General features: G+C 47.6%; 16 protein-coding genes, 1 long non-coding RNA gene and 1 other non-coding gene across 29 annotated transcripts; 7 read left to right on the plus strand and 11 right to left on the minus strand.

Annotated features, from left to right (window-relative positions):
- Positions 1-14,061: 14,061 nt before the first annotated feature.
- LOC9654416 lies at positions 14,062-16,005 on the minus strand. The gene is made up of 4 exons (XM_024668924.1): positions 15,759-16,005; positions 15,601-15,696; positions 15,509-15,542; positions 14,062-15,423 (listed from the first exon to the last, which is right to left on the minus strand). The coding sequence occupies exon 4, from the start codon at positions 15,054-15,056 to the stop codon at positions 14,151-14,153; it is 906 nt and encodes a 301-aa protein (XP_024524692.1). The 5' UTR covers positions 15,057-15,423; positions 15,509-15,542; positions 15,601-15,696; positions 15,759-16,005; the 3' UTR covers positions 14,062-14,150.
- Positions 16,006-16,105: 100 nt separating this feature from the next.
- On the plus strand, positions 16,106-17,704 carry LOC9654417 (pentatricopeptide repeat-containing protein At3g46790, chloroplastic). Its single transcript, XM_002963982.2, has 2 exons — positions 16,106-16,453; positions 16,520-17,704. Exons 1-2 carry the CDS (start codon positions 16,106-16,108, stop codon positions 17,702-17,704), a joined length of 1,533 nt encoding a protein of 510 aa, XP_002964028.2.
- Positions 17,705-18,080: 376 nt separating this feature from the next.
- On the plus strand, positions 18,081-20,568 carry LOC112344359. The gene is made up of 2 exons (XM_024668923.1): positions 18,081-18,264; positions 18,341-20,568. The coding sequence occupies exon 2, from the start codon at positions 18,341-18,343 to the stop codon at positions 19,361-19,363; it is 1,023 nt and encodes a 340-aa protein (XP_024524691.1). The 5' UTR covers positions 18,081-18,264; the 3' UTR covers positions 19,364-20,568.
- On the minus strand, positions 20,544-22,446 carry LOC9655620 (33 kDa chaperonin). The gene is made up of 11 exons (XM_024668922.1): positions 22,333-22,446; positions 22,146-22,273; positions 21,989-22,060; positions 21,842-21,919; positions 21,659-21,781; positions 21,528-21,607; positions 21,381-21,450; positions 21,236-21,313; positions 21,039-21,176; positions 20,874-20,982; positions 20,544-20,822 (listed from the first exon to the last, which is right to left on the minus strand). The coding sequence occupies exons 1-11, from the start codon at positions 22,418-22,420 to the stop codon at positions 20,713-20,715; spliced, it is 1,074 nt and encodes a 357-aa protein (XP_024524690.1). The 5' UTR covers positions 22,421-22,446; the 3' UTR covers positions 20,544-20,712.
- Positions 22,447-22,455: 9 nt separating this feature from the next.
- LOC9654418 (protein MICRORCHIDIA 7) lies at positions 22,456-25,766 on the plus strand. Of its 2 annotated transcripts, none has more exons than XM_024668920.1 (19): positions 22,456-22,777; positions 22,830-22,904; positions 22,973-23,086; positions 23,149-23,241; positions 23,297-23,381; positions 23,442-23,517; positions 23,574-23,702; positions 23,759-23,857; positions 23,905-24,003; positions 24,057-24,209; positions 24,266-24,361; positions 24,408-24,459; positions 24,514-24,625; positions 24,674-24,798; positions 24,846-25,012; positions 25,060-25,268; positions 25,345-25,420; positions 25,468-25,602; positions 25,653-25,766. In XM_024668920.1, the coding sequence occupies exons 1-19, from the start codon at positions 22,486-22,488 to the stop codon at positions 25,740-25,742; spliced, it is 2,277 nt and encodes a 758-aa protein (XP_024524688.1). In that variant the 5' UTR covers positions 22,456-22,485; the 3' UTR covers positions 25,743-25,766. The 2 variants fall into 2 exon arrangements, with proteins under 2 accessions (XP_024524688.1, XP_024524689.1); XM_024668921.1 differs by having other exon boundaries at positions 24,057-24,203.
- A 165-nt stretch (positions 25,767-25,931) lies between these two features.
- On the plus strand, positions 25,932-27,087 carry LOC112344461. The gene is made up of 4 exons (XR_002991696.1): positions 25,932-26,164; positions 26,229-26,386; positions 26,479-26,913; positions 26,969-27,087. It is a non-coding gene; the product is annotated as an uncharacterized LOC112344461 (long non-coding RNA).
- A 634-nt stretch (positions 27,088-27,721) lies between these two features.
- On the minus strand, positions 27,722-30,381 carry LOC112344439 (pentatricopeptide repeat-containing protein At3g24000, mitochondrial-like). Of its 2 annotated transcripts, none has more exons than XM_024669202.1 (3): positions 30,261-30,381; positions 30,127-30,218; positions 27,722-30,078 (listed from the first exon to the last, which is right to left on the minus strand). In XM_024669202.1, exon 3 carries the CDS (start codon positions 30,039-30,041, stop codon positions 27,807-27,809), a length of 2,235 nt encoding a protein of 744 aa, XP_024524970.1. In that variant the 5' UTR covers positions 30,042-30,078; positions 30,127-30,218; positions 30,261-30,381; the 3' UTR covers positions 27,722-27,806. The 2 variants fall into 2 exon arrangements, with proteins under 2 accessions (XP_024524970.1, XP_024524971.1); XM_024669203.1 differs by having other exon boundaries at positions 30,127-30,209; positions 30,261-30,369.
- Positions 30,336-30,407, minus strand: TRNAC-GCA. Its single transcript has one exon. It is a non-coding gene; the product is annotated as a tRNA-Cys (tRNA).
- Positions 30,408-30,411: 4 nt separating this feature from the next.
- Positions 30,412-32,972, minus strand: LOC9655621 (signal recognition particle 54 kDa protein, chloroplastic). The gene is made up of 15 exons (XM_002964363.2): positions 32,820-32,972; positions 32,617-32,764; positions 32,491-32,558; positions 32,339-32,440; positions 32,127-32,279; positions 32,000-32,077; positions 31,823-31,948; positions 31,668-31,770; positions 31,506-31,606; positions 31,308-31,445; positions 31,109-31,252; positions 30,978-31,053; positions 30,844-30,929; positions 30,665-30,787; positions 30,412-30,603 (listed from the first exon to the last, which is right to left on the minus strand). Exons 1-15 carry the CDS (start codon positions 32,904-32,906, stop codon positions 30,493-30,495), a joined length of 1,644 nt encoding a protein of 547 aa, XP_002964409.2. The 5' UTR covers positions 32,907-32,972; the 3' UTR covers positions 30,412-30,492.
- A 52-nt stretch (positions 32,973-33,024) lies between these two features.
- LOC9654419 (pentatricopeptide repeat-containing protein At3g46790, chloroplastic) lies at positions 33,025-35,355 on the minus strand. The gene has a single exon (XM_002964364.2). The coding sequence runs from the start codon at positions 35,330-35,332 to the stop codon at positions 33,107-33,109; it is 2,226 nt and encodes a 741-aa protein (XP_002964410.2). The 5' UTR covers positions 35,333-35,355; the 3' UTR covers positions 33,025-33,106.
- Positions 35,341-37,908, minus strand: LOC9654420 (NACHT, LRR and PYD domains-containing protein 5). Of its 2 annotated transcripts, none has more exons than XM_024669205.1 (15): positions 37,874-37,908; positions 37,723-37,822; positions 37,560-37,668; positions 37,398-37,511; positions 37,269-37,342; positions 37,098-37,200; positions 36,999-37,041; positions 36,884-36,946; positions 36,626-36,834; positions 36,452-36,569; positions 36,300-36,400; positions 36,129-36,242; positions 35,760-36,071; positions 35,549-35,703; positions 35,341-35,490 (listed from the first exon to the last, which is right to left on the minus strand). In XM_024669205.1, the coding sequence occupies exons 2-15, from the start codon at positions 37,790-37,792 to the stop codon at positions 35,342-35,344; spliced, it is 1,734 nt and encodes a 577-aa protein (XP_024524973.1). In that variant the 5' UTR covers positions 37,793-37,822; positions 37,874-37,908; the 3' UTR covers position 35,341. The 2 variants fall into 2 exon arrangements, with proteins under 2 accessions (XP_024524973.1, XP_024524972.1); XM_024669204.1 differs by having other exon boundaries at positions 35,546-35,703.
- Positions 37,909-41,710: 3,802 nt separating this feature from the next.
- On the plus strand, positions 41,711-43,456 carry LOC9654422 (flavonoid 3'-monooxygenase). Its single transcript, XM_002963985.2, has 2 exons — positions 41,711-42,673; positions 42,726-43,456. The coding sequence occupies exons 1-2, from the start codon at positions 41,768-41,770 to the stop codon at positions 43,332-43,334; spliced, it is 1,515 nt and encodes a 504-aa protein (XP_002964031.1). The 5' UTR covers positions 41,711-41,767; the 3' UTR covers positions 43,335-43,456.
- A 31-nt stretch (positions 43,457-43,487) lies between these two features.
- Positions 43,488-46,676, plus strand: LOC9655622 (histone deacetylase 15). 6 transcript variants are annotated; one of them, XM_024669211.1, is made up of 16 exons: positions 43,488-43,831; positions 43,901-43,991; positions 44,043-44,119; positions 44,178-44,253; positions 44,322-44,386; positions 44,463-44,518; positions 44,596-44,719; positions 44,784-44,909; positions 44,968-45,018; positions 45,096-45,164; positions 45,226-45,334; positions 45,388-45,467; positions 45,531-45,613; positions 45,667-45,712; positions 45,768-45,939; positions 46,077-46,429. In XM_024669211.1, the coding sequence occupies exons 1-16, from the start codon at positions 43,532-43,534 to the stop codon at positions 46,106-46,108; spliced, it is 1,557 nt and encodes a 518-aa protein (XP_024524979.1). In that variant the 5' UTR covers positions 43,488-43,531; the 3' UTR covers positions 46,109-46,429. The 6 variants fall into 6 exon arrangements, with proteins under 6 accessions (XP_024524979.1, XP_024524977.1, XP_024524976.1 ...); XM_024669209.1 differs by lacking the exon at positions 46,077-46,429 and adding an exon at positions 46,476-46,676 and having other exon boundaries at positions 45,388-45,613; XM_024669208.1 differs by having other exon boundaries at positions 45,768-46,676.
- Positions 46,571-47,748, minus strand: LOC9655623 (transmembrane protein DDB_G0273707/DDB_G0273361). The gene is made up of 5 exons (XM_002964367.2): positions 47,460-47,748; positions 47,250-47,383; positions 46,927-47,074; positions 46,753-46,859; positions 46,571-46,700 (listed from the first exon to the last, which is right to left on the minus strand). The coding sequence occupies exons 1-5, from the start codon at positions 47,674-47,676 to the stop codon at positions 46,659-46,661; spliced, it is 648 nt and encodes a 215-aa protein (XP_002964413.2). The 5' UTR covers positions 47,677-47,748; the 3' UTR covers positions 46,571-46,658.
- A 33-nt stretch (positions 47,749-47,781) lies between these two features.
- On the plus strand, positions 47,782-48,582 carry LOC112344443. The gene is made up of 2 exons (XM_024669218.1): positions 47,782-47,946; positions 48,005-48,582. The coding sequence occupies exons 1-2, from the start codon at positions 47,879-47,881 to the stop codon at positions 48,480-48,482; spliced, it is 546 nt and encodes a 181-aa protein (XP_024524986.1). The 5' UTR covers positions 47,782-47,878; the 3' UTR covers positions 48,483-48,582.
- On the minus strand, positions 47,950-50,275 carry LOC9654423 (dnaJ homolog subfamily B member 13). Its single transcript, XM_002964368.2, has 3 exons — positions 49,940-50,275; positions 49,454-49,866; positions 47,950-49,397 (listed from the first exon to the last, which is right to left on the minus strand). The coding sequence occupies exons 1-3, from the start codon at positions 50,102-50,104 to the stop codon at positions 48,962-48,964; spliced, it is 1,014 nt and encodes a 337-aa protein (XP_002964414.1). The 5' UTR covers positions 50,105-50,275; the 3' UTR covers positions 47,950-48,961.
- A 91-nt stretch (positions 50,276-50,366) lies between these two features.
- LOC112344441 (cilia- and flagella-associated protein 251-like) lies at positions 50,367-52,624 on the minus strand. 4 transcript variants are annotated; one of them, XM_024669216.1, is made up of 7 exons: positions 52,509-52,624; positions 52,341-52,413; positions 52,148-52,217; positions 51,966-52,035; positions 51,749-51,807; positions 51,656-51,691; positions 50,367-51,598 (listed from the first exon to the last, which is right to left on the minus strand). In XM_024669216.1, exon 7 carries the CDS (start codon positions 51,555-51,557, stop codon positions 50,427-50,429), a length of 1,131 nt encoding a protein of 376 aa, XP_024524984.1. In that variant the 5' UTR covers positions 51,558-51,598; positions 51,656-51,691; positions 51,749-51,807; positions 51,966-52,035; positions 52,148-52,217; positions 52,341-52,413; positions 52,509-52,624; the 3' UTR covers positions 50,367-50,426. The 4 variants fall into 4 exon arrangements, with proteins under 4 accessions (XP_024524984.1, XP_024524983.1, XP_024524982.1 ...); XM_024669215.1 differs by having other exon boundaries at positions 52,341-52,447; positions 52,509-52,600; XM_024669214.1 differs by having other exon boundaries at positions 51,656-51,687; positions 52,341-52,460; positions 52,509-52,600.
- Positions 52,625-55,129: 2,505 nt separating this feature from the next.
- LOC9654424 lies at positions 55,130-56,006 on the minus strand. Its single transcript, XM_002964369.2, has 2 exons — positions 55,385-56,006; positions 55,130-55,336 (listed from the first exon to the last, which is right to left on the minus strand). The coding sequence occupies exons 1-2, from the start codon at positions 56,004-56,006 to the stop codon at positions 55,299-55,301; spliced, it is 660 nt and encodes a 219-aa protein (XP_002964415.1). The 3' UTR covers positions 55,130-55,298.
- Between the last annotated feature and the right edge of the window lie 6,355 nt (positions 56,007-62,361).

The following is a 62,361-nucleotide window of genomic DNA, read 5'->3' on the forward strand; positions in this document are numbered from 1 at the left end:
AGAAGGTAGCTATCCAAGACTTCTTAATAGCATAGGGAAGTCGGATACACCCTTACGGGGGATAAGTTGCTTGTGTTGCGATATAGTAAGTCAATGTCATAAAAGGAAATACTCATTGTCAAAAAAGCCATCATTGGGACACCCGAACACTCTAGAACACCAGAAGGTGGTGTTTGATGTTGCGAGGGCAATGGATAAAGCCCAAGGGACTAAGTCCCTAGCGAATGATGGATAGAAGGTGCTATCCAAATGTCCAAGGTTGCGGAGATAGGAGAGGACTGTCTACCCGAGTTGGACAAAGCCAAAAATGGAATTTTGGCAAGGCTAGTGATGGGCATGTAAAGGCCCATAAGCAACAATGTAATCCCAGTGTGTGGGATTATAAGGTGAGCATACCCGTATTGAGGAACCACTCCTTGGGCTATTGGGTAGGTACATCCCTAAGAATACTTGCTAAGGCATGATAGAAAGTGCAAAAGCTATCCTCCTAGTCTGGAGGAGAATAACCAAAGGAAACACATGGGGCCAAAAGGCAAGTAGTATTGGGATAGAACTGAACCATAGAAATCGAAGGGCATAACCAAGGTTAGTTATGCCAGCTGGGAGTGGAGAATCAAGTGGGGGCTCGAGGGTGTTGCCACTAGCAACCGTGATGCCATGGAGAGTCTAAAATATGGAATTGTCCATGTTAGACTATGTGGCAATTGGAAAGCTTGCAAAAAGGGAGGCCTTAGCAAGCTAAGGGACAGAGTTCTTTCAAGGTTCCCATAGACGATTCTAGGTAGCTTAGTACCTAGAAAGGCCAAATGTAAATGGTTCATAGAACGCGCGAAATCAGAGTGGCGCAGCAGAAGCGTGGTCTTGAAGCTTGCCATGAGGCAAGGCTGTCAAGGTTAGGGAAGTAGTTCCCGAGTGTTCAAAGAGAGGGCTTTGAACGAAAGTTGATGGTTAAGGACTTCCACGCTTATGCATGAACCATGTTACGGTGGCCGGATGACTTGCTAAGTGAGATTGGCAAGTTGGGGGGAACAAATACCCTAGTTGAAGGTGCTAACTTCAAAAAGGGTGGCCCATGGGGCCAAGCATGGAGGAGCCCATGCATGATCACAGATATGTCAAGTGAGAGGACTTGGCAGTGTGGGGGAACTAGGTTCCTAAGCTGTGATCTGTAGCGCGCTTTAAAAATAAGTTGGTGCACCGGCGTGGGGAGTCACACCAGGCATCTTGTGTGATGCCGTCCGTAGATGCATATACGGAGGTTGGGTTCGAGTCCCGACCCTCTAGTGCTTGGGTTCGAGTCCCAAATCACTAGGGCGTGGTGATGGTTTGGAATATGAGGACACTCATATTTCGGTGGTCATGGACTCTCAGTGGGGAGACTGGTTTGGGCACACCGCCAAGCGAGGGATGCCTCAGAGTCGTGGTGCACGGTTAGATTGCTTAGTGTGAAAGCTCGGCATATCTAACTTGAACGCTTTGGTGCAAGTGGCACCAAGGACGTGGTGAGTGAGATGGGGACACCTAATCTCAGTTGCTATAGACCCTTGGCCGGAAGGGCTGGCTTGGGCGCACCGCCAAGTGTGGGGGATGCCCCCGGGGTCGTAGTTAACAAGTTAAAGGTCTGGAAGACCTAGTACCTATTGGCAAACCTGTTAAGGTGCCGAGGTGAGATCATTAGGTGATCTTGTGGCTAAATAAGGATAACGTCCTTGTTTGGGTTAAGGAATAAAGTTCCTAGTTCAAAGTGTTGATTTGAACTATTGATGATGGTGTGGCTTGGTCAAGGTGACCAAGTGGGAAAAGCACCTTAGGGAAATAAGCTATGTCATTGCGATGGCATAGTGTGTCCAAGGAAAGTAGTCTCTAAAGAGACCCATGAGAGGGTCACAAAGTTGGGCCGAGGATAGAGCCCACAGCAGAAGATGCTAAAAGAGACTTACTAGGGGTGAACACCCTAGTCTTGGCAAAACAGAGCCTTTGCTATGGAATCAAAAGAACACCTCAAGGAGGGAGGTAGAGATTCGATGTTGCTTGGTACAACAATCAATGGATAGGAGCAAAAGATGAGTGGCCAAGATAGGGCCGTGGAATTCCTTGGAAGGAATCCAAGTGACAAAGTTAGGCGAGGAACACTAATGTGTTGGACGCTAACAAATTGCAGGAAAGGAAGTGTGTTTCCAAGGATGGATTCCGAATAGCTCCGATTTGGCGAAAGTGGAAGCTCCAAGGGAGGGAGCGGTAAGGTAGCCAAATGATAGGGCGATGGACAACCCTAGCACAAAGTGTGATAAATGGAACTTAGTGCCCAAGGTGGCATGAAATAGAAGAGAGGATGATGGTGCCCTCAAGTAATGAACGTCCTAGGATAAGGAAGTGGAGTTGCACAATTTGTGCAATGCAAGGTGTTGGAGACACCTAGGAAATTGACTTCCAAAAGTCAAAAGAGTAAAAGTTCCAAAGTGCAAACATTCAATAGATGGAAATTGAGACTACTCGAGAAGGAGTAGTGGGATTGACTTAGAGAAGGGTCTCTAAGAGGTTTAGCAAGAACTAAACCAATAAAAGGAGAGAACCACTATATGTGGTCTAATCAGTCTCTAAATTGGAGAGACTACCCTCCTTAGAGGATAGGCAAGGCATGGTGAGCCTTTGGTGTCAAACCATTAAGGCATATGCAAAAGGCATGGTGACCCTTCAATGTCAAACCATTGACAAATATTGGCTAGGTGCCAAGGATGGAAATGGTAACACATGCGAGTGTTACTTTACAAAATGGTTTACCGTTTGATGAGGACATCGAACTTCGTCTATGGGTGGTGGAGTTGTGAGACACAAAATCCCTAGGCCCCAAAGTGGAGCCGGAAAGGGTGCCACGTGGTAGTGGCTGAAGCGAGAGCCAAACGAGCATAACACGTTTGGACCAAAAGCTCCGACTCGAAAAGTCAAGAGTGGGAGTGGAACTCCCAACGAAGTGCTCGAGGAACGAGCACGAAGCGAGCAAAAAGCGAGGCTCCAAAAAGGGACCCAAAAGGACCAACATATGACACGTGGAAGTGTCCGAGATGGACTCGAGTTGGAGTCCGAAGTGGAGTCCGAGATGGACCCGAGTTGGAGTCTGAAGTGGAGTCCGAGATGGACCCGAGTTGGAGTCCGAAGTGGAGTCCGAGATGGACCCGAGTTAGAGTCCGAAGCGGAGTCCGAGATGGACCCGAGATGGAGTCCAAGATGGAGTCCGAAGTGGAGTCCGAGATGGAGTCCGAAGTGGAGTCCGAGGTGGACCCGAGATGGACCTGAGTTGGAGTCCGAGGTGGACCCGAGATGGACCCGAAATGGAGTCCGAGATGGAGTCCGAGATGGACCCGAGATGGAGTCCGAGATGGAGTCCGAGATGGACCCGAGATGGAGTCCGAGATGGACCCGAGATGGAGTCCGAGATGGAGTCCGAGATGGAGTCCGAGATGGAGTCCGAAGTCGAGACCGAGACCGGGACCGAGACCGAGACCGAGACCGAGATCGGGACCGAGACCGAGGCCGAGGCCAAGACCGAGCCCGAGCCCAAGTCCGAGTCCGAATCCGAGTCCGAATCCGAGTCCGAGTCCGAGTCCGAGTCCGAGTCCGGAGCCTGAGAGGGTGAAAGCCCAAAGCGTTCGTCTCCCAGACCCTGGGGGGTTTGGTGAGCTCCAAAAGTATAGTAGGGGGAGGACTGCAGTGGAGCCAGTTTGGCCAGGAAAGGCCAGTTTGGCCCAGGAAGGCCGGACCCAGTGTTGGGTGATGAGCTGCCCACTGGGAAGTCCAAGACTAGAGTGAACACAGACCGACAAGCGGGGTAGCTTGGTGAAGTGTTCAAGAGCCGGTTCTAGTTCCCCCGGGAGATCGACTAACCGATGCTCCCAGTCCAAGTGTGGGTGGCATTACCTACTTGGATACCTGGTGTGGCTCAACGGAACCTCGCTCTAAGCCCATGGCTAAAGCACCCAAAGGCGGAAGGTGGGGAGAGTACCCATAAGGCCCGCGTAGGGCCACGGTGTTCCGAAATGTTGTCCCAAAGGCCCAGACTGTGGAAAGGAAGAGGAGTAGTCCTTTGGTGTAGTGACCAAGGATACAGTCGAGTGGTGAGGAAGTCCCAGAGGACTGTGGGACTTAGTGGTCGGGCCTGTGGGTCTCGATCCAGTGGCAGTGTTGGCAAACACGGCCAGGGGCAGGAAGGGACTTAGTGGGGACTGACAGAGGGATATTGGGGAAGGCTATTCCCCTTGTCGGTGGGCATCCTAAGGATGCTAAGGAGTGGATCTGAGATGACCACTCACGGATGGTTTGCCTAGTCTTGGAGAGCCAAGACGGTGATGCAAGTGGTATTGGACTACCAGTGTGGCAAAGGTGATTGGGCATGGCCTTAGCGTAACGGGCTGCTATGTCGGTGGTACCTTTGAGTGTCGGTCATGGGATCGGACACGTGGAGCACTTGGACCAAGTGCAAATGTTGAGTGGCATGGATGCCATTCTCGGGGCTAGCAAGTCCCAAGTCCTGGATTGGACTTATGGAGGTTGTGAATGAGACTCCTCCAAGTGGTCAGAGGTGTGGTTAAGTGACTAAAGTAGAATGGAAAATTTAGTCGCTTACACATAAAAGACCTCTTGTTATAAAAATAAATTTAGAAAGTGAACATTAGATGCACTTATGTCGAGTGAACCCTTTGATGATACTCTTAAAAAAAAGATAAATGGGTCACTGGTTTATTTGCATAAGGTCCCTTTGCTACTTGTGCAACTCCTCATTTCTTGAAAACATTTTAATATCTAGACTTTCCATTGCAACAACACTAACAAAATATTATTAATGCCAAGGTCTCCACTTAGGAAATGAAAGTTGCCAATCCAGAAAATGCTGACAATGTCGATAAGTGTGACAAACTTTATTATACACCCAATAATGGACATCATAGGCACGACCACATCCTCGCCCTTGTCTTTGAACTTGGGCAACAACAACATCAACCTCCATTGGAATAGGATTGTCTCCCATAGAAAGTGGAGTTGAAAGACGTGCAATGAAAAGTGGAAGAAATGACATTTTATAATATTGTGCCAAGTGAAGAGCATTGCTAAGGATGGCAAAAGTAAATGCATGTACAAGTTTTTTAAAATCTTAATAAAGTGTTGGCCATAACATTCCCAACTTAATCCACTCTGATATATTTGGCTTTACACGGAGCAAGAGGCTATGAGACACAAATCCCTAAGCCCCAAAGTGGAGTTGAAAGGGTGCCACGTGGTAGTGGCCGAAGCAAAAACTAAACGAGCGTAACACGTTTGGACTAAAAAGCTCCGACTTGAAAAGGTCGAGAATGGGAGTGGAACTTTTAACGAAGTGCTCGAGGAACGAGCATGAAGCGAGCAATAAGCAAGGCTCTAAAAAGGGACCCAAAAAGGACCAACACATGACACGTGGAAGTGTCCGAGATGGACCCGAGTTGGGGTCCGAAGTGGAGTCCGAGATGGAGTCCGAGACGCAGTCCGAGATGGACCCGAGATGGAGTCTGAGATGAAGTCCGAGATGGAGTCTGAGATGGAGTCCGAGATGGACCTGAGATGGACCCGAGATGGAGTCCGAGATGGAGTCCGAGATGGAGTCCGAGATGGACCCGAGATGGAGTCTGAGATGGAGTCTGAGATGGCCCCGAGATGGAGTCCGAGATGGAGTCCGAGATGGACCCGAGATGGACCCGAGATGGAGTCCGAGATGGACCCGAGATGGAGTCCGAGATGGAGTCCGAGATGGAACCGAGACTGAGACCGAGACCGAGTCCGAGTCCGAAACCGGGACTGAGACCGAGTCTGAGTCCGAGTTCGAGCCCGAGTCCGAGTCCAAATACTAATACAGGTAGTTGGGTGAAAGCCCAAAGCGATCGTCCCCCAAGGGGGGGGGGGGCTACGGGGGGTTCCAAAAGTATAGTAGGGAGAGTGTGGGGGTTGGAGCCCAGTGGAGCCAATTTGGCTAGAAAAGGTCAGTTTGGCCTTGGGAAGGCCAATTTGGCCCAGGAAGGCCATACCTAGTGTTGGGTGATGAGCTGACCACTGGGAAGTCCAAGACTAGAGTGAATACGGACCGACAAGCGGGGTAGCTTGGTGAAGTGTTCAAGAGCCGGTTCTAATTCCCCCGGGAGATCGACTGACCGATGCTCCTAGTCCAAGTGTGGGTGGCACTACCTACTTGGATACCTGGTGTGGCTCAACGGAACCTTGCTCTAAGCCCATGGCTAAAGCACCCAAAGGCGGAAGGCGGGGAGAGTACCCATAAGGCCCGCGTAGGGCCACGGTGTTCCGAAATGTTGTCCCAAAGGCCCAGACTGTGGAAAGGAAGAGGAGTAGTCCTCTGGTGTAGTGACTAAGGATACAGTCGAGTGGTGAGGAAGTCCCAGAGGACTGTGGGACTTAGTGGTCGGGCCTGTGGGCCTCGATCCAGTGGCAGTGTTGGCGAACACGGCCATGGGCAGAAAGGGACTTGGTGAAGACCGGAAAAGGGATATTGGGGAAGGCTATTCCCAATATCTGTGGGCATCCTAAGGATGTTAAGGAGTGGATTTGGAATGATCACTCATAGACGGATGGCCCAGTCCTTGAGAGATGGGACTGTGATGCCGGTGGTGTTAGACCACCGGTGTGATCGAGGTAAAGGGGCATGGCTTTAGCGTAACGGGCTGATATGTCGGTGGTACCTTGGGGTGTCGGTCAGGGGATCGGACACGTGGAGCACTTGGATCAAGTGCAAAGGTTGAGTGGCAGAGATGCCATTTTCGGGGCTAGCAAGCCAAGTCTAAAATAGGACTTATGGAGGTTGTGAGTAAGACTCCTCCAAGTGGTTGGAGGTGTGGTTAAATGAGTAAAGTAGAATGAAAATTTAGTCCCTTACAACTTGGTATTGGAGTTGTTCCTTATTTTGACTTTTATTGGTGCTCAAGTATATCACCACTGGTGTTTGCATCGGAAGGTCCTAGGAGTGGGCCTATCCTTGAGGAGTAGCAAGTCGGGAAGACATGGCTCTCCATTACAGTTCATGTGTGAACTTGTAGGTAAGGTGGTGGATAGAAAAGGGCCAATAATGGAACGACTTTGGGATCTTGGGAACAGTATAAGGGTTTCCTCAGAGAGCTGAGGATGTGATCCAGATGAGCGTTTGATGCAGCAAACGAACTAATGTAGTTGTGGTAAACAACTATAGTTGGGATCACGGGAAAGATGCAGACTCCAAAACAATAAAGGAGTCACAAGATTACCCTTATATGGTTGAGGTTGGTACTTATAAATTTGAGACCGGAATTGTTGACCGTGGGAGGTCAAATACAGAAGAGGACACCAGTCCTTGAAATGGTAGCCGAGGCTACCTCTAATAAATGTTGGAACAACGCAAGGAGTTGGGGGTGTACTTAAAAATGAGTTGCTATTCTCATCACATGGACAAGTAGTTATAAGGGGCAAAGGTTAGCCCCAAGAAAATCATCAACTGTTAGAGTAACACTTGCAAAGATTGTCCTTGTGAGTAGGACATGAATACAAGAAGTTGTATTCCAGTGAGTTGGCACCTCTAAGACTGAGACCTCGCAGGTTGTTGGATTAGCAAAGTCCAAAATGCTGGATGACTCAAGTGGAGTTAGGGAATGGTCCTAAAGGATTGGTTGGAGCATTTGGACTGAGGCGTATGGTGCCCCATGAGGTATGGGGAGGATCATAAAATCTAAATATGAGAATAGTAGGTATTTCATTGATGGTAGAATGTGCCATACTAAAGTTGTGGGAAAAATGTTCCCAGAAAAAAGCAACTTTGGCCCAGAGTTGGGTGCAAACACTATGGTGCGGTGCTAACGGATAGTTAGCATGGGGAACAACTATATTGGTTTTGGCAAAGACCTAGACACTAATAAGTAGTGTCATAAGGGTAGGCTCGTGGGGCCGATAGTGTGGAAACACCAAATGTGCCAAGGGGTGATACCTTGAGGTTATGATGGTGGGTTCATAAGAACCCCTTGCCAAGGGAATCCCAACGGAAGCGGGAATGGCATGGCCTAAGCTGGAAGGCATGCGGTTGGAGTGTGGTGACCCAGATAATGATGGAGGTGTGGAAGCACCAAGCAATGAGTTGTAGGACTTGACAACTATGGGGCAACTAAGCAAGAAGTGCAAGATAATTGGTTAAATGGGTAGAAGGTAGCTACCCAAGACTTCTTAATGGCATAAGGAAGTTAGATATACCCTTACGGGGGATAAATTGTTTATGTTGCAATATAGTAAGTCAATGTTGTAAATGGAAATGCCCATTGTCAGGAGGCCATCATTGGGACACCCAAACACTCTAGAATACCAAGAGGTGGTGTTTCGTGTCGCAAGGGCAATAGATAAGGCCCAAGGGACTAAGTCCCTAACGAATGATGGATAGTAGGTGCTATCCAAATGTCCAAGGTTGTGGAGACAAGAGAAGACTGTCTACCCGAATTGGACAAAGCCAAAAAAGGAATTTTGGCAAGGTTAGTGATGGGCATGTAAAGGCCCATAAGCAACAACGTTAATCCTAATGTGTGGGATTATAAAGTGAGCATGCCCAAGATTGAGGAACCACTCCCTAGGCTATCGGGTAGGTTCATCCTTAAGAATACTTGTTAAGGCATAGTAAAATGTGCAAAGCTATCCTCCTAGTCTGGAGGAGAATAACCAAATGAAACATATAAGGCCAAAAGGCAAATAATATTGGGATGGAACTGAACCATAGAAATTAAAGGGCATATCCAACGGTGGTTATGCAAGTTGGGAGTGGAGAATCAAAAGGGTGCTCGAAGATGTTATTGCTAGCAACTGTGATACCATGGAGAGTCTAAAATATGGAATTGTCCATGTTAGACTATATGGCAACTATAAAGCTTGCGAAAAGGGAAGCCTTAGCAAGTTAAGGGACAGAGTTCCTTCAAGGTTCCCAAAGACGATTCTAGGTAACTTAGTACCTAGAAAGGCCAAGTGTAAATTGTTCATGGAACGCACGAAATCAGAGTGGCGCAGCAGAAGCGTGGTCTTGAAGCTTGCCATGAGGCAAGGCTATCAAGGTTAGGGAAGTAGTTCCCGAGTGTTCAAAGAGAGGGCTTTGAACGAAAATCGATGGTCAAGGACTTTCACGCTTATGCAGGAACCATATTACAGTGGTCAGAGGATTTGCCAAGCGAGATTGGCATGTCGGGGGAACAAATACCCTAGGTGATAACTTCAAAAAGGGTGGGCCATGGGGCCAAGCATGGAGGAGTCCATGCATGATCACAGACTTGTCAAGTGAGAGGACTTGGCAGTGTGAAGGAACTAGGTTCTTAAGCTGTGATCTGTAGCGCGTTTTAAATATAAGTTGGTGCACCAACGTGATGAATCATGCCAGGCATCCTGGGTGATGCCGTCTGTAAATGCATATACGGAGGTTGGGTTCGAGTCCCGACCCTTTAGTGCTTGGGTTCGAGTCCCAAATCACTAGGGCGTGGTGATGGTTTGGAATATGAGGACACTCATATTTCGGTGGTCATGGACTCTCAGTGAGGAGACTAGCTTGGGCACACCGTTAAGTGGGGGATGCTCCGGAGTCGTGATACACGGTTAGATTGCTTAGTGTGGTTCGGCATATCTAACTTGAACACTTTGGTGCGAGTGGCACCAAGGACGTGGTGAATGAGATGGGGACACCCAGTCTCAGTTGCTATGGACCCTTGGCCGGAAGGGCTAACTTGGGCACACCGCCAAGTGTGGGGGATGCCCCCGGGGTCATGGTCAACAAGTTAAAGGTCTGGGAGATCTAGTACTTATTCGCAAACCTGTTAAGGTGTCAAGATTAGATCACTAGGTGATCGTATGGCTAAACAAGGACGAAGTCCTTTTGAGGTTAAGGAACAAGGTTTCTAGTTCAAAGCATTGATTTGAACTATTGATAATGGTGTGGCTTGGTCAAGATGACCAAGTGGGAAGGACACCTAAGGGAAATGAACTACAACGATACAATGGTATTATGAATTCAAGAAAGTAGTCTCTAGAAAGGACCTATGGGAAGGTCACAATGTTGGGCCGTGGAAGGGGCCCATAGCAGAAGTTGCTAAAGAGACCTACTAGGGGTGAGCACCCTCTGGACTTGGCAAAGTGGAGCTTTGCCATGGAACCAAAAGAATACCTCAAGGAGGGAGGTAGTGATCCTTTGTTGCTTGATGCAATAATCAATGGATAGGAGCAAAAGATTAGTGGCCAAGTTTGGGCCCTGGAATTTAATGGGAGGAATCCAAATGGCGAGGTTAGCCAAAGAACACTAATGTATTTGATGCTAACGGATTGCGGGAAAGGAAGTGGACTTCCAATGTTAAATTCCCAAGTGCTCCAATTTGGCAAAGTAAAAGCTCCAAGTGAGGAGCGGCAAAGTAGCCAAAGGATAGGGCTGTGGACGATGATAATTGGAACGTAATGCCAAGGGTGGCACAAAATAGAAAAGAGGAGGATGGTGCCCTCAAGTAGAGGACTTCCTAGGATAAGGAAGTGGACTTGCACAATATGTGCAATGCAAGGTGTCAGAGACACCTAAGAAATTGACTTCAAGAAGTCAAAAGTAAACGTTCCAAAGTGCAAAGGTTATGTCGATAGAATCTAAGACTACTCGAGAATGAGTAGTGGAATTGAGTTAAAGACGATGTCTCTAACGGGTTTAGTGAGAACTGAACCAATAAAAGGGAGCAAATCACCCCAAGGGGCCGAATGAATCTCTATGTTGAAGAGACTATGCTCCTTAGAAGATGGACAAAGCATGGTGAGCCTTCGGTGTCAAACCATAGACAAATATTGGCCGAGGGCCAAGGATGGAAACAATAATACATGTGGGTGTTACTTTATAAAAGGGTTTATCGTTCGATGAGGACATCGAATTTCGTCTATAGGTGGTGGAGTTGTGAGACACAAATCCCTAAGCCCCAAAGTGGAGCCGAAAGGGTGCCACATGGTAATGGCTGAAGCAAAAACCAAACGAGCATAACACGTTTGGATTAAAAAGCTCCGACTTGAAAAGGTTGAGAGTGGGAGTGGAACTTCTAACGAAGTGCTCGAGGAACGAGCATGAAGCAAGAAATAAGCAAGGTTCCAAAAAGGGACCCAAAAAGGACCAACACATGACACGTGGAAGTGTCCGAGATGGACCCGAGTTGGGGTCCGAAGTGGAGTCCGAGATGGAGTTCGAGATGGACCCGAGATGGAGTCTGAGATGGACCCAAGATGGAGTCCGAGATGGAACCGAAACCCAGTGGAGCCAGTTTGGCTAGAAAAGGCCAGTTTGGCCCCGGGAAGGCCAGTTTGGCCCAGGAAGGCCATACCCAGTGTTGGGTGATGAGCTGACCACTGGGAAGTCCAAGACTAGAGTGAATACGGACCGACAAGCGGGGTAGCTTGGTGAAGTGTTCAAGAGCCGGTTCTAGTTCCCCCGGGAGATCGACTAACCGATGCTCCTAGTCCAAGTGTGGGTGGCATTACCTACTTGGATACCTGGTGTGGCTCAACAGAACCTCGCTCTAAGCCCATGGCTAAAGCACCCAAAGGCGGAAGGTGGGGAGAGTACCCATAAGGCCCGCGTAGGGCCACGGTGTTCCGAAATGTTGTCCCAAAGGCCCAGACTGTGGAAAGGAAGAGGAGTAGTCCTCTGGTGTAGTGACCAAGGATACAGTCGAGTGGTGAGGAAGTCCCAGAGGACTGTGGGACTTAGTGGTCGGGCCTGTGGGCCTTGATCCAGTGGCAGTGTTGGCAAACATGGCCATGGGCAGAAAGGGACTTGGTGAAGACCGGAAAAGGGATATTGGGGAAGGCTATTCCCCATGTCTGTGGGCATCCTAAGGATGTTAAGGAGTGGATTTGGAATGATCACTCATGGACGGATGGCCCAGTCCTTGAGAGATGGGACTGTGATGCCGGTGGTGTTAGACCACCGGTGTGACCGAGGTAAAGGGGCATGGCTTTAGCGTAACGGGCTGATATGTCGGTGGTACCTTGGGGTGTCGGTCAGGGGATTGGACACGTGGAGCACTTGGATCAAGTGCAAAGGTTGAGTGGTGGGGATGCCATTTTCAGGGCTAGCAAGCCCAAGTCTAAAATAGGACTTATGGAGGTTGTGAGTGAGACTCCTCCAAGTGGTTGGAGGTGTGGTTAAGTGACTAAAGTAGAATGGAAAATTTAGTCCCTTACAGAGGCTTCAAAAATAAATGTTAAATTGCATCACAGACTCAAATGGCTCTTAACAAGAACAATATAATTGTTGAAAGGCATTATCATAATTGTTGGCATATCCAAATGCTCTAATCCTTACAAGTGGCTGCACTTAAATTATTGTACCATTACAACACTGTTTTTAGAGACACGTGGCAAATTCATAGAGATACCAAGCATCATCACAAAAATGACATATGGCAATCACCATGAAGTGATCAAACTAGTGGTCTATATCATCCCTAAAGTTCCCACAGAAGAACTCCAACAGGACTCAAGGATTGGCAACAAGAGTAGGAGGAGTTGTACCATATATTGGAAATTCCACTATCAATTGAGTTTGATTGTTTAAATATAATTATATAACATCGAGCAATTGCACCAACTGTTGCTCCAGAGTCAAAAGAGGAGGAGGCTATTGCCCTATTATAAAAATGAACGAAAAGGAAAAGAGCAAAAGAGAAGAAATTAAAAAAGCTATAAGGAAAAAGAAATCTAGATAATATAAAAGTTAGATATATAGCAGAATCCCAAATCCAAGCACTCTTTAAGGATAATCAAAATTGCACCATACTTCCACCAATGTGAATGTATGGAATATGAAAATGAATATAAAAAATGTAATATCCATTACCCCAAAAACTTTAATTTATATATAAGAGCGAGTAGTTCGAATTGAAATTAATCCGATGGTTATCGAAATCCCACTATGCTAATATTAAAATATAGCATTGTAACTGTACACTTATACTTAGACCTTATATATATAGCATAATTCAATTTATAATTTCTCCTTTAACTTCTTTTACACTATTCATCTAGAACTAAAAGAACTTTTATGGTTATATGATGTAACAGTTTTCACTTTTATTAGGTGATATGAATTTTTATAATTGTATTTTTAAAAATCTATATGAGATTTTATAGGAAAAATGTAATTATATTTTGTAGATTAAATTATATATTAATTGTTTTTAATTTTTTATAAAATAAATTTATTATTTTTTAATAAATAAATTTTAAGATGTTATTTTTTAAAGAATTGAAAATATTGATGTTCAATTTGTAAGAACTAACTAGTAAATACTACTTTAAATGTCTTTTTTACTTAGTTTTTAGTTTTTTAGTAGTTTTTTTTATTATATTTTTAATTTGTTTATTTTCTTGTTGGAAATATAAGGTAGGAAGTTCTTTTTATTTTTCATTTAATATATTTTTTATATTTTTCTATTATAGTAAATATAAAATTTATAAATATTTTTTGGTATCTTATTTCACAATATAAAAATTTAACTTATGTAAATAAAATATTTGAGATTTAATAAATATAATATTTATCATTAGTTGGTGAAAATGTAAAATAATCATGTTACTAAAAGGTTTTGTGTTTTTGTAGGATAATATACTAGAAATCTTTTTCAAATTAAGATAACCAAAAAAATTTTATACCTAAATGCAAGGTGATAATATTCATTATTGTGTGGTATATAGCTTTTTTGAAGCATTCGAAACGGTTCTAAAAATTCACATGCAGTCAATACATAAATTTGAGTAGTTGCTATTTTTATATTGATAAAATGTAAGAAAATATTTCTTCTTTATGTTTTTTAATATTTAAAACTTTATATCAAAATATTTTATAATTATATATGATTATAAATAGTTTATATTATAATGTTACAAATCACATACATTAGACATTTAAATTTAATATATGAATTGTGATAAAAAGATAAATTAACTTTATTAATTATAAGAAACCTTCCTTGTTTAAACTTAAACATTATTAATTATTTGAGAGGAAATTGTTCATTTATCTATTTGAATATCATTTATTTCAGGTGACACTCACGACCTATCGAAATTGGATCTATGAGCGTTTTAAAAGAACACAAGAAATTCTAAAAGTCCTCGTTCATGTCGAATCTTGGTGGCTCGCTTATACCCAGTCGTCTGCCTCGCAAAATCGCTAGCACGTCGTTCTTTCCTTTGGGAAAGTGGTACGCTCGATCTCTCTCCCACCGAAAGAATGCTCCCTTGAGAGCCTCCTCGATCTCCTCCTTCCGCCTCTTGGACTCGGCCGCGTGTTTGGCCTCCACCTCGAGCATCCTTTCCTCGCAAAGAGCTTTGAGTCCCTTGAGCTGGTAGAACTTTGCCTCTTCGTAGATTCCTCTGAGTGATGGCAAATCTTCCAGCCACAGCGTCCCCTCCCTGAGGTAATTCAGGACATGAGCGAATCGGCTGCCATCTCGATCGATTCGCAGCTCCTCCTCGTCGCTGCGGTACCGGAGCACCCAGGCAGCGAGCATGGATCCGGAATCCATGCATAGAGTCTCCACCGTAGTTGTCCACCGGATGCCCCCAACGTTCATCACAACCCATCTATCCGACGATCCGATCTTGGGCCTCGTATCCTCCCGATCAGCCCCAGATAAACAATGGTTGGGAATTTCTCCTTCCTGCTCTCCGCGACGATCATCCGGAGAAACCCTGGCACCGCGGTGTCGATCCGCCTCCTGCAAATTCTGCTCGAATTCCGCTGCGATCGCTGAGAAGGACGCGTGATCCAAAGCGATGTCTGCCAGATAAGGAGGAGCCGCGGCGGCAGTGGCGTCCTGGCTCCCTGAATCTAGATCCACGCCATCGACGAACCTGATCAGCGGCCTGGACGAGGAATTCGTCGCGAAATTCGGAGTGGATCGCCATCCCTGGAAGAGAATCGGTACTCCATCGTCGCTGTGGCGCTCCTCTTCCTCCGCCAGGGCATCCTCGGGCAATGCCTCCATTATTAGGTCGTGGAGATTCATCTTCCATAGAAGCAAGGCCAGAGATTTTTAAAAGGTCACAGCAAGACAATCCAGCACCAATAAAGTGCCATGTCAGCGCGCCCAAATGCCACATGTCAGTTTTTTGTTGGGTGCCAATAAGAACGTTAAAAAAATGCGAAGAAAATCCAACCATGAGAGAAGCTCGATCTGTGAAGGTTTTATTTTCAGAAAACCTGTAGAGTAGCGGATGAGAGATTATGTAGCAAAGGAAAAGAATAGGAATCGATCATGGTGACCATCGATCAGAAAAACGAAGGCTATAATCCAGCTCTCACATACTTGCGACGAAGGCTTTCGATCTGGTCCTCGGCCGATTTTACGACCTCACTGCAAGGCGCCTTTGTAGCTGCAAGGGGAACAGAGAAGAACAATGGAAACATTTGTTAGATCTTGCTCGTCGCAGCAAACTATGTCAAGAATTTGGATCTTACGCTGGAACTTTGCGGCGAGCTCCTTGTACGTGTTCTGCTAGCAAAAGAATGTCAAAAGAAACAAACAAGAAATATTTCCAGCTATGTGTTACCTCGATATCCAGGAGATCTTCCTCGTACTCCGTTGCAAAGATCTTCCACGCCCGATTGGCCGCATCGGCGCGCTTTGCCGCCTCTTCCTGCTCTGCCTGTGAAAGAAGTTTCATCCCACCGCAGCACGATCGGCATAGCTAGCTCAGCGACTGCTTACCTCCACTCGCTTCCTGAGCTTCTGGCGTGTCGATTCCAGCTCCTTGCCACAAGCCGCCTGGATCTTTTCCGCATCGGCGCGCAGGCTCTCGATCCGAGAATCCAAGCAAGCTCGCAAGGCGGCGAGATCGGAGACATTCTTCACGGGAGAAGAAGGCGCCAGCGGCGATGCAGGCGATGGCGCAGTGGCGGCATTCCTTCTCCGGCCCCGTCGAGCGCTCATCTTTCTTTCTCTTGCCCCAAAATATTTCCAAACCCTAGCCTCGCCCGCCAAAAGTTTGCGTTTTAAAACTCAAGCTTTTGCCGCCTTTAGGATTAGGGTTCTTGGAGTGGGAGTTTCTCTTATGCATGATACAGTGGAGTCCTCATCCTATGGCAGCGTGCGCGATTTTCAACACGGCAGGATCCAAGTCATCGAGCCACCAGCAGCATTCTTCCCACAATCGTGGAGGATGCATTCTCCAAGGCCGCCCCAAGAAGGGCTTCACTCCCGATCGCCTGGACGAATTCCTGTGCGGCGCTACCTTCACCATGTACGAGTTCCTCATGAGATTCTGCGGGAGCCGGCAATTGCTCGGCGAGGGCAAGCGCATCCACCAGCACATTGTGGATCGCGGCCACGGCGACGATCGATTCCTGGCCAATCTCCTCGTCCAGATGTATGGCCAGTGCGGCGCGGCCGAGATCGCGCGCGCGGTGTTCGATCGCATTGCTGATCGCAACGTCTTCTCCTGGACGCTCATGATCGCGGCATATGCCCAGAACGGGCACGACGCGGCGGCGCTGCGGCTCTTCCGGGAGATGGATCTTCATGGCGAGCGAGCCGATCGCATCGTCCTGGTCGAGATTCTCGGCGTGTGCGCTCGCCTGGAGCTCCTCGCGCAGGGCCAGACGATCCACGCCCGGATCGTGGCGCTGGGGTTTGATGCCGACACCGTCGCGGCCACCGCGATCTTCAACATGTACGCGCGATGCGGCTTCCTCCGCCGCGCCAGGGAGCTCTTCGATCGACTCGAGGAGAAGAGCGTCGTTTCCTGGAACGCGATGATCACCGCGTATGCCCGGACAGGGCAAGCGCGGCAAGCGCTGGATATCTTCCGGCGCCTCGACCAGGAAGGAATCGAGGCGGACGAGATGAGCTACAGCGGCCTCCTCGCCGCGTTTGCGATGCGGCAATCTCTAGACAAGGGCCGGATCTTGCACGCCAGGATCAAAGCCTGTGGATTCGAGGCGATGCTCCAGGTCGCCAATCCTCTGATCAACATGTATGGCAAATGCGGCTGCGTGGAGGAGGCGAGGAGGATCTTCGATGCTGTGCCGAGCAAGAACATCGTCTCCTGGAACACGATCCTGGCGGCCTACGCGGGAAACGGCCGTGTGACCGAGGCGCTGGATCTCTTCGCCAAGATCGCGATGCCGCCCGACTGGATCAGCTTCTGCGTGGTGCTGCAAGCGTGCAGCCACGCCGGGCTGGTGGATGAGGCCTGGGATTTCCTCCTGTCGATGCGATCCCAGCACGGAATCGAGCCCCGCCGCGCGCATTACAGCGCCATGGTGGAGATCTTCGGCAAGGCCGGGAAGCTGGAGGAGGCGGAGCGCCTGATCGCCGCCATGCCGGTGGAGCCCGACGCTGTGATCTGGAGGAGCTTGCTGGGCGCTTGCAAGATCCATGGCGACACCGAGCGCGGGACGAGGGCTGCCCTAAAGGTGATCGAGCTCAAGCCCGACGAATCAGGGCCCTACATTCTCCTGTCCAATCTCCACGCGGCAGCTGGACGGCTGGATGAGCTGGACAAGGTCCGCAAGCTCATGAAGGAGCGGCGCCTGGGGAAGAGCTGGGCGATGGATGCCGTGAGCAAAGAAACCCTAGAGTTGGAATCCAAACAAGTCCGTGAGAGGCTCCTGGCGCTTAACCGCCACATGGAAGACCTGAGGGTAAATCGGTGATAAACCGGCATTTGCTGCAAATGCCGGTTTAGGGCATTTTCTTTCTTGAGAAAATGCCCGAATTTAGGGCTGCTACAGTTATGGTGGAAACTGTCCCCCTGCTAGGTAGCTTTTTTTTTAACCGTGGGTCACGCGTCTGATGCCGGTTTCACCCACCCCACCGACCGGCATCAGTCGGTGAGTGGCTGCCATACATGGTCTCCATCATGGCCATCATGGCGCCTCATACGGCGCACATGCGACTGGGTCGATGGATGGCGCACAAACGCCATAGGTATGATGCCCCATGCGTCCATGCACCCAATGTAGGACACCGGGCCAAGGACTCCAGTGTAAATGCCGCGGCCAGAGAAGACGTGGAGAGGAAGGGTTATACTTGCAAGTTCTATTCTTTCTTTTCTCTCGCATTTCATAGAGAGGGGAGAGCTATGGCGCTAGCGCGGCTCCAAAGAAAGGAGGCGCGATAGGGCGATTTGCCCGACGGCGGCGCAGCGGCGGCGGATTTGATCGTCAGATGCGCCGGTTCTTCTTCCTTGCGCCGGAAATTCTTGCGTCATCTGGTAAATTTCCCTCGATCGATCGAAATTCCACGCCTAGACTTGAGCGGACTCACGCTCCATTCTTGCTCGCTCGCAGATGGCTATCGTGGTGCTGGAGATCGTGTCGCTGCTGTGGAGCCACCCTATCCTCGCGGGGCTCCTCATCCTGCTCTTCACCACGCCCCTGTTCCACATCGTCCTCTTCTTCACGCCGCTGCTCATGTCCACGGCGCTGTGCGTGATCGCGCTCATCAGCATTGGGCCTCAGATCGAGAAGATAAGGGAGGAGCGCCAATTTAAGATGTCCATGAGCTCCAGGAGTGTGGTAGCGGCGCCCGAGAGGCCGGCGAACAGGTACATTGTTATAAGCCAGGGGCGGCCCCAAAGACCGGCAATGCGGCTCGGCGGCGGTGGCGGAGGGGGTCGAAGATGGAGCGATTGGGTGAAAGGAATAGAGATCCATGGCCACACGATTTGGCTGTCCGAGAGCCATATCATGCGTGACATCGCGGAGGAAGGCTTAAAGTCGGATTTCTCTCACGAAGATGGCGGCATCGCGATGGCTCCGGAAGATTTGTGCTCCTCCAAGGGCGGTGCTTTCAGTTTGGAGAAAGCCACCGCCGCCAGCCTTTGTGACGTAGTCAATCCCGGGGAAGCTGACAGGCTAATTGAAGAGGAGTGCCAACATCTGGAGCTTGTGGAAGTCAAGCAGGCCGACGAGGAGCCTGCGTTACACTCCGAAACGGGCATCGTGAGCTTGGATCCGGTGGCGGAAGGTGACAAAGAGGACGCAGCGCTGCTCGAGCTCGCTTCATGCAGCGTGACCCGTGCTGAAGACAATGCGGGCTGTGCTACGACCGAGAAGATGTTTACAAGGAACAGCAACGCTTGTTTCGTTGAGCTGGTTGGTCCTTCCGCAGCGGCCTCCACACAACAGGTTTTGGCTCTGAGCGAGACGAGTTTTGCTTTGGGCTTGCCATCGCCTCCTCCTCCCATTGCCACGAAGAAGAAGAAGCGAACTTCCTGGTTTCGGAGACAAAGGATACCGTGCGGCCTTTCGAAAGCGCTTGGCCAGCTCAGGGAGAAGATCTGCAATCAACTTCGTCGCATCTTCACCTGATCGAGGATCCAAAGCGAAAGAAGGAGAGGAGGGGAGGGGAGGGGAAAATCCTGTGTACAGTTTCGGGTTGGAGAGGTACGCGCCGTGCGTGCTGACGAGCTACACGAAAGAAACAAACAAACCAAGGTACTTAACAAGCTTCGATTGGGAAAACTGCTGTGGTTCTCATATTCTTTGGTGATGATAAGATATGATCCAACACTACTTATAAGCTACGTCCATTCAAACTTCGGGGAGGAGGAAGTAAGTTCTCCTGGAATCCGGATTCGGATCATCCGTCGCGTGTTACTCCCGTGCTCCAGATATATAGGCCGGAGGCAGCTAGATAACAGGGGAAGCAGAACAGGTTTTCTTATGGGATAGAGTGCACAGGCAGTCGCAGGCAGGCGCAGCGCAGGGGTTCTTTTTTCTCTCGCTCTCTCTCCTCCTCAGATTGTGGGATTAAGTAAGAATTGTTCCAAGCTATCAACAGCAGGATCAAGGCGGCGCTGGCTATACGCCTCGGGAACAGGCGACATAGATGGTGCTAATAGGGAGGAGAAAACAAATGGATATCGTGCGCGACCAGGGATGATGCTGCTGCTGCTGCTGCTGCCAGGTAGCCATTTGCTACGAGTACAAGTGGAGGCAGGAGAGCACGCTACAGGGCAGTGACTTGTTTTCTACGATCAGTGGAGGAAGTCCGAAGGATTAGCTCAGGCTGAAGTGAATCACACGACAAAATGCGGCACGGCGTTTATGGAGAGGCGATTTCTCGTCGACAGCTTTAGCGGGGACGAGAGAGCTTGGACGACTTTTTCACACCACGGCAGTGGTGCCACAGGAAAGCGACACACATTGGTGACGAGACGCGACGAGACGAGACGACGAAGAGGCTATGGCATGGGATGGGATGGGATGGGGGGCTTTTTCTTCCGAGTTGTTTACATCTGGGGATTGGACTTTGGAACTTTGGACAGGATCAAAAGGTGATCGCTGTGTAGCACGGATTCGAAACCAGCTGTTGGCATTTAAGACGTGTGATGGAGATATCGAGAGTCGTCCATCGAATCGAAGCTATAGTGTTTTTTTTTTCTTTCATCTTTCTTCTTTCTTTTAGGAGGCTGATTGCAAAGCGATGGCTTGAGATCAAAGGAAAAGCTGGAGCGCTTTGAGAATCTTAACTGGTGTGATTCTTACGTTTATAAAAGGAAATTTTATTCGTATTCCGTCGCTGGAGTGTTAGGCCCTGGGTGCTTTCAGCGCTGGTTTTTTCCCACTAGATTATGACTTTGAATCTCTTTCCCAAAGCATATTCTTTACAGAAAGATCTGGAAGAAAACGTATTGACAAGCTAAACCTTTTATGATTCACTCTTCTTCTTCACTGTCGCTGATGCTTTTACCAATCAGCTCTCCCAATTCATCCTCTGTAAATCGGTATTCTTCACCGCAAGCGTCACAAAATGCCTCAATGTAGCCTACAAAGATTAAACGCCGTGATTCGAGAAACAACGAAAGAAACAAACCACCTTTTGACTTGAGTGCCTGTCGAATCTGCCAGAATCCCTTGCTAGAGATCTCGTTCTCCAGTATGCGCTGTTTCATCTCTAGGCCGCAAGGACCGAATCTAGGATTTATCTGCAAGCCGTAAGAAGTTTTACGAGGAGAGAAACAGTTGAGAAGATCTCGCTCACCGTGCGGATGGTCTTGCGACGACCAATTCCTTGGAACAGGAGCTCGCAAATCTCGTCAGCGTTTATGTTCCACTTAGGAAGATCTCGCGTGTTTTTCGCCATCCGGTCGAGCGTCATTTTGGAAACACTGGGCAGAGCCTGGAACTCAAGTAAAACGCTTTGGAATCGCTTTAAATTTTTTAAAGAGCGTTCTCTACCTGGTAAACGTAGCCTCGAGCACAAGTGATGGTTCCTTGCTTGTCAAGGAAAACACCAAACGAAGCAAAGGAATGAAGCTGCAGCCAAGAACAAAATCAAAAGAGAACAAGCAAAACAAGTTGTTTTCGTGACGTGAAAGCTCACCTTACGAGCTTCTGCAAGATAAGTCTCGACTCCTTTCGATATATTTCCTCTCGAGAGTTGCACAGGCCTCCTATAACCCCGGTGTCAAAAAGCTGTGGTTTAGAAGGAAAAAACTTAGAAAGAAGAACAAGCAAAGACGAAGCATACACTTTAAGTCTCTTCCACGAAGAATTGTGGAGCGTGACTGTTAAGTTGCCACGCTCGCCAAGAGTTCCACGCGCATCAAGCTGGAGCATAAGAGACGATTATAAGCAAGACTGCGAATAGAGGAAGCTTACCAAGCCATTTGGAAGGCATGGAAAATCACTCCTTGGGAAATCCACATAGCCTTTGACAAGCCCGGTGTTTGAGCCGATTGCTGTGATTCCTCCAAGTGGTCCACCGCTTCCAACAATCGTGATCTAGAACTTGAATGAGAAGGAGACGAAAACAAAGGCCAAGCAAGCAAACAAAATGGCCACCTTTATATTCTCGGCAGCGGCTTCAATAGCGTGGAGAAGAAGTGTTGCCATCAAAGCTTGTCCGAGAATCACAGTTGCCTGGAACAAGAAGAAGAAAGGATGAAAACTACGAAAGGAATGAGAATAACAATTTGGCTCTGGTCGTACCGCTCGGGCAGTGGAAAAGCGACGTTGGGCTTCTCGGACAACACTGGTCGCTGTGACACTGACCACTGATACCTGGACGAAAGATTCTCATAAAAACTAAGAACATGGACGAAAGATTCTCAAAAAAACTAAGAACAAGACATTAGAAAAAGAGAACCTCGTCACTCTCCGATACGCAATGTAGGATCCGATCGCAGCTTAAACCAATCGGAGCAACTGGAACGCGATCTCCAACAACGCTGTAGCTCCCCCAAGGCCATGTAGAGCGACCCTTTTGAAAATCCTCTATAGAAGCTCGAGAATTACTCGAGATCGAGGGAAGAATGAGAAGATCGTCGACATACCAGCAATGGGTCGAGCGTCCAGTGGCAGCGCGAAACGCCCACGTCCGCCCAGAGTGAAATGCCGCACGAAAAATCTCGGCAAGGCCATAAACCCTTAAAACCACATAAGGGGAATAAAAACCATTCTCGTCGATAGGGTTTGCGGGCGATCGCATGGCGGTGGAGGAGGAGGAAGAGCGCAATGCTGGTGGCGCCGGTCCCAGCCGGATCACAGGTATCGCTACGGATTTGAGGAAACGAGGAGCCGGCGGGATCGGAGGCGACGACGATCAGCGCAAGAAGCCGAAGATCGAGGACATGCCCGCCGATTTTCTCGATTTTCTGCCCAACGCGAACGATGCCTCCCCGGAAGATGACGCCGTCGTCAGTGCCCCGCGGCCGAATCGCTGTCGCCAGTTTTGGAAGGCTGGAGATTACGACGGTTCCGGCGCGCAAACAATGCCAGGTAGTAATTGTTTCGATTGTTTGCGATCAATCCTTTCTCTTTTGCTGTGTAGCTAGCATGGATCACGTACGCATGCATCCAAAGTTCCTCCATTCCAATGCAACAAGCCACAAGTGGGCTCTCGGCGGTACTTAGAAAAGTCTTGCTAGTTTTCTTCTTTGTGTTTTAATCTATGATCTCTTGCTCGGTTCGCAGCCATAGCGGAGCTGCTGGACAATGCGCTCGATGAGGCTCAAAATGGAGCGACGTTTGTCAACATCAACGTTCTCAAGAATCCGGTTGATGGCTCGCCGATGCTTCTCTTTGAAGGTTCGCAAGATGTTTTCTAGCTGTGTTTTCTTCTTGCAGCAACGCTTTGTTTGTTGATCCAGATAACGGCGGAGGAATGACCCAGGAGCGTTTGCGAGAATGCATGTCCTTTGGGTACTCTGCGAAGGATAAAGCCGCTAACATGATTGGACAATGTATGTGCTCTATTTCGTTTTCTCTTTCTCCATCTCAGTTTGGAAATCTATTCAGATGGAAACGGTTTTAAGACGAGTACCATGCGCCTGGGTGCTGATGTCATCGTTTTTTCGAAATCGAATGCAAAGAGAGGCGGCAGGTATAAAAGTTGGTTGCCAAAGTATTTCCCATTTCCCATTCTTCTTTACGTTTGATACAGGCCTACACGGAGTGTCGGGTTCCTCTCCTACAGTTTCCTGCGTGACACAATGCAGCAGGACATCATAGTTCCTACGGTACTCTTAATAGAGAAATTCTCTGGGGTGTGAATTCACCTTGTTCTTGGTTGCAGCTGGATTACGAAGAGCACGGGGGTGAGCTGAAAGAGGTCCAACGAGGCACACATCAGGATTGGAAATATCGCATGGACGCGATCACGAAATGGAGTCCTTATCAGTCTGAAGAATCGATTCGCAGCCAAGTAAGCACTCTGGATCTACATCCAATCTTAAGTTATGTGTCTCTCTGTGATGCCAGTTCAAGAAAATTAAGGGCCAAGGTACTAGAATCATTATCTACAATCTCTGGGAGGATGAGCAGCAGCGGCTGGAACTAGACTTTGAATCAGATCCTCAAGTATGCTTTGAAATTGTTTTTGGTTTACTTCACTGACCTCCTTCAAGGACATTCAAATTAGGGGCGGCCGTGATGATTCTCAACGTGATATGGCGGAAAAATATCCCAGTGCGAAGCACTTCTTTTTGTACCAAAATTCTCTCAGGGTGAGAAAGAACATGTGTTTTGCTGTCATAAATTCATCCATTTGGTTTTGCAGATATATGCTTCGATTTTGTACTTGCATCTGCCAAAGAACTTCAAGATCACCCTTCGAAACCAGGAGATCAAACACCATAATATCCTGAGCGACGTAATGCACATTGAGGAGCTTGTTTACAAGCCTCAAAAGGATGGACAAAACGGGGTAAACGTAGGCATCTGTTTTCTTTTTGTTTCCCTTTGAAATCATGCGCCTTTTGGGTGCAGATGTCTGCAAAAGTACACCTCGGTTTTCTAAAGGATGCCCGTGAACACATAGATGTGCAAGGATTCAATGTCTATCACAAAAATCGGCTTATAAAGGTAGCCAATGGCTCGTTAGCTTCTTTTCTCATTCGATCTGTAACAGCCATTCTGGAGAATATGGAATTCGTCGAGCAGTCAAGGACGAGGTGTCATTGGTGAGTTTTGCAGCTTTTATTTTGGTCTCTTACATTTTTTTTCTGGTGGTTTAGGAGTTTTGGAGGCAAATTTTGTGGAACCTGCTCATGACAAACAAGGATTTGAAAGGACACCCGTTCTTCAACGACTTGAGCATCGGCTGCAACTTATGCAGAAGAAATTCTGGTTAGCACTCCCCTTGTTGCCGTTTGTTCTTAATGGTTTTCTATGCAGGAATAACAACTGCCAGAAGGTGGGATATCAGGGACCTCCTGCTACTGGTTCTGCTACCAAGAAAAGGAAGACGATGCATGAGGACGAGATTTTATATCGACCACGGAGAGCTGATCGTCTCCAAGGTAGGACTTTTTACCTTCAGCACCAGAATGATGTTTCTTCGTTTTAGACAAAGCCATCAGGAGTTCTAGAAGATGCTCATCATCATCCTCGGAAGTTTCAGACGATGAAGATGAGAGGCCAGTGAAAGAAGCTTTTCCTCGAAAGGCCAAGATACAGGCAAAGAAGGCCTTCAGGGATCCAAATGCTGTCGATGAAGTGGACGTTGGAAGCCGGGTATGTGGTGCAAATCTCATGAGCAGCATTAACTTAGTAATATGCAGTTTGCGAAGCCAAAGGAAACAATCCCATCAAAACCAAAGCCAGTTCCCCATGTCCCATCCAAATCTAAGGAATCTGCTGTAGCTGTAGTACCAGTAGCGACAGCAAAGGACTCTCTGATACTCGATGACTTTGAAGCTGAGGAACAGGTCGAACCAACGGATCATCAGCTGAGGGAGCTAGAGGAAGAGACGAACGTTTTAGCTACCCGGTTTGTGAATTTTTTATTTTATTTTATTTTATTTTATTGTATTGCCTTCAAAACTCACTTTCAGTCTCCCGTTCAGAATGGAGAGGCTGGAGGAAGCCGGAAATGCACAGCTAGAAGTAGGGGTTGCTCGAACACAGGAGCTGGAAGAAACGGTACTCGTCCCTCTCTCCCTTTCTCTCTCTGATTTGCATTGTTACAGGTTCATCGGCTTGAAATGGAGTTAGCTTTTGTACAGAATGGGCTGCTAGAGGAGTGCAACAAATACAAGCGAGAGCTCGAGGAAGAGAAGAAGCAGCGCGTCCTTGATGATGCTGAAATCAGGAAGAAGCTCAAGGTTTGTCTAGTCATATTATTCTTTGTTGTTCTAAAGAGAGTGTGCAACAGACACTGGAGAGCGAGAAGAAAATCCTGGAGAAGGAGAACAAGTGTCTCCGGGAGAAACTTGGATTGAAAGTAGATGCTATAATTAGTTAATATATGGTTTTCTGTTTTTCTATATTTTTTCTCTCCAAGTTTTTTCTTCTAAACCAGGGGAGGCCAGTGCAAGAGAGGAAATACTCAAAACTTATCTCGCAGGGCTCGTAAGCTAAGCTTTGATATTTGCTTTGATTTATTTTTTATTTTATTTTATTTTACTTTTTGGCTGCAGCTTCATTCCTTCGCTTCGCGATGGTGTTTTCCCTGACACCATCACTCGAGGCTACGTTTACCAGGTAGCAATCGCTTTTAAAATTTGTTTCGTCGAGCGATCCTATTACGATTGCGGAATCTGCCTAGTGTTTCCAAAGTGACGCTCGACCGCATGGCAGAAAACAGGCGAGATCTATCTTCCTCAGTCGATGTCAAGGCTATGTGGATTTCCCATGGATGATTTTCCATGCCTTCCAAATGGCTTGGTAAGCTTCCTCTATTTATCATGCAGGATCTATGTGCTCTAGCTTGATGCTCGTGGAACTCTAGGGGCAAGGATGAGGATTCCGATGGCGCGAGTCCGGTGAGCAATCTAGTTGAATTGGAGGGTGAGCCGGAGCAAACCTCAAGTGCTAAATACGTTCCTCCTCACCAGCGAAAGCGAGATCCTTCCGAGGATGAAGTTCGCGTCAAAAGAAGAATCAAAGGTACGTTCTCATGGGAGAGGCCGTTTTTTTCCTCCCTCTCTTTGCTTAGTTCCTTGCTTCAACTAACATAGGAGATTGCCGAGTTCTTCCAGGTAAAACGCACTTGAAAGCCCTGTTGTTTCTACGTGGGGTGATTTTATAGCAGGAGCTTCATGACCGAGACGATCACTGATCATGTCTTGAAGTCTTGCTCCAGTGGTCCCCGTGGTAACGAGCAGTGAGCACAGTAATGCTTCTCTCACGCTGCTCTCTGTCCTCACATATTATAGTTTCATGGATAAATTTACGAAGCAGTCTTTGCAGCGAGCATCTCTGGCATCGCTTGTCTCGTCGGGATGGATTTCGGTGCTAATTTTATGGCGGGGCTTTGAGGTGAAACTCCTGGAGGCGTTTTTCAAATGGGACGACGCGCTGATTTTTCGGTTCTTATGTTTACGTTTTACTGCAGAGACAATATGAAAAGGTCTAGCTGTTCGCAACCTTACGCTTCTTGATTCTTCGCTCTACAGCTTGGGATTGATTACAAGGTGCGCTTGTGGTCTTTCTTTTTCGGTTTAACACATTTGTTCTTGAATGAAACAGCGAGCTGGTATACTTTTGCACCTCCTCTGCAAACGATTCCAGGAAATAGATGCCCATCGATGAAAGAGTTCATTCTTGCTGTTCAAGAACGCACGTCGGATTTATTCCACGACCGTGGGTGGCAAACCGAGCTCGAACCGGTGGCATGCAGCATGGAGCTGAAATGCCGAAACGAGTAAGCAATTGTCAAAACGTTTTTTTAATTTTATTTTTGTTTGTACACACGCACGGAACTCCTGTAGGTGGACTTTATACTCGAGGGGATTTTTCGAAGTTTAAAACAATGCTCGTCATCCAAGGATGAAGAAGTGGCTTCAAAAGGTGTGTGTGTATCACATTCGCTTTACTTGCATTTTAGTAGCTTTGTTACTAGCTAAAAGTCGAGGACATACAACTGCGTTCCATACCCTGGAAGAAGCTACTCGGTCCTCAAAAGAAAGGTCAGTGGTGGCTCGGGACAGTCTCGAATGAAGCAGACGACGCCGAAGTTCCACAAGTGGTGGATCTGATTGACTCTGAGATATTTGAAGCTGAGAAAGTGCACAAGCTAGCAGCTGCCCAAAGAATGAACACAGGCGCAAGACGAGCTATTTCTCTTTCGTTATGAGCAGCGAAAACTAGATTGATGCATTACTGAGGCTCACCGTGACGGTATCTCTCTCGATTCGTCAATTTACGAAGGTTGTTTGGTTTTTCTTTCTACCAGGACCGACAAATCATGAGAGTCATCCTCGAATGGGTATCTGTACAAGATTTAATTAATTGGACTATCGTATTAAGGATTTTGTTCAAAGATAATAGCATGTGTATTCTAAAAACAAGGAAATAAGATTCAATATCACCAGAAGCCTCCACACGAGCAACTTCCATCCACGAACCTGTGGAAACGAACAGCATCCCTGCAAACGATGGTCCTCCCCTCGAGCCTGGAGATCAAAGCAGTAGCCTCATGACAGTCATCACACACCCGCAGGTTCTTGACAATGCGAATGGCCGTCCCTGGAGCTGAGTTGACGAGAGCACAGGCTATGGCCAGCTTCTCGCTGTGCCCGCAAAGAGCCCACTCCTTCTCCTCGTCGGGCACGTTTGCTAGAACGCTCGAGAGGCGGGGAACATAACCGGCCTGGAGCTTCATCCTGGACAAGAGATGATCGAGCTTGAAGTGGATCTCTTCGCCCTGTGGATGGTGCTTGGCGTCCCCGGCCGAGAACTTGTGTACTCTTCCAGTGGAGCTGTCAGTCCAGGAGCTCAATCCGGGCTCCCTCTTCCAGGCCCCGGCTTTGATCCTCAAAGCTCGGACTCTGGCGGCCTCGTCCCAGTTGCCGACGCTTGCGTAGATGCTCGACATGAGAATGTAGGCTGAGGAGTTTGTATCGTCCAGCTTCACGAGGGCCTCGAAGGCCATGCGTCCAACTCCGACGTTCTTCCACTTTCGAGCGGAGCTCAGCAGTGTTGTCCAGGTGACTTCGTTGGGAGGAAAAGGCATGGATCGCAGCAACGCCACAGCACTGTCGAGATGGTTCGCTCGTCCGAGGAGATCGATCATGCAGGTGTAGTGCTGAACAGTCGGCGATCGTAGAGACGAGAAGTATCTCTTGCCTTGCTCGACGAGACCCGCGTGGTTGCAAGCCGTGAGGATCGACAGGAGCATGATCTCGTCCGGCTGCAAGTGTCTCTCCTCCCTCTCCATCCTCTCGAGGAGCTCAAACACGCTTCTTGTGTCGCCCTGGCTGCTGTATCCCGTCACGAGTGAGCTCCACGATACCAGATCCTTTCGCCGGATTAGCTCAAACACCTCCCGAGCGTCCTCCATGCAGCCACACTTCCCGTAGAAATCGACCAGCGCATTCGCGACGACGAGATTGGTTTCCAGTCCAGCACCCCTGACTTGAGCCTCGATCTCTCTTCCACTCTCCAGCGCCGCCAGGCTTCCACAGGCTTGCAGCGCAGCCACAAAGGTGACGGCATCTGGAACGCAGCCGTGCTCCTTCATCCGGGAGAAGAACCCGAGAGCCAGCTCGCCATCGCCACCTTGAGCGTAGCCGGATATCATCGCAGTCCACGAAACCACGTCGTGCTGCTTCATTCCATCGAAGACCTCTCGAGCTTCCACCAGGCTGCCACACTTGGCGTACATGTCCACCAGCGCAGTCGCCAAGACCGTGTCTTTCCAATCCATTCCATGAGCTCGAGTGATCTGCAGGTGGAGAGCTCGTCCCCGTTCCAGGCACTCGAGCTTGACAAATCTTCCACCCAGCAGCCTGGCTTCCTCCTTCTCAGCTAGAACAGCGCAGGCCTTGAGCGCAGCGAGAACCGTGACACGATCCGGGAGAAAGCCCCGAGCTTGCATGAGCTCGAAAAACTCCAGAGCCAACTTTGCGTTGCCGGCGTGAGCGTATCCCAGGATGATCGCTGTCCAGGAAACCACGTCGTGTCTCTTCATGCTGTCAAACACGCCGCGAGCTTCCACCATACTGCCGCATCTAGCATACATATGGACCAAGTTGCTGGCGAGAAAGAGCTCCAGCTCGTTCTCCTCTTTCTTTTTCTCGATCCGATGGAGAGCGACCGAGTGGATCGATCTCACTTTGTCTAAGCATTCGTGCTGTGCTCGCTCCGCCAGCTTCGAGCAGGCCTTCAGAGCGGCGAGAAGCGTGACCGAGTTTGGCTTGCAAGTGGCCTCGTTCTGCATCCGCGAGAAGAGCTTTAGAGCGGTGCTGGAGTCTCCGGCTTGGGCGTAGCCAAGGATGATGGAGTTCCAGGACACCACGTCGCGGTACTCCATGCTCTCGAAGACTTGACGAGCATCCGGCAGGCTCCCACACTTGCAATACATGTCGCTCAAGACGTTCCTCACGAAGATGTTGGAGTAGTCGCCGGTGACGAGGGCGTCCCTGTGAATTCTTCTGCCGGTTTCTATGTCCCTGCTGTTCTTGCATTGCTTGAGAGCTTCCAGCACCACCCCGATGCTCGGTCTCACACCCCGCTGCTTGAGTTCTTCGTAGGCAGCGATGGAATTCTCCCTGGAGCTTGAGTTGGTGTTGCTGTGCTGGATCCTGGGCTGCATCGTCATTGTTGTTGCTCCTCTTCCAGCTTAGATGGAATTTTTCCTGAAAAGAAAATGAGGAAGCAATCTTGACGTTATTGGTTTTTTCTACCTTGGGGGTGAGTTTGTGAGCTACCGCCTTCGTCCACTTCCATTCCATCAAGAACGAACAAGTTCATCCTCGAATGCCAATGCCTGCAAAATCTGCAATAGAGGTGTGACACCCAAAATCTAGAGACGAATTACCTGAAAATCTCTTCATCGCCCACTAGAAGCACGACAAGTTCCATGGCCATTCCGCAAAAAAAATCTTTTCACTCCAGGAGGCAACCAGGATCGAACTAGTGACCTATCGGACTGCAGCCGATTGCTCTACCACTGACCTATACCTCCATCATACAAAGTAATTCTGGTTAATAGTGATAAGACTCTACAAAGTAATGCTTCCAGTTCTTACTTTGTCCTAGTTGAGTGTTGACTAGTTTTTCGATCCAAATCCCTTGGGAGCCGACTGCTTATTTCCAATGGCAGACAATTGCTTCTGGAGCTCGGATTTGCCTTTCTTCCTTCTTGCTGTGCCGGGTGGAAGCTACAATCCAAGCCATGTGTTAGAGCTCATAGTAAAGATATGGATGCCATGTCCTTCTTACCTTCGCTCCTTTGCTTAGCTCCTCGAGGTCTTCCAGTCCTGGCATCTTTCCGTCCTGCATTTTTGCTGCCAAGTTCTTCATTTGAGCACGCATTTGGTATAGTTGAGATATAAGCTGGCCAACCTGCGAAAATCGCGACACTGTACAGATATCTGCTGAAAACTAGATTTTCAGTTTACCTGTGCTTCCGTTCTACCAGATTCCGTGGCAACTCTTTTTCTTCTAACGGGCGACTTGGCAAGAAGCTCTGGATCTTCTCTTTCCTCTGCAGAAACAATGACTGAGAACGAGAGAACAGCAGGCATGGTCTTACCAGGAGTCATGGCGTTTATCATTGCTTCTGCTATACTCAAGCTCCTTTCAGCTTCACGGATTTGCTGTGGAGTGACCTGTTTAACCCAAACGTTAGACAGCAGAAAATGGTGAGAAATAGTTGGTGTCCACCTTGTTCATCCCAGGTATGAGTTTCAAAACTCCCCCCATTGATCCCATACGGGCTAGTGCGTTCAGCTGTTTCAAGTAGTCATTGAAATCGTATTTGGCTTCCATAATCTTCTTTTGCATATCTTCGGCATCTTCTTTCACCATCTGATCAAAACAAAAAACCGTTAGAAAAAATCACTGTAAAACTGATCTCTCGTACCGATTCTTGGGCCTTCTCTACAAACGACAGTACATCTCCCATGCCCAGAATTCGACTAGCCATACGATCGGGATAAAAGAGCTCCAGAGCGTTCATACCCTCACCTTCTCCAACGAATTTGATGGGCTTTCCAGAAACCTGGTTACCAATGCAAGTTATCAACCAGATAGCTCACTTGTTTATAAACGTTAAGCTTACCTCTCGCACGCTTAACGCGGCTCCACCCCTCGAATCCCCATCGACCTTTGTCATTATAGCTCCAGTGATTCCCACTTCCAAATTGAAAGCAGATACCAGAGCTGGAAAACGGCAAGAAATAACTCAGGATTTGCATGAGCTTACTGAACTGAAGATACTCACCAGCAGCCTCCTGGCCCGTCATGGCATCGACAACCAGTAGCACCTCGTTTGGATTAAGGACTTTTTTCATTTGCTTTAGTTCGTCCATCATTGTGGCATCAACCTGGCAGACGATGTAAACTGTGAGACACGAGATTTTGAAAAACAGACAATACCTGAAGGCGTCCAGCAGTATCCACAATAAGAACGTCTGTTCCTTTCTCCTTTGCTTCTTTCAGACCTCTTTTCGCAATCTCTACAGGACTTAGCTCAGTCCCTGCCTCGAACACAGGAACCTCAACCTGTTCCCACAGAAGTAAGACTTCCATTTCAGACTACTATAGAATAATCACCTGTTTTCCTAGAGTGATCAGTTGCTCAATTGCAGCAGGCCTGTAAATGTCTGTAGCCACAAGCATGCAGCTCTTTCCCTGAAGAAAAAATCTTATCTACAAACCAGACGCAGACATTGCGTAGTACCTTTTTCTTCATGTAAAGCGCCAGTTTCCCGCAAGCGGTGGTTTTTCCCACACCTTGAAGCCCAGCCATAAGAATCACGGTGGGAGGCGTTCCAGAAAACTCAATGTGTGCCGCTTGGCCACCCATGAGAGATATGAGCTCGTCATACACAACCTGCATCCTGGAACTTCTTCAAGTAGGAAAACTAATTGGAATCAAAGTGAGCCACATACCTTGACAAGCTGCTGGTCCGGCCTCACTCCACGTATAACGCCTGTGCCAACAGCTTTCTCCGCGATAGAGCCCACGAGTTTTCGAACCACTGGCAAGCTCACCTAGCAAAAGAAAGAAGCAAGAATGCCTAAAGTTTCCTTGAGCTACTTACATCTGCTTCGAGCAGGGCTCGACGGATATCCTGCAATGGCTCTTTCATATTCTCGCTGGTTAGCGTTTCTATAAGACGAACACACAGTGTCAGAATAAGGAAGAGCGTTTTCCTCTATCATATCACCTTCTCCTTGGAGCTTTGTCCATACTTTCTCCAAGCTCGTCGAGAGCTGATCAAAAACGGCCGCACGAATCGCCAATCCCCCACGCCCGCAGCTCTTCTTGATCGAAATCCACCTCCTGGGCGCCGCCGAGAGCCTCAGGAATTGCGGCTGGGAAGAGGAACCCCATGACGAAGATTTTCATACACTCGTGCCGACACCTTACCGATACAAACTCCGCATTTGCCGCGCCGAGCTTAGATCCACACGCGAAACAGCGCCATTGAGATGCCGCCAGCGCCGGGGCCGTCATCGAGCAAGAAAGAGCCCTAGCTCCAAATGTTCCATTATCCGCAATTTGAATGGTAGTGACGTGACAGCCACGTACTTGCCCCGTCACTAAAATGCCACGTGTTATACGCCACGTCAAATGCAAAGTCAAGAAAGTCAAATAAGGTCAACGTATCAGGCCATACATAAACGTTAGTCTCCACACCCGAGATTCTTGCCATTCTACCAGTAATCCCCGCACGAGCAAACTCCATTCTCAAAGTGGTGGTGGCGCCTTCCATCTCTCACGCTGATACGCCGGTGGACGAGCTTGGACACAAACTTGGTGGCGATATGGCAGTCGGAGCACATCCTCAAGTTCTTGGTGATCCGGAGCGGCGTTCCAGCGGGCGTGGAGACGATCCCCAGTCCCAGCGCCAGCATCTCGCTATGGTATGGCACCGCGTTCTCCTTCCCACCCTCCTCCACATCCCGCAAGCGCACCGCAGTAGCATCCGGGACGTAGCCAGCGCCTTGCATCTCCCTGCCTAGCTTCTCCAAGGCCGCGAAGATCTCCCCGACCAAGTGGTGAGGCAGCACATCGCTGGCCGCTACAAACTCGTGCACCCTGTCCCCGATCTCGATCGAGCTCCTCCCCAGTAGCCTTTGCACCCCCCGGCCATCCATCCTCCTCCTCGTCTCCTCAGCGGCCTCCCAGCTCCCAGCGGCGCAGAAGACGCTCGAGAGAAGGACGTAAGGCGTCGCGTTCTTGGGCTCCAGCTGGAAGATCTTCTCTGCGGCACGGGCGGCTCGAGCGGTATCGTTGTGCGCCTTGCAAGCGGTGAGAAGCATCATCCACGCCAGGCTCGACTCGAACTTCATAGTGTTTATCAGCTGCTCCGCCGCCTCCAGCTTCCCTGCTCGTCCCAGGATATCAACCATGCAGCCGCAGTGCTCCACCGCTGGAGCAATGCCGAAGTCTTGGGTCATCAGCTTGTAGTAGTAGAGTCCCTTGCTCATCTGCCCGGCGTAGTTACACGAGACAAGGATGGCCACGAACACTATCCCGTCGGGTTTCATGCCTTGAAGCTCCATCCCGTGCAAGAGCTTGAGTGACCGGCTTCCATGCCCGTTCTGAGCATAGGCCATTGCTATCGACGTCCAAGTGAGCAAGTTCTTCTTCTTCATCCCCAGAAACACGGCCTCGGCCTCTTCCAGCCTGCCGCACTTCCCATACAAGTTGACGAGAGCGGTCGCAACGGGGACGTCTTTGTCCAGGCCCAGGCACCGGACTCGCTCGTGGAGCTGCGTTCCTCGTCGGAGAGCTCCAACCCCGGCACAGGCATCGATGGCGCTCACAAAAGTGACAGAGTTTGGCTGGACACCGTCAACCTCCATCTCGCGGAACAGTGACAGTGCTCTTGCGGGCGACTCGTTCTGAGAGTAGCCTGCTATCATCGAGCTCCAGGACACAACGTCTCTTTCACGGGAGTTCTCAAAGATGGACCTTGCAGTCTCGACCCAGCCCCAGTTGCAGTACATCTTCACCAGCGCACTTGTGAGGCAGACGTCGTCACTGTAACCGGCTTGGACGATACGGGCGTGGATCTCTTTGCCATATTGGAAGGCTTTCAAGCTCGTGACAGCCTCCAGGACATTGACAAAGGTGACGTTGTTGGGACGGACACCTTCCAAGTCCATGAGCATCAAGAGCTGGATCGCGGACTTGGCTTGCCCGCTCTGAGCGAATGCTGCTATCATGGAGCTCCAGCTGACGATATCCTTGTTATCGATCTGGACGAAAACTCCAAAAGCCTCCTCGAGTGCTCCACACTTCCCATAGAGATTTATGAGAGCAGTGCCGACTGCAGCGTCCCTGTCCAGGCCGGTGCTCGAGATCGTAGCTGCATGAAGAATCTTGGCCTCTTCGAGTGCCCCAACGGCCGTGCATGCTCCTAGAACCGTTGTAAACGTATAACCATCTGGTTTGACACCCGCCTGGTTCATCCTCGAAAGAAGCCTCAAGCTCTCCATGCAATGACCATTCTGGGCATACGCAGCGATGATGATGGTCCAGGAAAACACGTTGGGATCCTGTATACTATCGAAGACGTTTCCCGCTTGCTCCACATCCCCACACTTCCCGTACATCTCCACCACCAAGTTCATCACCATACGATCCCCTTCGTATCCAGTTTGCATGATGTGGGAGTGAACACGCTTTCCTTCGTCTAAATTCCGTTCCCTGCCGGACCATTTCAACAGCTCCACGTAAACCCCGGGATCTGTTACTGTAGCGCCGCTGTATAGCTGATTTACTGCCTCTGCTAGATTTTCCACCAATCCCAATTTGTTGTTTATAGTTGCCTCGATTTCCGAGCTAGCAATCCTGGCAGCCGCTGCTCTGCTTTGTCGGGCGTCATTACCTTTGAGCCTTGCCGGCCAAGATGCTAAAACCAGCGTGTCCATATGCAGAATTCAAGGATCATCGTCGTGCAGTGGAACATAAAACTGGGAGCTCGAAAGAAGCACAATGGCGTCAGGTCCTTCAGAGAACGAGCCAAACAAGTTGGCGCCTGGAGGCGGGATTCCGGGATTTCCTAGCAAGTCGAGTCGCTTCATCCTCCCTGCAGCCGGAAGAATGTGAGATGGATCCATAAAAGAAAAAGATGTCAAAAGTACCACCAAGGGCTGCCTTCGTCTGCAGCGCAGAAGCAAGACGCTTCATAGCCTCAACGTTGAGAAGATTGAAGCTCGCATTGATGTCTGTAAGTACACCCTGACCTTTGGAGATGACTGCATGTAATAATTCTGCTCCAGGAAAAGCAATCCTGTTTTTGCTGAGATGAAAACCGCAAAGGTTAATAACATAATGGTTTCGTTTAGGAAATCCCACCTTATGTTCAGATGTTCCAGTGTCTGGTTCTGAATTAAAGCTGATGCTAGCTCCGAAGAGCAGCCCAGGGAACCAAGTCCAATCTCAGAAATATCAAGCTCTTTCACGGCACTTTTCTGAAGATATTTTGCAAGAACCGCAGAGCCACTCCTACCAAAACTGTTATCTGCAACGGACAAGGAACGCAACCTGTGATTGGTTGAAACCAAGGAATCCAAAAGTGAAGATAGCCCGTTCCAGCTTAATTCACAGCCAGCGACGTTCAGTTCCATAAGTGCAGAGAGACTTGTCTGTAAGCAGCAAGCAACAGACCTGTATCGAAAAGATCTAAATGTGCAAGAGAACATACAAAATACTTGAATAGCTTACTTGATACCCTCATCGGCCACTGGATTGTCGCTCAAGTTTAAAGTGTGCAGGTGTGGTAGACATTTCAAGTAATGAACAAGGTTCTGAACACACGCAGAACTCAAGAAACAAGATCTGTACGAAGTAAAGCGGTTAGAACCTATCATGCACCTTTGAAACTCTTTTTCTTACTTCAGGTTGAGAACCTTAAGTCCAGGTGTGAATGGGAGTTGCTTAACCGCACAGTTGATAAAAAACTGGTTGACTGTGGGAGATTCAAAACAGCTTTCTAGCTGCCAGAAAGACGTTAGAGAAGAAAACATACTAATCAAAGAAGCTATTACCAGATTGTCTGCAAAATCAAGGGTATCAAGCGAAGAGAGGGAGAACAGCTCGACTACGATAGAGCTTGTAAATTGCGTGTGCATTCTATTGCTGACGAGATGCACGCATGCTAGAGACCTGTAAGACAACATTTTCCAATGATCACTAAGTAAAGAAAGAGGTAATAAGCTTGCCTGCAACTTCTTAAAAACTGTTGCATTTCCAACGACGCCCACGGAACCTGAATGCTTGAGCAAGTGATGGCGAAATCACTCAAAACATCAGCTGATTTTAGCATGCCCAGTAAAGTGTTGAAATCTTGTTCAAAAAACTTGCAGTAATGAAACTCAAGCCGTCGAAGAGCTCTGACGTTACGAGCTAGAAGGTTAATTATAAGACCGAACTGCACGAAGGAAATAAAGTAGAGCATTTTCTTTCCTGAATACACAAACCTGTGTAGATGTTTTGATGTTCAAGAACGAAAGGCTCGCTAGTTCGGCTGAATCAAATAGACTCTGTCAAGCAGAGAAACATCAATAAAGTTGAAAACAAACAAGAGATTTTTACCAGTAGTTCGCTGGAACATAGAACGCTCCGTAAGCGTAAGGACCTTTCAAAAGTCAATGTTAAACAAGAATGAACTTTTGTGAGCGGAAAACTACTTACTTCACATATCTCGAAAGTAGAGGTATCGTGTTTTTCAAGGACGTGAAATCGCTGTCCTCGCAGCAGGCAGCATTCCTCGCACCAATCCTGTACACCAAAGCCTCTGAATTTCTACAGGCAACTCAAAACTAATCCACAAACATAAAAAAGCTTGACACCAGAAACTGATACCTGGTACAAGAAGATCTCCTATCTGGCCATCGAAATTTGGAGCAGCGAGCTTAGTCGTTACAGCATTGAGGCAGCTAAATACAAAGCGATGAGTAAACAGGAGAGACCAAACAAGTCATTTTTCCTTACGCTTGGACGTGAGCTTCCCAGTAAGCATCCTTCCAGGTACCGTGCTTGAGCAAAGTATTGTGATGGCATTCAGCCAAACTTTTCCATGCCAGCGAGAAGCCTTCCTCGTACTGTCTGGGAACAACGAAAAAAAAATCAAAGAACTGCCAGTAGAATCCTTACCCCGAGGCACATTGCTCCAAATAATGCAGCGGCAGGGGAGGCAGCTCCAGCAAAATCTTGCACAGCAAGTCGAGAGGCAAATCCAGCGTCTGCGCCTGCGCGCTAAAATCTGATTGATCGATCAAATCAAATGTCCTCTCTCGCCGCAAATAATCCATCTCACCTTCGCTGAGGATCGCCGCCATTCTACTGCAGCAAACATCTAGGAGCATCGGCGCCCGGGCGGGCACCATCGCGTCGCCTCGCCGGAGCTTTCAAAAGCCCTAAAGAGAAAATAGTAGTAAGGCATATTAAACGAATCTTTCAAGCTATACGAGGCTGGAGCTCCAAAATCCGCTCGCTCCTCTCGACATCGCCATTCTACACGCTCCAAGCATCGTCGGGCTCCAAGCCCATCTTCTTCACAACATTCTTGGCCTCCTCCAGCCACTCCATTGCTGGCTGGAGCCTGTGATCATTTTTGTCTCGTTATGTATTATATTGACACACTTATTTTATAAATTATTTGTAAAAAGTGTTCAGATCTGTTAATTATTTGCATTTATAGAATGTAGAGATTGTTCTATTTCATATTTAATAAGTTATCTCTTGGGTAGAAAAAAGAATTTTATATTATTAAAAAAAAATTGATTTGCTTAGGGTAGTGAATATACCTAAAATATGTTTGGGTATTTTAGAATTTTCTACCATCTAACAGTTGTTTTTTTATTTAGATAATCTTGTATTTATAATTTATAAACATGTTTATAATCTATAAACTTTGTTAAACCCTTTTTAGTATATTCTTTTTTATTCTATCATCTAATGGTTGATATGTAATAAAGTTAATCTTGTGTTTATAAATTTAAGATTAACTTTTATAAATTTATATACATGCTTATAATTATAAACTTCATTTGATAAAAATAATTAAGCAAACCAAGTGTTGTTACATGCAACGCGTAGCAATTTATTAATTGATTGAGAAATAAATTAATAATTAATAGAGGTTTAGGGTTTAACTCCTGAATTTAATTTACTGTTCATTAGAAAACTTTGACAGGATATTCTTTGGTATAACAAAAATACTCTAAGAATATTCTAGTCAACGGTGGGCTTTTCGTTGACTTGGCTCCCCGTTTGTGCAAATCCCTCCTGCTGGAAACTCCTGGCCGGCCAGCGAAGCTCAGCCATGTCTTCCACATTCCTACCTTAACCTTACAATGACATGGCTGAGAAAAGTTCTGTTAAAAACAGAGTAACAACAGGTGAATCAAATTTTGGAACTGTGATCGTGATCAGTCCGGCCGGCTCATCCACAGCAACTCTCGCTTCCAAGACCCCAGAAGTAGCATCAAATTTGAAGCTGCGACAAATATACAGGTACCAGACTCTCAGTGTCAAAAGGCGCCTCGACCTTCTTCCAATCGGCCCTGCACAACAAGCAGGCTGCAACTGAATGATTCCACAACAATCGTATCGCCCTCGGCTCCTGTTGACTACGACACCCGCAGCTTACGATGTACCGGATCTGGCACCATTTCATTGAGCATACACAGGACAAAGAGGCCTACGACCGAGTTTACACTGAGCTTGAAGCAGCGAACGTGTATGTGGCACCTCAAATTTGGGAAGTCCTCTGGAATCAGCCACCAGCTCTGCTCTGACCACCACGTCCTCGAGATAGCCTATCGTACTCTCGCCGGCGAATTTGTCTGTTGGCATTGCGTCCCTGCCCCCGCCTTCAGCACTGTCAGCTATGGTAATCAAAGTTAGAAGAGAACCTGAGAAACTGATACCAAAACTCTCCAAGTAAATGTTGCCAAAGCCATGCACGTTGTACTTATCCAGTTCCTTGTTCGTGGCGACTCTTCTCACACTCTCTTGCAGGCTCGGGCCGTCGGGCAGGCCAAGAAACAGATTTTTTTCGGCCTGGCAGATTGCAAATTTGAGGAAGTCGAAACAAGGATTTGACTCCTCGCTGTAGCCATACTTCTGATCGCTCGAACAAGATCAAGCTGCAAAACTCACACCCACAAAACTCACAACTGTAACAAAACATGTAAAGAAGAAGAGCGTACCAGCCCTGAATCCCGCGGCATGGGCAGTTCCTGTGAGAAAGAGTGGAGTGCGGGGATATTTCTGAGGTAGTCCCGGTAGTGATCATAATCGGCAGGCCTGAACTCGGTGTAGTCGTCACCCAGCAGCTCTGGTGAGCCTGCCTCTTCCCTCGGCCATAAACCCTTTTGGGTTGGCGCTACTAATTTTGTAAAATTTCTCTTTTTATTATTACATGTTTAAGATCGACAATGGTGATCTTGCCAAAAACCACAATATTAAGGCATATTCAACGAATCTTTCAAGCTATTACACAGCACAATGTAAGCCTCGCTGTTATGAGGCTGGAGCTCCAAAACTTTCCTTGCGATCCTCTCGCTCCTCTCGACATCGCCATACATTTTACACGCTCCAAGCAAGCACGCCCAGATCCCATCGTCGGGCTCCAAGCCCATCTTCTTCACAAAGTTCTCGGCCTCCTCCAGCCACCCTGCTCGTCCCAGCATGTCCGTGACGCAGCTGTAGTGCTCCATCGCCGGCTCAAGCCTGTGATCATCCCGGATCGACGTAAAGATCTCGCAGCCTTGCTTCACCAAACCGGCGTGGCTACACATCGAGAGAACGCTGATGAAAGTCACCCTGTCCGGCTTGGATCCATCCAGCAGCATCCGGCCCAGCAGCTCCAGCGATTCATCGGCGTCGCCGTTCTGGGTGTGCACCGCGATGATCGAGTTCCAGGCCACCGCGCACTTGTGCTTGAGCTGCTTGAAAGCTTGTCTCGCGTCTCCGACGCTCCCACACCTCCCGTACATGGAGACAACCGCGCTGACAGTGACGGGGTCGTCGATCTTCTCGGAGCTGATCTTCGCGTGGAGAAATCTCGCGTCTGGAAGCGCTGCCTTCTCCGAGCACGCGTTGGCGAGCGTGAGATACGTGACCCTGTTCGGCCTCACGGAGCTTTGCTGCTGCATCTGCCGAAAAAGATCGAACGCCAGCCTCGGCTGCCCGTTCTCGGCATAGCCCCCGATCATGGCGGTCCATAAAACCACGTCTCGCTGGATCATCCGGTCGAACACCACCTTCGCCTGCTCGATCTCTCCGCATTTGCTGTACATGTTTACCAACGCAGTCCCGACCACCATGTCCGACTCGAGTCCTTTCTCGCCAGCCATCCCGTGAATCACTTTGCCGTGGCGTAGCATCGCTGGATCTCCACAGGCGTTGAGCGCCGAGGCCAAAGTTATGTCGCACAGAGCGACGCCCTCGAGCACCATCTTGTGGAAGAGCACCAAGGCTTCGCTGGACGAGTTCTCCGAGTAAGCAGTGATCATCGCGGTGTATGAGATCCGGTCGTGAGCTTCGATTGACTCGAAGGCCGCTCTCGCGAGCTCCAGGCTCCGGCATTTGCTATACATCCCAAGAACTGCAGTGCCAACCACGGTGTGAGATCCAAATCCAGCCTCTACAATGCATTCGTGCACGAACCTGGCATTGCCGAGAGATCCTAGAGCCCCAGCGGTGTTGACAATCGATGTGAAAGTGATCCTGTCCGGCGAGACCCCCGAGAGAAGCATCTTACGGAACAAGACCATCGCATCGCCAAAATGCCCGGCAAAGGTAAATGCCGAGATGAGAGAAGTCCATGCCACAACGTTCTGGTCCTTCATCCGATCGAAGACGTCGAGCGCCAGATCCGTGCAGCCACACCGCAGATACATCTGGATGACGATGTTTTCCAGCAGCGATTCGTCAGGCCTCTCGTCTTGAAGGAGCGATTCCCTCATGACGAGCCCGTGAACGCGCTTACCCTCGGGAAGAGCTCGCAGATCGCTACAGGCCGTGAGAATCGCCGCGCAAGCCGAAATTTCTGCCTGGACCTCCCGGGCCTCCATCTGCTCCAGCAGCCGCTTCATCTCCGCCCATTCTTGCGGCGTCGGGATCTCGCGGCGCAGGCTCTTCTTGATCCCAACCTTCCCGCTGCTGCTGTTGGATCGATCTCTTGGCGAGGAGGAATTTGGCGCCCATCGATCGATCGATCGATCGAGCACGGAATGCGCGGCATGACTAGCCATTCAAACCCATGAACCCTAAACTCTGAAGTCAAGAGCATCACGACACGAATGCGATACTTCGATAGTCCAGTCTAGCGCTAGGGATTGCGACTGGCAGCGATGGAAGGGCATCTTGCTTTCGCGGCGATCATCTTGGGGTTTCTACTGTTCGTGTTACGCGCAAGAAAATCGCGAGATCGAGCAGCGCTCCCTCCAGGTCCGTTCCAATGGCCCTTGATCGGCTGCTTGCCCTCCTTCCCCTTCCATCACAGACACCGCGGATTCTTGGAGCTCTCCAAGAAATTCGGCCCCATTGTCACCATGCCAATTGGCTCCTCCAAAATCTTCCTCGTCCACGGCAAAGATCTGGCTATGGAGGTTCTCCGATTCAAGGACGCGCAATTCTCGTCCAGGCCGCTGTCCATGACCGGGAAATACATCGGATTCGAGCACAGCGATCCCAATCTCTGCCCGCTCAACGAGAACTGGAGAGTGGTGCGCAAGGCTTTCAGCAACGAGCTCATGGCGCCGTCGCGATTGAGCTCCCAGGCATGGCTTCGCCGAGAAGAGGTCCTCAAGATCGTGGACTCCCTGCTAGGAATCACCGGCCACGGGAGAGATTGGGCGAGCGTCGATGTGAGGAAGATCGCGGAGGGAGTTGTGGGAAGGATCATCATGCGAATGCTCTTTGGCGATCACTACCTCGGGAAGAACATTGACAACCCAGATGCCGGGAGGATCACCCGCGAGCTCGAGCGAGAATTCGAGAAATATCTGGCAGAGGGGAACTTCCTGTGGGGAGAACTCAATCTGGCAGACTACTTTCCAGCGCTGGGCATTTTCGATCTCCAGGGGCTCGAGGGGAGATTCAAGAGACTGATGAGCAAGCTCGAGCCTCTCTTCACGATGATCATCCAGGAGCACAGGAAGAACACTGTGATGATCCAGGATGAAAAAGGCAAGGACGTGATCGACGTGCTACTGCAAAACCAGCTCTCGGACAAGCAAATCATGGGAATTCTCAGCGTAGGCTTCTTGGTTGTTCTTATTCTCTCTCTAACATGCTTTGATGTTATAGGACGCCTTGCTCCCGGGGATCGGCACGACTTCCGCGGCGGTCGAGTGGGCGATGGCGGAGCTGGCCGCAAATCCCCACACCCTCTCGCGAGCCCAGCAGGAGCTTGACAGCGTCGTGGGAAGATCACGGCTCATGGACGAATCGGCCATTCCATCGCTCCCCTATCTCCAAGCCATCGCCAAGGAAGTTCTCCGCCTCCATCCCTCGGCACCGCTGGACGACCCCCACCTCAACGAGGAGGAATCCTCCCTGGGCGGCTACGCCATCCCCGCGAAATCCACCATCTTCGTCAATCTCTGGGCGCTGGGGCGGGACGATCGGCTGTGGAGCGACGCGTCGCGATTCGATCCGGACAGATTCCTCGGCACGGAGATTGGCGTCCATGGCAGCCACTTCGAGCTCCTCCCATTCTCGTCGGGCCGGAGGCGATGCCCGGCCCACGCGCTCGCGATGATCAAGCTCCAGCACATCGTCGGCGCCCTCGTGCACGGATTCGACTGGAGTAGCGCCGGCGCGGTGGATCTCATCGAGGGCAATGGAATCATCGCCAGCCCTAGAACTCCGCTGAGGCTGCGAGCAAGACGAAGACTAGACGACGAAGCATATTAGCCGCATTAAGTATATTCGTAAGAATCGTGGTTAAGCATATTCTTAGGAATCGTTTGGGCCACTTGGCCACCTTGTTTAGGACCACCCTTCTCATTGTATAAATGTGGCCACTGGGGACCATTAGGGTTTCATATTGTGGTAGTATAGGGGGGAAGGAGAGCGCATTTTAGCGCGCGCTCTCTTTAGGTAGGAAAAAAATGGCGGTGGCGCCAAATCCAACGACGCCACTGGATGGAGCGAGGTGGAGCGCGAGCTGCGAGAGCAGCGGGCGGGACGGCGATGAGGCGCGGGCGGGATTGGAATTCGCAGCGTCGGATGGGAGGATTGGTGGGAGCGCCAAGGAGCAGCTGCTGGAGGAGCTCGTCTATGGCGAGTGGGATGAGGCGGACGAGGAGGAGGACGAGGATTGGGAGCCCGGGTCGACGCTGGAGCTCCGGGTGCGATGGTTTTGTGTTAATTGCACAATGCCCAATGTGGAAGAGAGCACGCATTGCAAGGTGCGTCTAAGGGCTTTCATTGTCTCGCTGTGCTTAGCGTCTTTTCTTCTTTCTTTCCGACATTCCCAGCTTTGTTCGGAGCATCGCTACTCTGGAATTTTGAATCAAGGACACTTGGCGCCAGCATTTACTCAAGCTGGCACTGATGAGCTTGCCAAAGGTGTGATTCTTCGCTGTTTTACTTTGGACATGACAAGCATCTGTTGTCTAGATGTCAAGGCCCTCAAGCGCTTATCCGTGAGGAGAACTGCGATTGGATATGATGATCGAATGCTGCTACACGCAGAGGTATGAGACCCAATCACATTGTTGGTGTTCTTTACCTCAGGTGGTCTGTTTGCCACAGTTTCAAATGAAATCCAATCCTCATCCAGAAAGGCCAGACCGTCTACGGTCGATCCTGGCGGGCTTTACAGCAGCTGGTGTGCATCCTCCTCCGGCGTTAAGATTGCTAAAGGTCACCAGTTAATGCCTTGTATTTGGAATGTAGGATTGTATCCAGGGGGGTGCATTCTGATACCTGCAAGAGAGATCACTCGAGTTGAACTGGAGACAGTGAGTACTAATGCTTCGAAATTTTTTGTTCTCGATCGCTCATTTTTTTTTTTATGTTCTTTGTTGAGCTCGGCAGGTTCACACACACGAGCACGTCGAGGTTGTTGAGGCAACGTCGAGTTTAGAATCTAGGTACACTGCTTTTTCTTTGTTTTTCATTTGGTCCACTGAATGACAAGGATGATTGAAAACATCTCGCGGTTTCTCAGTTACTTTACATCGGACACTTACGCTAACGGTCATTCGGCGTTAGCAGCGAGGCTAGCTGCTGGTGTCTGTGCTGATTTAGCATCAGCGATTTTGAGTGGCCAAGTCGACAATGGTTTTGCCTTGGTGAGTGGTGGTTATACTAAACCAGAGATTGCTTTCTGATAATTTTTCCAATATTTTCCGGCAGGTAAGACCGCCGGGACATCATGCCGAAGGAGCGACCGTGATGGGGTTTTGCTTGCATAATAACGCATGCATAGCTGCCAAAGCATCTCAGGCCGCTGGTGCCAAGAAAGTTTTGATAGTTGATTGGGTGCGTTCCTGTCACCGCTACCTTCTTTATGTCAAACCTCTTACAACGCGACTTGCAGGATGTTCATCATGGTAATGGAACGCAAGAGATTTTCGAGCACGATCCATCCGTACGTGCCTCTTTGTGTGTTTTTCTTTCCATTTTCTACTTTGAAAACTCAGTCTAATTCACGGTGATTTGTTGTAGGTGCTGTACATTTCACTACATAGGCATGAAGGAGGCTTGTTTTATCCGGGAAGTGGAGCCGCTCATGAGGTATGTATAGTTTCTCCATTTACTTCCGTCTTTCTTGACTTTACGTCTCTTTACTCAACAGGTCGGGTCGGGTCCTGGAGAAGGATTTTCGATAAACATACCATGGCCATGTTCTGGAATTGGTGACAATGACTACATTGTTGCCTTCCAACATATCGTACTTCCTATAGGTATGTTCGAATGTTCCTACTGTCAAAGTTTCCTGACTACAGTTGGATTTCAGCAAAGCAGTTTGCACCGGATATTACGATTGTGTCGGCGGGCTTTGACGCCGCACGGGGAGATCCTCTGGGAGGCTGCCAGGTACATGAGCGGCGGCTGCAAAGATGTTTTTATCACTCACTCCTTCGTTCGCTTGTGTTTCAGGTGACCCCTGCCGGTTTTGCACAGATGACGCAGTTGTTAAGTACAGTTTCTGGGGGAAAGCTCCTAGTAGTTTTGGAAGGCGGGTATGGTTTTTCTCATGCAAAAAGTATACAATGGTTGTTAACGCCGTTTGTAGATACAACTTGAGGTCGATCTCTGCCTCTGCGACGGCAGTATTGAGAGTGAGCTTCTTGTGATTTCTATAATGTCTGTGACCGAAAGGAAGTGATTTCGCAGGTTCTGTGCGGAGAGGCCCCGGAAAGCTTAGACGACGAAGAGCTCCTGCCAAGTGAAGCGGGATGGGCTACAGTGCTCGAGGTTTACGCTGTACAGTCGCGGTATTGGTCAGCTTTGTGCCTTCCAGCCTTCATGAAGTTCACTTCACAGCACATCAATGGGCACTTGAAAGGTGAGCCAAGCTTTTCTTTTTTTATTTCCTTGTTTTACTCCGAATTCTTGCTCCTGCCAGTTTGTTTTTGCCTCTCTTTTTTTCTGTCTTCCATTTTTTGTTCTTCTTGCGCTCATCCGGCTCTACTTTTTGGGCAGAGCCTCTTCTACCTGCTGCCGAAGTTGGATGACCTGCTTCCTTGGAAAAGCTTGCCCGTCTAGATAGCCTCCATTCCACTCCTTTTGAACCGGGCGAGGAGCATGTATGCTGCTTCGTTCTCAAATCCAGGGAGAGTGAATGCCGCTAGCCAGACTGCTGAATCCCACAGTGCTTCACTGCTGCGTCCCGAGTCCTGCCTGTAAATTCCATCCGGAGAGGCCTGCGATTGATAAGTTGTTTCCCTTTTGGCGGAACAAAAGAATTGATACTTCCAACGCTTTCAGAGAGGTAGCTGCTTCCGGTCCTGTATAGCTGCTTGTTTCTTACGTACGTCCTGTTTTCTCGAGTGCCACTGACGCTGTTAACGTGCACAACTTTGACTTCGTGGATGGTTGTAGCATCCAAGCGGCCAAAGCGTGATAAGCATCCCCGTGTGGTTGCGCGGCCAATCTGGTGGACGTGGGGGCGGAAGAGATTGGTGTATAAACACTGGTTTGGCACCCGGCTGTGAGCAAGCGCTCCAGTCTGTTGTTGTCTTCTATTGCATTCGAGCAGTTATTTGTAGATGCCACTGAATGGGATTAAAATTTTGCGTTGTCTTTGAGAAACTTGACAGCTTCTTGCTGCAAAAACGTAACACTGATCAACCCAAAATGAAACTTACTATAAGCTTACCATGACAATTAGCAAAAGGCAGCCCAGTGTGCTCGGGAATAGGATGTACCACCACTGTAGGTGATGGAACTTGGGTCCATCGATGAAGAGCAGTGGCAGTCCAGCAGCTGCAAAAGCAATGCTTAACAGTAGCCAGGCAGGAAAATGGAAGATGAAAAAGAGCTATCAACTCACCTGGAGGATGGAGACACTTCGTGATCTCCATAAACACGATGGAAGCCGAGAGAGCAACGCTTCTGGCCATCCATCCAGGGCCAAATGCCGCTAGAGCCAACACGCCGATCAAAGAACAGCCCATATGTGCCATCAACACGTTATATCTCTGCGAAGAAGAAAAAACCAAACAAAAATATTTAGAAGCCCAACCTATGTGCCAAGAGACAAGGAGCCGGCTCTTGGAGCGTCCAAGAGGCACTGTCCAGCAGAGAATGGAAAAAAGGAAGGAGCGATCATTCGATGGAGGAAAGAAAGAATAGATTGATCGATCGATCGCTTACTTGAGCTGCCGGAGCATTGGGAGTGGCAAAGAGCACGCAGCACACGGCGCCGAAAGGAGCGATGAGGAAGGAGAGCCCCTTCTGCTGGAGATGCTTGTCCAGGACGCTCATCGCGGCCATGGACGCAAACGCGCCTGCGCAACATCCATGGAAATATTTCAAGCAAGAAAGAATTCACCGATCGAGAACGACCGCCCAGGATCGCAATACCTGCCGATGGCCACACCAAATCACTGAGACTGGGCGCCGGAGACGAAGATCGCGACGAATTCGCAGACGCCGCCGACGAGCTGGCAGAAACAATCGATCTCCTCCTGCGCAAGAAAATCGCGCCTGGAGGAGAGGAAGAAGAAGAGCAATGCAGCGAGATGCGCGATCCAATCGGACCGACACTCGACGCGGGAGAGAGCTTGAGCACCATCGCCATGTTCTGTTTTTAGGGTTTATCCAAGAAGGAATATCTCTTGAATCTTTTTCAAAATCAACGGCTGGAAGCCAACGGCCGAGATTCTGTACGAGCGCCACGGGCAAACTAGCGAATGAGCGACACGAGAGAACCAAGTAGACGAAGACACACACGCAAATTTTAGGGCTCTTCCTCTGCCCTGTCGTGCGGCACATTTTCTCCCATGGACGATCCCGGCGCTCGTGAAGAGGAAGAAAATCCTCCAATCCTTCTGGACTTGCGATCAAGCCGGTGAGAAAAAAATAGGAAAAAAATAACTTGATCGCGAAGAACAACAAGGGTTTTACAGTACTGACGCGACTGGGACGACGGACATCCGGCTCACAAAGCTTGGCAGCTCCATCGCGATCACCATAGCTCTCCTCTGGGCAGCCTTGCTCATCCTCAAGTTCCACATCGTCCTGGAGCTCCAGCCCTTCGCTCGGACCTCCCGGGACTGGTCGCCACTCCAGCTCTCGTGCTTCCTGGGGATCGAGATCGGCCTCCTCACAATCTTCGCGCTCTTCATCCTCCTCATCCCGGCGATGATCCTCACCTGGACCACCGCGCTCCTCTTCGACTACGCTTGCAGCAGAGGCCTGGCCAGGCGGCAGCTCCTCATCCAAGACGGCAACCAGCTCGCCAGGGAGATCGTCTTCGGCACCCTCAAGAGCATCGTCCGAGAAGGCAACTTCATCGCTGTGCTCGTCGCCCTCGGCGTCCTGCTGGGTGCCTTCTTTTCCTCCCAGATCCTTGCCTTCCAGGGAAAAGTTTTCAACTTCTGGTGATCTCGTTCTGCGTTTCTTCTTTTCTCCGTTGGAAGCTTTCAACTTCTGGTGATCTTTCTTCGTGGCTTGAACTGTGAATATACTACACTTTTGTCGTCAAGTTCTTCCCTGCTTTCTATCCTTTTGCCTTCCAGAGTAGTCGAGTTCTTACCTGCTTTTCCCCCCGGTGCCTGTACAAACATAGGCCTCCCTGCCACTCAGTACTGAAACTCCCTCGCGAAAAATAATCCCACTGCGCCACCTTTCAGCACTAGCCAGCCAACGTTGCTTTCCGGACTGCGATGTCCAGCCAGAAAGCCCACTGCCCAGACCAGTCCAGGAATCCCCCCAAACCAAAAAACAAATATAAACCCCGACCAAAACTTCCATCCCTGTGCTGCTTGCCAGCTCTACGAGCATCTCGCCGCCACCGCCCAGCCCTACTAAAAGCCATCCCCGTACTGCTGCCAACCCTGGAAAACTAGAATCCAAAACCACTATCATCCCAGCGCCTTCCGCAAGTGAGTCTTCTGCTCTTGATTCAACTTGCTCGGAAACTTGATGTCGAACTTTACTCTGAGATTCCCCTTCCTGCCCGGCTCCTTCGCAATCGGCATCCCCTCGCCACGAACTACCTTCTCGTATCCCGGGTAAACTATGTCCGCTACTGGAATGTTGAGCATCCTGCCGTCTAGAGTCCGGATGGACACCGTCGTGCCGGTGAGAGCGTCGGCCAGCGGCACCTTGTGGACCATTATCAGATCGTTGCCATCTCGCTTGAAAACCTCGTGCGGACGCTCATCGATCACGAACACAAGGTCCGCCGGGACAACGTTTGGCTGCTCGTTGCCCTTCTCAGGGAAAGTGATCTTGGTCCCCTTCTTCCACCCGGGCTTGACGTCGATCGTGAGGATCTCCTCGATGGGCACCGTCTTACTGAGCAAGCGAATGAGTCGTAGGAAAAAAGAGAGAAGTTTTCAAGAGCTTTTTACCCGGAAGCGTCGGCAATGTTCCTTGATATCTTCATCTTCCGCGTGGATCCATTGTAGAGCTCATCGAGAGAGCACGTAAGCTTGTTCTCTACCGCGGCGGCCTTCCTAGGACCCGAAGAGGGCCCCCCGCCATCGCCAAACGATCGGAAGATGCTCTCGCCAAACATGGAATCGGCAAAGCCCGAGCGCCCCGACCTCCCCATCCCCATCCCGGCAAACGGGCTGGAGCTCCCGAAAAACTCGGCGAAGATGTCCTCAGCGTTCCTGGGATTGAATCGAAAGACGTGTTCGGTCCCGTTGGAGAATCCGGTGGCGCCGCCGCCGCCGCCAGCGCCGGGAGGAGGCACCTGTCCCTTGAGCCCCTCCTCGCCATACTGATCATAGATTGCGCGCTTCTGGGAATCGCTCAGCACCTACAAAGGAGAGGAGGAATCAAAGATTTCCATACCCTAGGCTAGAAATGTGTGAGAAATCTCTGGCGCTCACCTCATAGGCCTCGGAAATCTGCTTGAATTTCGCCTCGGCCTCCTTCTTGTTCTTGGGATTCTTGTCGGGGTGCCATTTCATCGCCAGCTTCCGGTAGGCCTTCTTGAGATCGTCCTCGGACGCGCTCTTGCCCACCTTGAGCACATCGTAGTAATCACACCCCATCGCGGCGCCCGGATTTCACGAATTCCCGCCGCTGCGATGCATACCTGCGCGCTGGCGATCACGGCGGCGTCAAGATCTCGCGATTGCTCGCGCGGGGAGAAACCACGATCTCCGTCGCCGTCGCTTGGACGCTCTAAAAAACCGACCTAGAAAAATCGTCACACAAAAAAATGAAACTCCTTACCTATAAGGCCCAAAAGATCGATTCCCCGTTCGATTCCCAACCACCCAAAAAGAAGCAGTCACGGGTTCGATCCCCGGCAACGTCAAGTTCTTTTAGTTTAGTTAAAGAGCTGGTTATGGTAATCTTCTTCGTCTTCCTCTAGCGCGACTTCCTCCGGGGAAGCTCCATGTCCTGGATCGACGTAAACATCTTCCTGCGCGCGCCCACAGCGCTCACCCCCATCTCGCGAAGATCATCGAAGGTTAGCAGCGGAAGAACATCGTCCTCCACCTCGTGCTTCTCGAAGCACTCGGCGTACTTGAGGAGCTCCAGATCGTGGAGCCAGCGGTAGACGCGCTTGAAGCCGCGAGCGCGCTTGAGGCGCTCGCCATCGCTCAAGTTCTCGTCCTGGCCATCCTCGGAGCTCTGTGGGAGAGCCTCTTTGCTGCTCGCATTGATCTTCTGGTTCCTGGTGGTGGCGGTGGTGGTGGTGTTGTCTGGCGATGGCGGCGGCCTCACCTTCCTCGGCCTTCCAGGACGCCGCTTTGGTGGTTTGATCGTCTCCCTCTTTGGAGACGGCGCCTTTCGAGCTCGTCCTCGGCGTTTCGGAGCTCGCTTCTCTTCTTCCTCCTCATCCCCTTCCTCGTCATCGTCCTCCTCTTCTTCCTCTTCGCCATTATACTCGTCTTCTTCTTCGCCACCCTCGGCTTCGATCTCTTTGACTCCATCGCTATCGCCATCTCTCGCTGCTCCATTCGAGACACGATCGCTCGACACCAGGTCCGAGTTATCCCGCGATCTTTTCCGGTCGAGCGTTTTCCTCGGCGAGCTCTCCGCCGGAGTGACACCATCTTGGACGATCTGACGCTTGCGCCGCCGCTGGTATCCCTTGAGCCCGCCGTTGGCGGTAGCTTCGCCACCCTCCCTGAGCAGCTCCTCGCTGTGGAACTCGCTCGTAGCCACTTCTAAAAGCCGGCTCATCTTCGAGTTCCTGTGCTCCTCGCTCTCTCCATCGCTCTTGTGCTGACTTTGGAGCTTCTCCTGATCCATCGGCTCGCGGATTCTCTCCTTTTCTTCCTGTGACTTTTCTCCAGCTTTGTCACTCGTTCCACCGCCGCTGCTTACATCCGGCTTCACCGGAGCTCCATTTTCCTGGCTTGCGAGCGAGTTATCGGGCTCCTTCCTCTTTGCTGGATCGGTGTCGTCCGTGGGCTTTTTCTTCTGCCTCTTAGAGTAGACGTGCTGGATTGGTCTGGGAGCTAACTCCAATGGCTGCTCCACGCTTCCCATTCTTCTGTCACCTATGCAGCTCGTTCTTACACCCTCTTATCCTGCTCAAAAAAAAGTTTGACCCACGAGAAAAAAAAAATTAAAGAAAAATTCGGTACCTTTGTGGCAGCATGTAGAACTCTTCTCCCTTCTACCTAGAAAACAAGGAAAAGGAAAAATACTTCCACAGCCTTAAAATCTATAGTTCTTACCTAGGCCTTGAGCACTTATATGGTCCAGAATATCATAATCTTCTAGCACCTGATTCCACCTGAAAAAAAATTGGTGAAACAAACCATTCAGTTCCTCTTCCGAGATCTCTCTTGCAAGCAACACATACAGTACAAAATCAAAGAAGCGAAAGAAGAAAAACAGCAAGGCTCTTCCAAAAAACTAGCCTGGTTTCTAAACCAGATATTGCTTGTTTACCTGGTGAGCGAGGAGTTCTTTCGGGACTATTATCCTCCTACTGGATTAAATTTTCCTGGACAGAAAATCCCTGGAAAGGAAGAAAAACTAATCTTAGAGAAGTGGAAGAAAAACAAAAATCGTTCTGCAGGATTCTTGGAAAAATCCAGCCAGCATTCTAAGCTAGCAATTTGCCTCCTTACCTACAAGCGCCAGGAATTCCAGACTAGGCCCAAACTATTATCCTTCTACTGAAAGTATTCTTCGGTTCTCCTGAACAAACAAAACGCACACGCAAGATTAAACATCTAAGCCTCTCTAGCATAAAGCTAGAAACGAAGAAGGAAAAAATCCACCCAACGTTTCGTGTTCCAAGCTAGAAATTGGGCTACTTACTTGCCTGATAGCCGAATGTGGCAATGCACACAGCGCTCCAATGCTCCCCACATTAGGTCCAAAAGTCTCGAGCCTGCGAAACGGCGATTTACAAACCTCGGGAATTTCTTCCGAGCGCAGCTACAGCATCTCTCCTAGGTGAGCGCTACAAGGAAGAAAAAAGCTTACCTTGGGGCTCGCCGCGCTCTAGGGACTTGGGCGCCTTCGCGCTGACGCTCTCCCCCTCATGTATGCTATTCCGTACAAGAGCATAATTTTGAGCCAGCGGGCATAAACTCCTACAACTTTGGGCCAACTTTAACTCTACCTTCTAGATCTTTGCGATAAACCAGTGTGTAGAAAAAACCATTACAGAGCTTTCTCTTCTATCCTCCGAAATCCAACAACACTCAGAGCATTCTCCGCTATGCAAAACCTCGTCAAAAAAGAAAAAAGAGTTAAGAGACAACTGGAGAAAACACGAACCTGGTGAGGGAAGAAGGCAGAGGGGAGGAAGGAATCGCTTTGGCGCGCGGCGAGGCGACGATTTCTTCCAGCGGCTCCACTACATTTGTGGCACTCGTTTCTCGATTGGGCGGGCCAGCAGCTATGTCGGCCGTGCTCGCATCCCCATTTCTCGCGCAGCAAATCCGAGCTCCCGACGTCGGAGCGGCGATTACTCGTTCGGATAATTCATGTTGGTCAGATGTCTCGGCTCTAGCAGTGACAACCACTTGCAGCGCGATGAGGGCAACGTGTGAAGCCCAGCAGCAAACAATCCAAAACCAATCGGCTGTCGTCTCTCCAATGCAATCGAAGAAAGCTTTCGTCCCCAAGCTTGACGATGGCGGTGACGACAGTGGCGGCGATGGTGGCGGGGTGGCGCTTCGGGGTGGCGCTTCTGGGACATGCTACTTCTACTTGGATTTCTAGAGAGCAACGAGGAGAACAGCAAGAAGAGGACAAGGCGAAGACAATTGTAAAATATTTCTTTTTCCAATTGATCATATTTCTTTGAAAACACGAACCTGGTAATAGCTTCTCGTCCTCGTTCTCGCGAACAGCACAAACGTTGCTCGTTGATGGGGTTGCGACACAAGGAAAACGAGTTAGGGAAAACCGAAGAGAACTCGAACCTGGTAAAATGGAGCTTCTCGTTCTCGCCTTCATGTCAACTTTGTGTCTTGGATCGTTGTTTTCATGTGATCACAGCGTTGTCCAGTGATCACCATCTGGCTTCACCCTCCTGTCCTGTACTCATCTTCGTCTTCCTATCGAGTTTTATGGTATTGGACCGTTGTTTTCATGACGCTTGCATCCTTGTTATCGTTGTTGAACAGTACCTTGTAGTCTAGAAAGTTGAACTACACTTGATTTGTTTTGCATTGTCCAGTGACCATTGCGACTGTTCAGCGATCACAACTCGTATCATTCTTGTCTACGTTGAGCACGGTGCGAAAATCTCCTTTTAAGACTGTTCTTAATCAAACTGACTTCAATGGTAAGGTCTGGAATCCGAGCGTTGTTTCATCGTTATATTGGCTCAATTGTGAACTTGCGAGGGTGAAGAGATGTGTGAGCGAGCAGTGCAGGGGCCTCGGGCCTGACAGCGTTGTTTGAGTTGTGAGAGTTGTGTCCTTTTTCTACGTTGAGCAGTGTGAAAATCTCGTTTAGTTCTAAATCACACTGAATCTTAAGACCCTTGTCAAAGCGAGCGTTGTTTCATCCTTGTCTTCGCAATTTTCACTCCACTCGTTTATTCCCTAGAGCACATACCGTTCTCTCTCGAATGTTAAGACGAGTGTTGTCATCGTTGTCCCGGCTATCAAGTGTCTAAATTTCACTAGTAAGAAACCAACGTACCTTGAGGAGATGTGCGAGTGCAGCGGCCTCGGGCCTTCCCGGCCAGAGCTCCACAGAGCGACCACAATGCCAAAGATGGAGGCCTAGGAGCTCCATAATTTGTGGATGGGCATGTCAAGTTTGCCATGCTTGACTTATGTATACTATGCTGTCTTCCATCCTTTTTGCAGCTTCTCTCCCTAGGGCTGGACTAGTAGTGGAGTGTTATGGCCAGCACTCTAGAGCAATGGAGTGCTAAGTGGAGTGCCATGGGAAATTGATTGATCTAGTTTACTATTGCCACCCAATTCTCTGGTGAGTGTTTACCATTTGAATTTGTGGAGACTGCGTGTTGGGGTAGAGAATTGCTAGGGCATAAGCCATGGACAACAAGTGATAAAAAATGTTGCCTGCTATAGGTCTATGGCCCTCTTGCATCACTTATCAATTTTTTCTGGCTCTTGGAAAACTCTTGCAAGAGATTGTATGGGTAGGAGAACAACAGCTCTTAGGGCATGGCTGCTGAGTTTGTTGGTGATTGTACAGGAGATGTTGCTTAAGTGGTGAAACCATTGGGCCAAGAATATTGTTTTTTAGCTTGGATACTATAATTACTAAATCAGTTAATATAATTAAGATGGCACTTAGCCTGTTTTACAATTTTCTATATGTTTAGTTCGCCCTAAGTTGTACTGATGTATTGATCGAGCAATTACAGCAATTCCATATGGATTACTCTCTCTAAGCAAGTTTTACATTTCAAACATGAGGTAAATGCTTAAGGTGTGGATTAGCTTAGTCTTAATACAAAAAATTAAACACCTTATAAATCTTGAATTTATAGTTTATATATTAATAATAATTATTTTTTGTATTTCTTTTCTTAGTTTTACTTAGTATATTAGTGTTCTTAAAATTTTATTGTTCTATATTCTAAGAAAAGCACATGTTCTTTGCTAATATAAATATTACTTAAAATTAAATTAATTTATTTCAATTCTATTTCTAGGTGTTTGGAGCCATCAGATATCCAGCACAGCTCCTAAATGGCTCATCACCAGTGAGCTTAGAAGAGATGGTGAGACAAGGAGAATCAGCAATCCCAGAGCCAAAAGCCAAGCGGCCTCCATCGATCGATCAAGAGAAAGCCACCCCGTCTCTGCCACTCTCTGGCTCTGGACTCGTGAGTAAGGAAATTTTTTTATTTTAATCACAACTCTTACCCTCTAGAGCCGCCAAAGTTGTTTTGAGGTTCGCTCTCGCCTCTCGCTCAAACTTGGCGTGGAAGTAATCCGTCCAAAAGAGGCGCTCTCGCTCGAGGAATCTTTTGAGCACGGCGGCCCTCTTCTCGCGATACACATTCTCGGGTACCCACGAGTACTCGCTCCGGATGCCCTCGTTGTACGCATTGAAATCCTCCTTCCCGCGTCCCAAAATCGACAGATCGATGTCCACGATCAGCCTCTCCGCCGGATCGTCTCCGATGTGGTCTCTTGTCGCCAGGATCATCCTCTCAATCCTCTCGCGAGCGCTCGCCTCCATACCTCGCGACAAATCCACGAACAACGCCGCGCTGTTGGCCTCGTTGTTGGTCGATTTGGGGTTGTAGATCGCGTCGTGGAACCAGAGAGCAACGGCAACCTCGTCGAGCTGAGAATCCGCGAGATCAGCATTGCCGCCATGGCGAAAATCGGCCAGCTGATCCAAGCAATCCTTCACGTGATTCAAGCCGTGATACTTTCGACACGGATCCGAGTAAAAACCCTCGAGAATCTCGCGTACGCTGCGCGCCTGCTGCTCGTCCTGCCCGCTTACCCTCTTCCAAATCGCGCTAAATTCCGCCATAGCAAAAACCCTAAACTCAACTTGGGATAAATATCTATATATATAAGAACCAATGGCCCAGACCCGCAGCCGTCAGATCCGGGAAGGGAGATGGTGACAGCTGTTACACCATGCACTCCTATGGCTGTTCTGCCTGCGGCTGTGGGGCTGGCGAGGGATGCAATCCTGTTGGCACTGATGGATTGAGCTAGGCAGATGAATTGATTTCTGATGTAAGATTTCCTTGTTCTTGACGCAGTGAAGGAGTTGGTGCGGCTTTGCAGATTCACTGTCTATGAGTTGGTGGAGAGATTTTGATTTCTCAGTCTTAGTCATAGTCACCTGTGTCTGCTTGGAGATGAGGCCGAGTTACTTTCCTTGAGGTGGAGAAGGTATGCTTAAGGAAATAACATGCTCTACCCATGTTGCGTGTATGCCAGCAATAAAGAGTTGCACTATGTTTGAATTCTGGAGCTGACTGTGCCATGGCAGCTGGTGTGGGTGATGCAAAGTATGGAGGTGTGTGCACAGCATGGTTCATGGCACACTCATCACATCCACCTTTACAACAATAGTGGCTACAAGTGAGTGATCCCTTTCTTTCTCAACAATTCCTTTCCTAGGCTAGCTTGATTTCTACTGCCACAGCATCCACTGCCACAATCAATTGAAACTTTGCACTTGCATATCCAGATGTACAGAATCAAGAGGCTCGAATCATTTCAAGCTCCTGGTGATAGATTGCGTGGAATTGCCCTTTTACCACGGCTCCTCCTCCGCCTTTGCAGCTGCAAAGCTTCCACCACCCCAAGCAGCGGATGATGGCCCCTGAGGACCTCAGCATCAGATATGGAGGCCCAGGAGCTTGTGCCGTTCGAGCACAGGGATGTTCATAGTTCATGCAAACCTGTTGTCAAAGTGCTCATCACAAGGTATACTCCCAGGCACACAGGAATTCCTACTCCACGCAGGTCAATTGGTTAGCATTGCTCCAGGCCATAAATCATCTTCACAGTGAGCAGGACATGCTGCAGCTCACATCCTATATTAATGAATGGGCAGGCTACTCCAGAAGTGGGCAATTTTTCAGTGATGAGGTGGATTTTCGGTAGGGTGGTCGAATCATGCGATCTCTTTGTCTCCAAGGCCCTTTTCACGGGATCTTCTAGGGCATTCTCTCCAAGCATGCATGAATGGCAATCCATGCAATATCGATGGTGCTCAAGGGATTTGTTCAATGGGTGTTCAAAGTGGTCATATGCATAAGTGGATTACTTATGCATGTGCAATCCATAAGTAATCTCTAAGTTAGTTTTTTCCTATTTTACTTATGTCTTTCCTGAAGCTGTTCCAAATGTAAAAACTCTTTCTTTATTTCTCATGTAGCTCTTCCATAGTGCATCAGTAGGCTTGAAAGCTGTGCATCATCCAGTCCATTCATGTTCTTGAGGCTTGGAGTTCCAGGTAAAGCAAACTAGGTAGTTCTGTCTTCTATATAATACTATAGAATATAAGATATGAATTTACTTATATATAATTTATGTTTATAAAACATTTTCTTAGTAATTATTTTCTTAACTGGTAACTAAATTATTAATGATTATTTTTAGTCAATGTTCTCTTACTTTTGTTTGATAAACTCTTAATATAAATTTATCCCAGTAAATAATAATTTACATATAATATCTAATTAATATTGAAAGTTCCATATTTACTTTTTTCTGGGTCAGGTATTGTTCTAAATATGTTAATAATTCCAAATAATAATTTGTATCTAATATTTTTATTAATAAATACTTATTTTTACTTATATATTCATATTATCAAATTCACAAGAGCAAAGAAATTTATATGAAATCTCTAATTTTTATATTCACCTAGCATTTACTGGCAATACTAGTCTATATAAATAAAGCGATAGTGAGGCCTGCCGGTCATTGGATCCTAGGCCCGGGTCAAGCTTGGTTTGCATGATGTTTGGATGGCCAATCAATAACGAGTATGCTAGCTTGAAGAGAAGAAGCTTATTGGGTGTTGTGGGTGAAAGCTATAGATGAGACAAGACACATGTTGGTCCAGGAATTTGAGACAATCACATTGCCCTCAGGACAGAAAAAAATGCCCATTACCTTAGATCCATTCTCAATAACATGTACTCTTAGTTTTGTCCACCAGTGATGAATGATGTGTTGAGAATTGGCATTGGGCTCATGCCAAATAAAATTTAGGATTGCCCACAATCATTGGAATTGGCACTTTTATAGATATTGCATCACAACCTGATGCTTCTACTTCTGGAATTGACCAACACTAGAATTACTTGAAAGTTTCTAGAATCAGTTACATCTTTTTTCCATTCCAAATCAGCTTGCAAACTCTTTTCCATTTTTATATCAAAGAAGCAGTCAACATTGACAACCATAGAGCTATAGCTACCTAAGAGCTCACAAATCCCAGCACAATCCTAGAAGAGGTGGAAAAAATGGATAATCATAGAAGTTGATAGCATATAAGAGTCAATGTGCAATTGTATACCTCTAAATTTATGTCTTGGATACTTATAAAAACTAAATTTAAGTTTTTGTCAAAAAGGCTATCAAAGGGATGTCTCTCTCTAGGTTGCATCACAGGCTTGATGGTTATTGTAGCTGAATTATGTACTAGTGGCTAGTGTTGTGATATGAGGTAGTGGCTTTGTCAAAAAGGTCAATAAATTTCTTAGATGGCTTAAAGTGAAGAAGAGTGACTCTTATACAGCTGGGGATCAACAAGGAAATTGTGAGATATGAGCAGATTATGTCAGGAAAATATGTTGGTGAGTTTGAGAGGCTTTGCCAACTACTAATGCTAGGCAATTACTAGTCTAAGATAAATTCATAAATATCTTTATTTAGAATATTATTTGTTTTGGAGAAGAAATGTCTTTTATGATAGATTGTAAAAAAGTGTAAGTTTTTTTAATGCAAACGTAACAAAGGATTTAATACTACATGAGTTATATTTTGCAATTAAGTTTTATACCTTTATCTAAAATGTTATATTAAAATATATTTATAACAAGTTCTTAGGATAAGTGGCCATCAATGGCAGAATTAATCATTTTTAAATCAATCAATCAATCAAGTACAAGAGTGACATAAATTATAAATTGTGGCAACTTTCTAACATCTGACAATATCAAATAATATGGTCATAAGCCCTAGTCAAGCTTGTTAAGTATTTGTGCAATAATAAGTATAGGTAATATTCTCTCCACAATTCCATTCATCATTTTACTCACTTGTGGTTTAATTCTCACTACCTATTGTAAACTGTGTAGTATTCATCTATTTTGTGGTGTTACTTGACATTTTGCATAAATGATTGTGGTTAATATAGTTTTTATTAGATGTCTCACTGCTGTAGCTGATATGGTGGAAGTTATTCTTGAAGGGATTCAAGTACAAAGGATTCTAGTGAATAGTGGTGCAGGTATATATATCATGAGTGATTAGCTGATGGAGAAACTACACTTTGAAGTAAATTTATTTAATAATTACTAATAATTTTTATTTAATAATTTAAATTATATGGTATTATATATTTATTTTAATTCGTAATTAAAATTTATGAGTAATAGTTACCACACTTATTTTAATATATTACATATCTTTATAAGTTATTTTATTAAAAAAGATATAATAAATATTTTAAATATCCACATAAATAATAAGTTTTAATAAAAGAGTTTTATTTATATAAAAAGATGTTCCATTATGATAAATAATATCCTAATGCTATTAAAGATATTTAGAAAATGATAAAATAACATTAATTTTTCTTAAAGTGTAATAGTTTTAGTTCATAATGAAGCATCACTATAGATAGATAAAAAGAACATTATGAGTAGATACAACTCAACTATTAAATTTAATTAAGAAATCAAATGAATTATATATGAGATGAAGTTAGGTAGGTTGGGAGATTAGCTATAAAATTCATTATAAAATCTGATGATATAAAAAAACAATTTTATATGAGATGAAGTTAGAGTTAAAATTATTGAAGTGAAAAGTTTAAAAATACTAAACGTGATATTTTAATTATACTTTTATACTTATTATACTTGATTGATATAATAGTTTATTATTAAAATTTCACATACTTATACAAGTGATAGACTTAAAAAAATTACTTTAAAGTAAGAAAAAATTAAAGTAGTGATATAACTTGATATAAAGTTGCTAAACAACTCTATCTATTCCATCTTGTAAATTATTGAGTTTTCTTTACTTTTATCAATATATTTATCAATGAAATGAATCACATTGATTTATCACTTGGCTCAAATTTGGAAGGTGCTCGATATCATGGACCAAGGTATGTGCTTGGAAAGCAAACTAATTAAGCCTATAACATAGTTGGTGCGAACAAAGTTTACTAGTAAGGGATTTTTACATGTTGATTTTGTGACATGCCAGGTTGAGCCTCACAGCTTGGTTTCAATCCTTTGGCCCACAATTGTCATTGGAACACAAATATATCACTTATCATCATCTTGGAACTTCTTTTGGATACATCTTCAAAATGCTAGCCATTGATGGTTTCCATAAATAATGAAGAACATCCAACTTACAAAGGCTTATGTCTCCTTGTGGCATGCCATCAAAGTATCAAACTCTTGAGATTTCCTTTGCCATATCTAATCCCAAGTTTGCTCGATCTTGTGAGTAATTATGTCTATACAATTTGTTCCGAGGAATGATGCCGACACAATAAATGATCTAGTAGTGTGCTTGAATCCAACTTTTGTGAAAGAGGTATAAATAGCCATATTAAGGTCATAGGTTGAGTGCATGTAGTGACTCTACTTAAGATGACAAAGTGGAATCTGAAGGTTTGGAAATCCTTTCCAAGCTATTTCACCTAACACCCTGTTGATAGTTTGTTCTTGAGCTTAAATAATAATCTCGTATACTCACTCATTCAAGATCATATCAGCCTCTAGCATAGCTACCACCTCATTTTTGTGACCTTCGACAGCAATAACATATCTACTATTTCCATACTAAGATCTACCCCAGCACCTATGGCACCAAGTGCCTCATTTCCACCACCACCACCAGCTTCTCCTACACTATAAATAAGTTTTATATTTCCATATTCTCTAAAACCATCTAATTTTTACTATAAGCAACCAAAGGGAATGATTTGAAAAATGATCTATTGAGGTTCAAATACAAAGGGAAAGGGCTTATGAATAAGAGTGCACCCCCTTTTCTAAACAATTAAGGGTTTTGGAATATTTGAGGTTAAATGTCTTTAGGTTTGAATAGTATTGGGTCAGGAAGTCCAAACTCAAAAACTTACATTTGGTATCAGAGAAGTATCGAGTTTGACTTTGTTAGTTGGCTTAGAGGAATCATATCACATATTAAGATTGACATCTGGTAGGTTTAATTTGCTCTTAGCTTCCGTTCACAAGAGTTGAATTTAAAGTTTCTCTCAAATCATTCCCTTTGGTTGCTTACACTTGCATGTTGACATCTAGATCAAGATCAACCATTGCTTAGATTTTCCCGCCATGGTCTTCCTCTAAAGCAGCTTTTTGAACTTGTGAAGTGTCCTTAGTGAATCTAGTGCAACGATCTAGTCATTTCCCTAGAGAATGAGTCCATTGAGGTTGATTGGCACACTTCTTCTATTGTGGCATGATTTATATGTCTAAACATTAAAAAAAGTTTTGAAGAAAAATAGGAGTAATTTTCTTGGCATTGGGAAAATTAGTTTGTTGACAAACCAATCTTCTAGCACTAATGGAACAAAAGAAAAAGAAAAGGAGTAGCTCTCATAGCACTAGGAAGATTAGTTTGGCAACAAACCAATCTTCTAGCACTAAAGGAATAAAAGAAAAAAAGAAAAGAAGTAGCTCCCTTAGCACTAGGAGGATTAGTTTGCCGCTAAACCAATCTTCCAGCGCCAAAAGAACAAAAGAAAAAAAAGAAGGAGTAACTCCCTTAATGTTGAGAAGATTAGTTCGGCAATGAATTAATCTTCTAACACCAAAAGACCAAAAAATGATAAGAAAAGGAACAATTTCCTTGGCACTAGGAAGATTAATTTACCATCGAACTAATTTTATAGCACCAAGGGAACAACAAGAAAAAAAAAAAAACTCAAACTTTGATATGCTGGGAAGATTGGTTTGTTGCTAAATTAATCATTCTAGCACAAAGTAGCCATGAAATGCAAGTTGTTAGTGAGTTAGGAGCAAGAGATGGGGGGAGATTGAGAGGCATACTTTGATTGAGGAGTGTCTTTTTATGCTCAAACCTTAGCAATAAAACCCTAAAAATTATGATTTTCATTCTCTTTAATAGTGATTGCTTCTTAGATT

This window comes from Selaginella moellendorffii, unplaced genomic scaffold, assembly GCF_000143415.4.
Source record: "Selaginella moellendorffii unplaced genomic scaffold, v1.0 SELMOscaffold_4, whole genome shotgun sequence".
NCBI classification, from domain to species: domain Eukaryota; kingdom Viridiplantae; phylum Streptophyta; class Lycopodiopsida; order Selaginellales; family Selaginellaceae; genus Selaginella; species Selaginella moellendorffii.

Bases quoted from the DNA above. Each gene is read 5' to 3' on its own strand.
- LOC9654416 (XM_024668924.1), bottom strand. From the start codon at position 15,056: ATGAATCTCCACGACCTAATAATGGAGGCATTGCCCGAGGATGCCCTG.
- LOC9654417 (XM_002963982.2), top strand. From the start codon at position 16,106: ATGATACAGTGGAGTCCTCATCCTATGGCAGCGTGCGCGATTTTCAAC. The intron at 16,454-16,519 runs GTGTTCGATCGC...GCATATGCCCAG, and splicing joins CGGCCGAGATCGCGCGCGCG to AACGGGCACGACGCGGCGGC.
- LOC112344359 (XM_024668923.1), top strand. From the start codon at position 18,341: ATGGCTATCGTGGTGCTGGAGATCGTGTCGCTGCTGTGGAGCCACCCT.
- LOC9655620 (XM_024668922.1), bottom strand. From the start codon at position 22,420: ATGGCCTTGCCGAGATTTTTCGTGCGGCATTTCACTCTGGGCGGACGT. The intron at 22,274-22,332 runs GTATGTCGACGA...GAGCTTCTATAG, and splicing joins GGACGCTCGACCCATTGCTG to AGGATTTTCAAAAGGGTCGC. The intron at 21,608-21,658 runs GTAAGCTTCCTC...CTTATGCTCCAG, and splicing joins CATGCCTTCCAAATGGCTTG to CTTGATGCGCGTGGAACTCT.
- LOC9654418 (XM_024668920.1), top strand. From the start codon at position 22,486: ATGGCGGTGGAGGAGGAGGAAGAGCGCAATGCTGGTGGCGCCGGTCCC. The intron at 23,703-23,758 runs GTAAGCACTCTG...CTGTGATGCCAG, and splicing joins AAGAATCGATTCGCAGCCAA to TTCAAGAAAATTAAGGGCCA. The intron at 24,626-24,673 runs GTTAGCACTCCC...TTTTCTATGCAG, and splicing joins CTTATGCAGAAGAAATTCTG to GAATAACAACTGCCAGAAGG.
- LOC112344439 (XM_024669202.1), bottom strand. From the start codon at position 30,041: ATGACGATGCAGCCCAGGATCCAGCACAGCAACACCAACTCAAGCTCC.
- LOC9655621 (XM_002964363.2), bottom strand. From the start codon at position 32,906: ATGACGGCCCCGGCGCTGGCGGCATCTCAATGGCGCTGTTTCGCGTGT. The intron at 31,949-31,999 runs GTGATTATTCTA...CTGTGGGAACAG, and splicing joins TGATCACTCTAGGAAAACAG to GTTGAGGTTCCTGTGTTCGA. The intron at 31,446-31,505 runs GTAAGCTTAACG...ATTGGTAACCAG, and splicing joins CCGCGTTAAGCGTGCGAGAG to GTTTCTGGAAAGCCCATCAA.
- LOC9654419 (XM_002964364.2), bottom strand. From the start codon at position 35,332: ATGGACACGCTGGTTTTAGCATCTTGGCCGGCAAGGCTCAAAGGTAAT.
- LOC9654420 (XM_024669204.1), bottom strand. From the start codon at position 37,792: ATGGTGCCCGCCCGGGCGCCGATGCTCCTAGATGTTTGCTGCAGTAGA. The intron at 37,343-37,397 runs GTAAGGAAAAAT...CTTTGTATTTAG, and splicing joins TGGGAAGCTCACGTCCAAGC to CTGCCTCAATGCTGTAACGA. The intron at 37,201-37,268 runs GTATCAGTTTCT...GTAGAAATTCAG, and splicing joins AGGAGATCTTCTTGTACCAG to AGGCTTTGGTGTACAGGATT.
- LOC9654422 (XM_002963985.2), top strand. From the start codon at position 41,768: ATGGAAGGGCATCTTGCTTTCGCGGCGATCATCTTGGGGTTTCTACTG. The intron at 42,674-42,725 runs GTAGGCTTCTTG...TTGATGTTATAG, and splicing joins AAATCATGGGAATTCTCAGC to GACGCCTTGCTCCCGGGGAT.
- LOC9655622 (XM_024669207.1), top strand. From the start codon at position 43,532: ATGGCGGTGGCGCCAAATCCAACGACGCCACTGGATGGAGCGAGGTGG. The intron at 45,019-45,095 runs GTACGTGCCTCT...GATTTGTTGTAG, and splicing joins TTTTCGAGCACGATCCATCC to GTGCTGTACATTTCACTACA. The intron at 45,614-45,666 runs GTATGGTTTTTC...CGCCGTTTGTAG, and splicing joins CTAGTAGTTTTGGAAGGCGG to ATACAACTTGAGGTCGATCT.
- LOC9655623 (XM_002964367.2), bottom strand. From the start codon at position 47,676: ATGGCGATGGTGCTCAAGCTCTCTCCCGCGTCGAGTGTCGGTCCGATT. The intron at 47,384-47,459 runs GTATTGCGATCC...GATGTTGCGCAG, and splicing joins TTTGGTGTGGCCATCGGCAG to GCGCGTTTGCGTCCATGGCC. The intron at 46,701-46,752 runs GTAAGCTTATAG...ACGTTTTTGCAG, and splicing joins GCCTTTTGCTAATTGTCATG to CAAGAAGCTGTCAAGTTTCT.
- LOC112344443 (XM_024669218.1), top strand. From the start codon at position 47,879: ATGGACGATCCCGGCGCTCGTGAAGAGGAAGAAAATCCTCCAATCCTT. The intron at 47,947-48,004 runs GTGAGAAAAAAA...AGGGTTTTACAG, and splicing joins CTGGACTTGCGATCAAGCCG to TACTGACGCGACTGGGACGA.
- LOC9654423 (XM_002964368.2), bottom strand. From the start codon at position 50,104: ATGGGGTGTGATTACTACGATGTGCTCAAGGTGGGCAAGAGCGCGTCC. The intron at 49,867-49,939 runs GTGAGCGCCAGA...TCTCCTTTGTAG, and splicing joins AGATTTCCGAGGCCTATGAG to GTGCTGAGCGATTCCCAGAA. The intron at 49,398-49,453 runs GTAAAAAGCTCT...TCGCTTGCTCAG, and splicing joins AACATTGCCGACGCTTCCGG to TAAGACGGTGCCCATCGAGG.
- LOC112344441 (XM_024669216.1), bottom strand. From the start codon at position 51,557: ATGGGAAGCGTGGAGCAGCCATTGGAGTTAGCTCCCAGACCAATCCAG.
- LOC9654424 (XM_002964369.2), bottom strand. From the start codon at position 56,006: ATGGCGGAATTTAGCGCGATTTGGAAGAGGGTAAGCGGGCAGGACGAG. The intron at 55,337-55,384 runs GTAAGAGTTGTG...TCACGAGTCCAG, and splicing joins AACTTTGGCGGCTCTAGAGG to AGCCAGAGAGTGGCAGAGAC.